The sequence below is a fragment of the Humulus lupulus genome, chromosome 7 (assembly GCF_963169125.1).
Source record: "Humulus lupulus chromosome 7, drHumLupu1.1, whole genome shotgun sequence".
Lineage (NCBI taxonomy): Eukaryota > Viridiplantae > Streptophyta > Magnoliopsida > Rosales > Cannabaceae > Humulus > Humulus lupulus.
Genome location: NC_084799.1, coordinates 66,565,986 through 66,638,074, shown reverse-complemented (window position 1 = coordinate 66,638,074; position 72,089 = coordinate 66,565,986). Strand labels below are relative to the sequence as shown.

Sequence of the window (72,089 nt, the reverse complement as noted above, 5' to 3'; positions counted from 1 at the left end):
GGAGCAAGTGCCACCACCAGCGTCTCAACCAACTCAACCAAGGCCCCGGAGGAGTAACCGAGCTGAGGCTACTGCCAACCCCGACTACAGAAGTACCAGCAGGAATGGGTAATAATAGAGCCCCCTCAGCAGCTCGGAACCCAAATCTTGATGCTGCACGAAACAACCCGGAGCCTGACCGGGAAAACTCTAGACCATCCAGGCCCAACAATGGGAGACAGCCACCGTCACCCATAAGACACCCACCATCATCAATAAGGCACCCCTCTCCAGTCTAGGAGGTCCCACGAACTACACATCGAAGGTCATCTCGCAACGGCAGTCGAGATGGAAATCGACGGGCTAGGCCTGGACAGAGGAACGAAAGAGAGGCTACTCAAGATCGCAGGGCTCCTCAGCCTTCAGGAAGCCAGACAAGGAGGCCAACAGGAGACCCGCCTTGTAATCATCGATCCACGCATCCAGAAGGGGCTACGAGTTACGTAAGTGAAAGCTAGGACTACACTCGGCCCGTGAGCATTTATAACACCGAACCAAGGCATACAAGGAATCGAGGAAATCAGAATGATCTGCGGGATCATCTAATCCATAATTGGGTTCGAGATAATCCCTCGAACCCTGATCTGCACGACCATCTGAATGGCCGCAAACAGTCATCGTATAATCATGTACTGAGGCAGGGAGCTGGAGTTTTTATTAACAATAACAAGCCCCCTCAGGTCCAGGCTCGAACTCCAGCGGATTTAGTCCAGGAAAGGATTGACCAATCAGAAAGAGGATTCATGCTCCTGCAGAACAAGCGTAACAGGGACAAGGCTGAAGAGTCTGATGAAGAGCTCGAGCCTTTTGCCCCTCATATCTCTAGCACTCCGTTTCCTCAGGGATTCGGGATACCTCATGTCCTGCCATTTAATAGAAACTCAGAACCATATAGTCATCTGAGTACCTTCAATACCATCACGCGAGCCAGCAATGTTGGCTACGAGCTCAAATGTATGTTGTTCCCAGCCACACTTACAGGACTAGCAAAAAACTAGTTTGAGAAGTTTAAAAGACACTCGATCTCGTCCTCGGATCAATTATCTAGAGACTTTAAGAAACAATTTAAGGATATGATTGGCATCAGGCCTGAGGCCTCAGCCTTAACGAATGTCTGGCAACAGTAAAATGAGTCATTAATGAGTTACCTCATGATGTTTAACCTAGACGTGGCTTGAGCTCGAGATGTCGATGGCAGTGGTCACCTGATGGTTGTTAGAGCAGGTATACTGCCAGGAAGTCCCCTTTGGGAAGACTTACAAAGGAAACCTATCAGGTCACTAACTGAGTTTAATCGTAGGGCCCAGAGGTTTGTCAATGTAGAAGAGGCGAGGTCAGTACTTAACATGACCTCTCAGCCCATAACTACAACGTCGAACATAAACTCTGCCTCGACCTCAACGGCCCCATCAACTTCGAAACCCTCTCGGGAAAACCCTTCTAAAAGGAAGAAGAATGAAGGGAATAACCCCGAGGCAGAGGGAGGAAAGAAGAAGAAAGGGGACAAATATTTCTCCGTATAGAAAGTGTATACTGAGCTCAATGAGTCTTGGGAGAATATTTACCTAGCTAATGAAACCAGGTCTCGTTCAGACGATCTGACCCCATGAGGAACCAAAAGGAAAAGAGAGATTCAAATAAATATTGTAGATTCCATAGAGATATCGAACACACAACCGATGAATGTCGACAACTGAAAGATGAGATCAAAGGTTTGATCTCGAGGGGATATTTCGGACAGTACGTCAGGAACTGAAATCCCAATCAAGATTCGACAAGCTAAAGGGCAGCAATTGCACAACCTGCCCAGAACAATAACTCCCAAGTTTGAAAGGATGAGCGACCCCGTCTGATTGATGGAGAGGATGTAATAACCATCTCGGGGGGGACCTCATATCGCAGGTTCGGGCAGGAACACCCAAAAGAGATACATGAATGAGCTCAAGATAGGGGACGGTTCCCCCTACGAACCTGAACCACGAGTTCCAAAACAACAGAGGGTTGAGACTCAACCCATAACATTTATTGAAGAGGATACATCACACATCCAGTTTCCCCATAACGACCCCCTGTTTATAACTTTCCAACTCGCAAACAAGAGGGTACGCCGAGTCCTGATTGATAACAGGAGCTCGGTGAATATCCTTTATAAAGCCACTCTAGAAAAGATGGGAGTCGCACTTCCCGATCTGAAAGCATGTGCAACAATATTGTATGATTTTTCAAGAGAATGGATTGCCTGTATAGGATCCATTGAACTCCCCGTGACCTTGGGAGACTACCTAGTCTTAGTGACCAATATGATGGAATTTGTCGTGGTGGACCTCCCATCAGTTTACAACGTACTTCTCAGAAGACCCGCCCTGGTTGGGCTGGGGGCAATATCGTCCGTTAGGCATTTGGCCATCAAGTTCCCGACTTCTAGTGGTATCGAGACGTTGAAGGGGGACCAGCTTGCAGGAAGAGAATGCTATAGCATCTCCATAAGGGGAAAGAAGCAAACAAGTGCACAAGCACTTGTAGTTATTCAGAAAAAGGATGGGACGGTCTTCAAGATAGATGAAGAGATCGACCCCAGAATAGAAGAAAGGGCTGACCTCGAACCTTTAGAAAAGCTCGAGGAGGTCAAGCTTGAAGAAGTCAATCCCACGAAGACAATGAAGGTGGGTAAGAATCTTTCAAAAGAAGAAAAATAGCAATTAATCTGCTTCTTAAAAGAAAACTAGGATGTATTCGCATGGTCACACTCAGACATGGTGGGAATCAGTCTGAATGTCATGAGCCATACACTTAACATTGACAAAAGCTTCCCCCCGAAGCAGCAAAAGAGAAGACTCCTAGACGATGATAGAAAAAGGCCCTCAAGGAAGAAGTCGACAGATTAAAGGAAAATCGATTCATACAAGATGTCTTTTATCCTGATTAGATTGCCAATCCAGTGTTGGTCCCGAAGCCCAATGGCAAATGGCGAACCTGTATCGACTACTCAAACCTTAGCATGGCATGTCCTAAAGATTGTTTCTCCATACCTCAGATAGATCAGCTCGTAGACGCCACTGCAGGTCACGACATCATGTCATTCATAGATGCTTATTCTGGATATAACCAGATTGCAATGCACACGCTAGACCAAGAACATATGAGCTTCGTAACCGATAAAGGGTTGTATTGCTACAATGTCATGCCTTTCAGGCTCAAAAACCATGGAGCCACGTACCAAAGGCTGGTGAACAAGATTTTTTCTGAGCAGATAGGGAATAACATGGAAGTTTATGTTGACGACATGCTAGTCAATTCCAAACATAACAATAAACATGTGGATGATCTCGCATAATGCTTTACCATACTACAAAATTATAACATGAAGATACCTTGCTGGAACCATTCTGAGATACCTTGCTGGAACCATTGGAGAAGGTATCAAGTTTACTCCAGCACCAAGCCTCACCATAGAATTTTTTTGTGATTCTGATTGGGTAAGCTCATTGGATGATCGAAAGTCTACAACCGGTTACTGTGTGTACTTTGGAGGAAATCTTATCAGTTTGGAGTTCAAGAAAGAAAAGATTTGTTGCTCGGTCAAGCACCAAAGTAGAGTATAAGGCCTTAGCTCTAGCCTGCACTGAAGTTATGTGGCTGCAATCTCTATTCAATGAAATTGGTGTTAAAAGTGACGAACCTGCTGTTATTTGGTGTGATAATTCACGAGCTCGGTAACTCGCCTCCAACCCAATTTTCCATTCAAGAACGAAACACATCATATATGTGCACTTCATTAAAGATAAAGTCCTCAACAAGGAAGTCGAAGTTAGATATGTCCCTTCCAGTGAGCTAATAGCAGACATTCTAACCAAATCATTATCACAAGCTTTCATTATCTGAAGAACAAGCTGGCTGTTACTCTTTCCCCACAAGAGGGGGCGTATTGAAATAAATGACCTGGACATGCCATCATCATTACCAAATGAGGAGGACCACAATTGATTCTCTCATCATTGTTACCGTTAGAGTGTGTGCAGCTGTCCTATGTCCTTTATGTACAAAATCAAGGTAGTGGTACATTGTGTATATTGATTGACCAATCATAGCTCATATTCTATAACATAATTGGCTATATATATTCTTATATATTCTCATGTATTTTCTGATCAAAAGTTTATAATACACAGAGGAACAAAAAGTATTTCAGTCTCCATTTTCTCTTTTTTTATCCGGAAAGAATGACGACGACGACTTGCTCCGGAGGTAATGAAGATACAATGACAACATGGTGGCATGTTTGGAGATGATGAAGATGAACACGGTAGCTTCGTTTTCGTCAAGGTTGTAGTCGGCAAACCTCGAATATACTAATGTCGGTAAATATGTAATTATTTAGTTTACCATATATTTCAAAAAAGTTTAAATATACCGTTGATAGTGTAATATTTCTAAAAATTTAGCCAAACTGGTTGTCGGTAAATTTATGTATTACTACTTGTGTAAGAAATATAAAGTGATAAATATGATAAATTAAAAAAGAAAATTAAACAGAGTAACCTTACTTCATTTAATAAATACTTATTAAGTTGAACTACTATTATTGCTGACCATTGTAGCTGCCACGTATATGGCCATATGGACTTTGTCAGCAAATTTATGTATGACATCTGTGACAGTACTACCGCCAGCGCTATGACCCACTAAAATTACCTACAATAATATTGTTTTTGATAAATTAAAAATATATATATATTTATTTTGAGATTTAAAATCAAATCTGAATTAACCTATTGTATATAATTTAAAATATCTTGGTACAAAAATCACTAAAATTTATTATGAATTATGAACAAACTAATTAAAGCGTATCTACTATTTAATATTCATTATTATATTTAAAATATTTTTTAAATGAGAACTTTTTTTTTAATTATTTAAAATAAATTAAGAAGAAAAAATGATACAAAATCTAATTATTAATTAATTATATCAGATCCGTTTGAAATTATAAATAAACTAGATTAGTTATTGGATTGAAAACTAATATATTGAATCAAGTAAAAGTGTTTGATCAAATTGGATTTACCGATGTAGATATAGATGCTACGTACGACCAAACAAAATTGAAACATCCATATCAAAATGGAAGAATGTCCTAAATTAATATTAATAAAATAAATTACAAAAGAAACCAAAAATTTAGAGACGAAACGACCAGGAATAATTTAATATTCCAGTCTATTCACAGAAAAAAAAAACATAAGTGCGGTCTACAACGTCTGAATTGTGGATTTATTATATATGTATCTATATAATATTTATGTGAAGATTTAATAAGTGATTATAAATATAATACCTTGTGATTGGGAGAGAGGGAGGACATGAAAGTGGTAAGTGGCTGATTATAGTCGTCGAAAGAGAAGACGGTATTGAAATCAGTGGGATCGATGCCTGAGCACTTAAGGTCAAGGCAAGTGACGTTGTGTCCTGAAGCCTCAAGCAGACGCCGAACCTTGTACCAACACCACCCTCCATGCCCAGCTCCATGGACTAACACGAAGTGATGAAGATGCTTATTTGATGAACCTGAACCACTTTCGCAATTATCATCCATATCTCTTGGATGATGAATAATATGTATGCAGTAGATTTCATTTTTGGTTGCATGATTTCTTATCTCTACTTTTGTAGTCATCAAGGAGGACTTTGACCCCCTAAACGTTTGAAAAAGACAAATAAATAAATAAAAACTATATAGTAGTTTCCATGGCAATCTACGAAAATATTATGTAATTAGCCCCCTTAAAAAAATTATTTGCCTTTTGGACCCTTTTGAGTAAATTCTCTCATTTGCCCCTCTTATACAAACGTACGAGTTTGCATGACATTAAAAGATAAAAGTACTTATCTCATCTTATATAATAATAATAAAAAAAAATTATTGAGGAACCTTGGCAAAATGACCCATTTTTAAGGTGCAGTTTTCACTTTGGCCAACTTTGGAAACTTGTTAGCAAAATGACCTACTTTGTTAATGAATTAATTGTAGAGACCTTAATTGTATTGTCAATTTTACCCTTTTATTAAAATAAGACAATAATAATAAAAATTAAAACAAAAGCCCTAATTTCCATCTTCTTCCTTACTCCTTCCTCATCCACTCACTCACACCTACCCACAACCACCCCCACCCAACTCATTTTCCGGCAGCCACCACCGGCAACCAACGCCCGCGGCCACCCTTTGAGATCTTCCACAACTCCGGTACTCAAAGATTTTTTTAAGGTAAGTCTATATCATTTTATGTTCTAAATGAAATTTGATATTTTTATTGTAGATGAAAAATATAATATGATTGTTTTAGTATATTAAAGTAATAGAATTTCTGAAGCTTTTTGGAGCTTAAAGCTTAACAATCTAAAAGAAAAAAAAATGGTGGATTCAACCATTTTCGGGGAGAGAGAAACTTAATTTTTTCAGACACCTTGTCTAATTTTTTGACAGGGGCATCTGGATTCTAGATCAACTGTTTGAATTTTAGACGAGTTGTTTGATAGAGCTCGACTAGGGGTGCTCAGGATCTAAACCAATCCAATTACAATTGGATTGGAATGGATTTATAAAGTTGGATATTAATTAGATTGGATCGGATTGCGGATGAAATTATGAAAATTCAATTAAAAACTTATCAAATCCAATTACAATTGAAAATATATATACATTATTTATATATATCATATTAAATATAAATATATTTAACTTTCTTATCTTTTTTCTGGAGATGTTATTGTTGTTATTTTCATGTTATATTATTATAGCACTTTAGTTATTAATTTTGAGACATTAGTAATAAAAATTTAATGGGCTTAATGTTGTAGATTTAATATTTTAAGGATTTAATGTGACAATTGTAAATACATAATTTAGTATTATTACTACAGAGTGTCTACTACTTTTTTTTATGTTTTTTTCACTTCTTAATTTCTTTAATATTAAAATTTAGGTCCAAAGATAAAACAACTGATCCAATACAATCGGATTGGATTTTTAGGCCAAATCGGATTAGATTGGATGATGATTTCCAACATCCAACATTTAATTGGATTGGATTGGATTGGTTAGGGGTAAAATGGCTGGATCAGATTGGATGAGCACCTTTAGTTTCGACCACTTGTCTAATTTTTAGACAGTGTGTCATGTATGTTAGACCAGTAGTCGAATTTACAGGCAAGTTGTTGAATTTCCAAATTTTCAACATAATTTTTATTTTTTTATATAATTTTGTAATTTAAATTATACCAATAATTTATATTTGTTTGTAGTATTATTTTGTGAAAAATATTGAAATATTATATGATATATTGTGGAAAAAGAATAAAAAAACTCATGAAAATATATTTCAAATAACTCACTATCAAAAGCAAGTTTGGTACTAACTCACCTAGCTTTTGAAGAGTTAGTTGAATATATTTATGAAGCAATATATCTACTTGGCAAGTTATTTGCGAACCGAAAAGAATGAAAGATTTGAAGACAAATGCACACAAGCATGCTATACAAAGAAACTTTGAATTCAAAGTGAAAAAATTAAACAAGAAATTATTGGTATTGATTTGTGTTGATCCCAATTATAAGTGGTGAATTCATGCCACGAAGACATCTGCAATAGATTTTTTGTTATTTACAAACATTGCAATGAACATAGTTGTTATTTAGAAATGCTACACAATCATCATTGACAAGCAACTTGTTCTATTATTGGACAACACTTGAAAGCGAGATGTGAAGATGTGAAAGTTTCCGACAGCCTGTCAAAAATTTCTCATAGGTTGTCTAAATTTTCAAATTAGTTGTTGAACATTCCAAATTAGTATTTGAAATTTTAGACAGGTTGTTGAACTCTCAGACTAGTAATAGGAAATTTTAGACTGATTGTCGAAAAATGTTAATTAAGATCAATTCAAAACTAGAAAGTGTTGTACCTTAATAAGTTTTAAAAAAACAACTAAGATCAATTTAACATTATAAAGAGTTGATCTAATACTATGAAGAGCTATGTAGCATCCCAAATTTGCTAATAAGACTTAGTACCTTGATTAGCATGCCTGGAGGGCAATAATTGATTTAATTATGTTAATAAATGAATTTGATGATTATGTGATTAGAAAGGCATGTTTAGGTGAATTAAATATGCATGTGGGCCCCATTTGATTATTAGGGGCATAATTATAATTTTTAGAACGTTGAGGGCATGAATGCAATATTTGTGTATATTGTGATTGATACCACGAGTGAGTGGTGATATATTTGTGATGCACGATCCGAGACGGTCCTAGGGAGCAGTTTAGCTAGAAAGTCACAACGAGGTCGAATACCCGGCTCGGGAGAAGCCTAGGGGTATTTTGGGAACGTAATATGTGTTCGGGGTTTATCGAGTAATGGGTAGTAATTTAGCTATGATTTGGACATGTCTGGTTAAATAGGGATTTATGGGAGCACTCGAGGAATTAGTGGGATTTGGCAATTGACAAAATTTCAATTGGTGGTATTAAAGGGTTTAGAATGGATTCAATGGTATTTTAGGTATTTTGGGTCTTAGGCAGTTGTGGTTACACTTAGTCTCTAATACTTTTTGGAAAGGAAAAGAAAGAAGAAGCAAAAATAGATAGTCTTTCTCACTCGGTTCTCATTTTTCTCACTTGGGTGCTTGGGAATTTTGGAGAAATCTTGAGGATTTGGGTTGAAGATTGGTGGAGTGCAATCTTGAGGAGTTGAGGAAATAGTTCACGCCAAAACTATCACAAAGGTAAGGACTAGAACTGGTTTTCTGTTGAGTTTCTATGCTTTGATGACACCCCTTTCTTCACCAAACTTTGCACCTCCCATAAGCTTTGCCAGACAAAGCTGGGATCGTTACCCAAACCAGCACTGAGAAAATTACCCATTGGGTAGTAGCGAGCTTTAAATATTTGTCCCACCAGCAAACTCTCTTTAGTCAACAAATGTCAACCTTGCTTACCCAAAAGAGCTAGATTAAACTCCCTTAGATGCTAAAATCCCATCCCACCATTCAATTTATGTTTCGTTAGCCTATTCCAACACATGCTCTTTACTGATGATTCTTACTTGTATTTTAAAGCGATTGATGCTGAATCAGAAAGTGTGATGAGGTTGTTGGGTATCTTTTAAAAAGCTTCGGGCCAGAAAGTTAATTTTGCCAAGAGTTCAACATTCTTTAGCACGGGGATTGTAGAAACAGATGAAGGAAGTACTTATTGTAATGCCCTGCTAATTAAGGCCTGTTACCAAGTGTGTTTAAAATTAGTGCTGAACTTGCTAAACAAGTCATTTGGACTAAACATGTGATTAAGCCACTAAAGGTTTAGGTATTAAAAATTTTGGTCAAGTTATAAACACTTCCATTAAATCAAAAACCTTGCTCTTTACAAGAGATCCTAAAAACACCAGTTTAAAAGTTGGTTACAACACCAAGGTTACATAATAAGCCGACCTAGGAGGCAAAAGTTGGGTTCAACCCTAGCTTCCTTGAGTATCTCAGCCATGGCGGTTGAGTGAACTGCATATGTACATGTCACTGCTATCGCTCTCCGACTCATGGTTGGCCAAGATTTTCTTTACCTTTACCTGCACCACAAAGCACCCGTGAGCCCAAAGACTCAGCAAGAAAACATATTCACCAATTCACGGAGTAATAGATCAAACTAACAATAATAACTGAATTTAACATGAACATTATACATATCAGCAACCATAGAGTTTCACAAGTGCGTGTTGCACTCCTTTTCCATTTGTTTGGCATCTGAGCCAGTTAGGTGCTTGGCGCACCCCCTAGGTGGCCCAGCCAGGGTGGCCTGTACTCCACGTGCGTAATGCCAATCTCAGCTCATAAGCTGAGTCTTATAGGCCCTCGACTTGAGAGTCGAGCCTCACATACCCCCGACTTGTAAGTCGAAGCTTAAGACCTCGACTTATAAGCCAAGCATCGGAGACCCTCGACTTATAAGTCAAGCCCCTCAACCAAATGTGCCTCGACTAATAAGTCGATCTCTAACTAGATACCACAACAAATCCCTGGTTTATAAACCGAGCTCTCTAGTCACAGCAGACAGTCACATAATCCATTTATCATATATATTTATTGATACAATGTAATATAATACATTAAATCAACATACATAGGCATAATCATAATCATGCGCATTCATAGGCCAAATGCCCAAATCAAGATTATACTCAGCAATCAGGCTGAGCCCCAATCATGTACATCATATACTGGGTGCAGTTTTCTTACCTTCAGTCCAAGTGCGAGCTACCAATGAACGACTATTGAGTACGATCCCTAATGCGAGCCCTTAGCATTGACCTAGTCATAATCATGATAAAGAATTCCATCAACAACGAGTGAATAAAGGCTTCCGAACCGAGTCCTAGCCTCCGGGACATCGAATTCCACTAAACACGGTAGATGGATCGATCCTGAGCTTATAAGGATGAATTCCCGCACTTAAAACCTTCTCGGGGTCCAAAACCCCTTAAGAGTCATGGCCCTATGCTCTTGTGCCGCGACCTGTCCCAACCAGAGGCTCAGCCTCCCCAAAATACCAGACACACACCGCGGCCCAGCCTAAGGGGCACTGTGGTGCGCCCTCTCGACAAAGCCCTCCTTGGCTCCCTTTTGTTTTAGAGGGTTGCAGCACACCAAGGACAAGGCTGCGGCCCGACCCCTTCAACCCAGAATTTCTGGGTTTTTCTTTAGCCGAAGCCAATGAAACTCAACCCCAAATAAAGCTTAAAACCTCAATTCAACCCCCATAACTAATTCAACAACTCACCAGCAACGAAACCCAACTCAGAATTATATTAAAAAGTTATCAAAATCCAAAATTTCATCTTCAAACCCTCTCACATGCACATTCTAACTTCCTACAGAAGTTACTGAATTAACGTAAGGAAATTCAATTTTATGATCCTTAACTCTAAGATATCTCCTCCCTTGAGCTAACCCCCAAGTTTCACAAGTTAAATCGTTCAATTTCCTAAGCTTTTCAATCAAACCTTCAAAAGTTACAGTGAGAGAGAAAAATGTGAAGAGAGAAAAGAAAATGTTCTATTTTTTTTATTTCTTTGTTTAAGCTTTCCCTCAGCTGAAGAAATATCTAGTTAAGTCTCTAATTAGGCACAAATGACCTAAATGCCCCTAGGCTAAATCAATCTCTCCAAAGCCCTTCATGGGCAATTCCATCAATTGCCACTTCTTGTGAATCCCCGAGTGTTCCTCTAAATCCTCAACTATCTCAAAATAATAATTATTCAATCTCCCATTACCCGATAAATCCCAGCAATGTACTAAATTACCAAACTACTCCTAAGCTCACCCCGAGCTGGGTAATTTACCCCGTAGTGACTTTTCCGCTAACTTGCTCACCAGGATCGCCTCGCATCGAGCAACCTAAGTATATCCACATAATAGTGTGGTATCAATCACACAGACGCAAATTTACAATTATACCCTCAACGGGACGAATTACCAAAATGCCCTTCTTATAAGAAACGGGTCCACATACACATATTTAACATTTCTAACATGTAAGCATAATTATATTATAATATAATTCACATAATAACATGCTCATACTATATTAACACATAATTAAAACAATTATTGCCTCCTGGCCCCCTAATCCCGACACTAAGCCATATTAGAGATTTTTGGATGTTACAACTATCCCCTCCTTACAGGAATTTCATCCTCGAAATTTTACTTGAAAAGCTCAGGATACTGGTCCCGCATGGTTGATTCCAACTCCTAAGTCGCTTCCTCGACTTTGTTGTTCCTCCATAATACCTTCACTAAACGTATGATTTTATTCCTTAGGACCTTGTCCTTTCTGTCTAATATCTGGACTGGCTGCTCCTTAAAGGACAAATCCGTCTGCAACTCCAGATCTTCATAACTCAGTACATGAGTCTCATCATATACATACTTCTACAACATCAAAATATGAAACACGTTGTGCACAGCCGACAATGCCGGAGGTAATGCCAACCTATAGGCCACCTGACCGATCCTTTCCTGAATCTCAAAAGGTCCTACGAACCTAGGGCTCAGCTTGCCCTTTTTCCCAAATCTCCTCATCGCCTTGAGTGGTGAGACTCTAAGGAAGACATATCCTCCCACCTGGAACTCTACGTTCCTACGCTTCAGATTCGCATAACTTCTCTATCTATTGTGTGATGCGAGCATCCGAGCTCTGATCTTTTCAATGGCTTCCTTGGTCCTCTGAACTGCCTCAGGACCCAAGTATCTGCGCTCACCCAAATCATCCCAGTGAATAGGTGATCTGCACTTCCTACCATACAATATCTCATAAGGAGCCACTCCTATGGTCGCCCGGTAGCTGTTGTTGTAGGAAAACTCTAGCAGGGGTAAATATTTACTCTAAGACCCCTCAAATTCCAGTACACATGCTCTCAGCATGTCCTCCAGTATCTGGATAATCCTCTCAAACTGAACATCGATCTGAGGATGATAGGTTGTACTAAACTTCAGCTGCATGCCCATTGCCTTCTGCAAACTTCCCCAAAACTTAGAAGTAAAAGTGGGGTCTCGATCCGACACGATCGACCTCAGGGCTCCATGAAGATGTACTATCTCTTTTACATAGAGATCTACGTACTGGTCAACAGTATAAGTCATCTTCATTGGTAAAAAGTGAACCGATTTGGTATATTTGTCTACAATCACCCATACTGAATCATGCTGTCCTACCGTCTTGGGCAATCCCACCACAAAGTCTATTGCGATGTCTTCCTATTTCCACTCTATAATATCTAAGGGCGTAGCAGCCCTGTAGGTCTCTGATGTTCAACTTTGATCTGCTGACACGACAGACATTTGGCTACATACTCTGTTATATCACCCTTCATCCTCGGCCACCAATACAAAGTTCTCAGATCCTGGTACATCTCCGTGGTGTCGGGATGCAAGGAATATGGACTGGTATGAGATTCATCCAGAATCTCCCGTCTAATAACAACATCCATCGGAACACAAATCCGACCCTTATATCTTAGCAGATTCATATATGATATTGTATAGTCCCTAGCTGCTCCAGCTAGGACATCCTCTCTAATCTTCACCAATTGTGGCTCATGTAACTGACTCTCCTTTATCATTTTTATAAGAGTAGACTGCAGGGTAATGTTGGCTAACTAGCCCACTACTAACTCAATCCCTACTCTGGTCATATCCTCTGCTAACTCCTTGGATATCTGCCTCACACTGTATAACTCTCCTGGACCTCTCCGACTTAGGGCATTAGCCACCACGTTCGGTTTCACTAGATGATAAAGGATATCACAATCATAATCATTCACCAGTTCCAACCAATGCCTTTGTCTCATATTCAAATCCTTCTGTGTAAAAGTACTTGAGGCTCTTGTGGTCTGTATATATCTCACACTTCTCTCCATAAAGGTAATGCCTCCATGCCTTTAATGTAAAGACCATCGCTGCCAACTCCAGATCATGGGTTGGGTACCTCTGCTCATAATCCTTCAACTGGCATGATGCATAAGCAATTACTTTCTCTACCTGCATAAGGACACAACCTAACCCCTATCTTGAAGCATCACAATAAACCATAAACTTCTCTTTATCTGTCAAAAGACTCAGGACTGGGGCGCTAATCAAACGCCACTTTAACTCCTGGAAGTTTTTCTCGCATCTGTCCGACCACGTAAACTTCTAATTTTTATGTGTCAGTTCTGTCAGTGGGGTAGCTATTCTTAAGAATCCTTCCACAAACTTCCTATAATAGCCTGCCAATCCAAGGAAGCTTCTAATCTCGGAGGCATTCCTTGGCCTTGGCCAATTCCTAACAACCTCAATCTTAGCTGGGTCTACCTTAATCCCATCTCTACTAACAATATGACCCAAGAATGTCACTTGTGGTAACCAAAACTCACACTTTTTAAACTTCGCAAATAACTTGTGCTTTCTCAGTCTCTGCAAGACCAATCTGAGGTGTTGCTCATGCTCCTCCTCTGACTGTGAATAAACCAAAATACCATCGATGAAGACGATCACGAACCGGTCCAAATAGTCCTTGAACACTCTGTTCATTAAGTCCATGAAAGCTGCCAGGGCGTTAGTCAAACCAAACGACATAACGAGAAATTCCTAGTGCCCATATCTAGTACGGAAAGCTGTCTTTGGTATATCTTCCTCCTTAATCCTCAACTGGTGATAACCAGATCGAAGATCTATCTTTGAAAATACCATTTTACCTTGCAGTTGGTCAAATAAGTCATCTATCCTTGGTACAGGATACCTATTCTTAATAGTCAACTTATTCAGTTCTCTATAGTCTATGCACATCCTTAGAGAACCGTCCTTCTTCTTCACAAATAACACTGGCGCACCCCACGGTGAGAAACTGGGTCTGATAAAACCCAGATCCAACAACTCCTGTAACTGTACCTTGAGTTCCCTCAACTCTGTTGGGGTCATTCTGTAAGGTGCCCTAGACATTGGCTCTGTCCCTGGTGCTAGCTCAATAACAAACTCAATCTCCCTATGAGGTGGCAACCCTAGTAAATCCTCTGGGAACACATCCAGGAACTCACAGACCAACCTAGTCTCTTTCGGTCCCACTGGCATGACCTGAGTGGTATCCACCACACTGGCTAGGAATTCTATACAACCTTCTTGAAGTAGATCTTTAGCCTTCAATGTTGAAATCATAGGTACTCGAGGTCCATGCACAGTGCCAAAGAATACGAAGGGTTCCTCACCCTCAGGTTCAAAGGTCACCATCTTCTTCTTACAATCAATGGTTTCCCCATATCTAGTTAACCAGTCCATCCCCAAAATCATATCAAAGCCAGTCATAACTAACTCTATCAAATCAACCAACAATTCCCTGATGTCCACCATCACTGGCAAAGACCTAACCCATCTCCTGCAAACCACTGATTCCCCAGTGGGTAGCAACGTCCCAAACCCCACAACATAAAAATCACAAGGCCTACTCAGTCTATCAATAATCCTACTAGAAACATAAGATTGTGTAGCACCATAATCAAAGCAATGCCCCGAATTCTCTAATGTGGTTTAATGGCGGGATTAGTAGGCCGGGAGAGCCATACTTACTTAATTATGCCATTAGTTGATAAATACATGTATATGTGAATTATATTATAATATGATGTTAAATGCATGCATGTGGGTCCACATTCTAATTACAGGGGTATAATTGTATATTTGTATGCATGTCGGTGATATGTTGTTGAGACCACATTATAATGTGGGTTTGTTCGAGCTATTCGGCATGAGACGATCTTGGATTATTGATTAGCGGTCTAGTCATAACAGGTTTAAGTTCGGGGCTCGGGATGAGTCTCGGGGTGATTTTAATAGTTAGAGCATTACCGGGAATTAAAGGGTAACGAGATGTGAATTATTGGTGTTTGAGATTATTGAGAATAGCGAGAATTGGAGAGCGTTAATTTTGATTAACGAGATAGGTGGAAAATACCAATATTGCCCTTGGGAGCCTTTAGAAAACTTTATTTGACCTAGGGGTATAATGGTCTTTTCACCCCTAGGACAGATATAAGCCATTTTAGGCTGTGAAAGAAGAAGAAAAACAGAGTATACTTGAAGCTTCTCCCTTACCTATCTTTCCTTCAGTTTTCTTTAAGATTTTTGAGCTATTCTTGAGGATTCAAGCTTGGGAAGTAAGCCTTGGGAGTTTGGGAGAGTGTTCCTCCATTGAAAAGCATCATAAGCTGAGCTTTTGGGTAAGTTTCTAGCCATTGAATTCCCTAGTTTGCTCTGTTTTAGTTCTGTTTTGCAGCTGTGATTTCTAGGTTGAATACTTGGTTTTGTTGGGAGTTTTGGCTAGGGTTCTTATGGTTGTGATGTTTGGGGTATGTTAGGATGGTTTTTGGGTTCATTTGGCACAAAAAATGGGATTTGGAAGCATTGGAATTGAGTTAGAATCGAAGGAGTTGAAGAAGGAGGTTTCAGGGGGTACCTGGTCTGGAGGTAGCGCTATAGCGCCCACCCTAGGGCGCTACAGCACTACACAGAGGGTATTTGGGCATTTTGGAGGTTCTGAGAATAGCGCTGGGGCGCTAAGGAGCAGCGCTGTAGCGCTAATCTGTTCCTTCAAAGTCCCGTTTTGAGTGTTTTTAAGGGTTTTTGACTTGGGGTTTCAATCCTTAAGGCCCAGGATCGAATCTACTCACCGTGTGGGCATGTTTCGAGGTCCCAAGATTGGTGCCTAGGTTAAGACCCTTTCAGTGTTGATTTTCATTAATGGAGGTTATAATTGGTTGTGATTAGGTAACCGCTAAGGAACCAAAAGGTCGATCGCTCTCTGGAGTCGTTCTTGTTTTATTCTCGCTCGAACCTGAGGTAAGAAAACTGCACCCTGTGTACGTGATATGCATGATTTTTGTTGAGGCATGTTGGTTCATAAATGTGGACATTGATTTCATATTAAATGCTACCGAATATTGTTTACTTGTATATGGCACTGACTAGTCAGGGACACTGACCTAAGAGTCAGAAACGGCATAAGCGTCCTGAACGCAGGGCCGAATGAAGATTAGATCTAATCTATATTAGCATTGAATGGCTCTAAGGCATTAATGCTGGACCGACCCTAAGGTCGATGAAACTTATAAGCGCTTGGCTAGTCTAAGACTAGTTACTGAGAGCCAGGGCCAAAGGCCCAGGTGACCGTTTGTCACATGGCTAGGGAACGATGTTCCAGGGTTATGACTCTATGGTCATGAGGAAGGTTATGTTGGTGACCAATCACCATGCACTTATCCTGTTTAAGCTAGTGAAATGTTCACTTATATGCTAAGCCCGGTGACCCTATCGTCACAAGGCTAAAGGGAGCTATACCCAATTTGGTGACTTTTGTGACTGTCACTTATCTGTTTTGGACTGATAGTCCTGAATGATTATTATGATCATTGTTGATATTATATCATGCTATATTGTGTTTTCTTGCTGGGCCTTGGCTCATGGGTGCTGTGTGGTGCAGGTAAAGGGAAAGAAAAGCTCATCCAGCCTTGAGTGGAAAGCTTAGGTGGTGATATGTACATATGCGGCCGCTTGACCACCACGGCCAAGGAGTTCTCAGAGGAACTAGGGGGTTTACCCTATTTTTAGCCGCTTAGGTCGGCGGGATTGTAAATTTGAAACAGTAGTGACCATTTTGTGTAATAAACAACTTGTAAATGTTTTGATTAGCTCATGAGCAGTTTATATACTGGATGAAATATATCATTTCCTTTTTATTGGTTTTCCACCTTAGCCTGTTAATAACACTTAAAGCACGTTTTTAACCAAAGGACTCGGGTAGCGGGTCAAATTTCTGGTTCACCATAACTGTTCTGGGGTAACCAGGGCGTTACAATCAATCAGCACAGTATAAGATATGCCAGCACTAGAAAGCTAACCTGTGACCACTGAGGGCCTAGCCTCAGCCTCAGCTTCTGTCAATGCAAATACTCGAGCTGGGGTCGAGTTGTCTGTCTTCTTAAGTTCCTCTTTCTTCATTCTTGGGCAGTCTTTCTTGAGATGCCCCACAATCCCACATACAAAGCAGGCCTTTTCCCGTCACTCTCCTAGATGATGTCTCCTGCATCTGGCACACTCTGGATATGTCTTCCATTACTCATTTCCACCCTGGCGGCCAATTTTGTACACCATGTGGCCTCCTATCAGGTCCAGGAGCCCAAACAGTATCCGGGGTCTTCCTTTTCTGGTCACAGGGACCTCCGCCCCTACCTCATCCTGAGAAGGGAGGTCCCGTCCTCCTCATATCCCTCCTGGTCGCATTCTCACGCTAGATCTTATTCTCAGTACCCTCTGCAGTAAGGGCTCTCTCCACTACCTGAGCATATGTTGTCATTCCAGGTACAGTGGTAATTCTGACATCCCGGGCTATCATAGGTTGTAGCCCCTGAAGGAATCTTTCCTTCCTTGTCCCATCAGTGGGCACCAAGTTTGCAGCGAACTTGGCTAGTCTGTTGAATTTTAGGGCATATTCGGTCACCGACATATTCCCTTGTAAAAGTTTACTAAACTCCTCTGCCTATGCAGCTCTAATGGCTTCATTATATTATTTCTCATTGAAGAGGGTTCTAAACTATTCCCAGTTCATTGTGGTTACATCCCTAGTCTGAGACACCACCTCCCACCAGATTCGGGCGTCCTCCCGAAACATGTACGTGGCACATGCCACTTTCTCATTGCCCACCACCCTCATGAAATCTAGGATGGATGTAATCATAGCCATCCACTATTCTTCCTTAAGTGGATCTGCACTACCCTCGAAAACTGGGGGGTGCTGTTTTATGAACTGTTCATACACAATCTCCCAATAGTTCTCTAATTCTGTTTGTTGTTGTACAGCCAGTACTAGAACAGCAGATGGGACCCCAGATGCAGTGTTCCCATCCGGAACCTTCTGTTGCCTCAACTGGCGAATCTCTTCATCCTGTCTCTGCAGTCTAGCTTGCATATCTGCAAGCATCTGTTTCCAGTTCTCAGGGACTGGCGGAGGATTCTGACCCTGGTCATTACTTCTGACCTAATTCTCAACGCCAGCTGGCTCATTAGATTGTCCTGGAAGCATACTTCCAAGTCTATTTGCAATCAATGACTCGGCTTATCAGGCGGTAATAACAATATCTCACATCAACCCACGGTCCAAAAATTGATCAAATAATCATCCACATGCATTGACAATGCTAATAAGCATCAAAATAATTCACACATAACAACCATGTTAATAAGCAGAGGAATTCATGATGATACTTGAACAAGATGTTGATAAGCACATTCTTGGCATGCATACACATAACATAATGCTATTAAACATTTCCAATACTCAAGAGCAAGAAGAATGCTAATAAGCATTTTCTAGCATGCATAGACCTTTAACGATGCTAATAAGCATTTTCCTTCAACATGAAACGATGTTGATAAGCATCCCCTATCAAATGCGCACATACAACAACGCTAATAAGTGTTTATGACATTCAACAACAATAATAATGTTGATAAGAAATCCTAAAACATTTACAAATGTCTATCGTGCTAATAAGCACACCCTCAACCTACATACAGCAGTCAAGGGCCAGACCCTCATGCTTCTTATTTAAGCTAACAAGTAAGACACATATATAGTTCATTTAAGCAAATATACACATAACTATATTAATAGTTACCCAACCCTGAGTCGAGCTTGTCTTTAGTAGTGAGTGTACATGCCCAGTCCAACATCAAGAACCCTTAAACCTTGGTAGCTTTGATACCAAGTTGTAACACCCTCCTAATTAGGGTCCGTTACCAAGTGTGTTTAAAATTAGTGTTGGACTTGCTAAGCAAGTCATTTGGACTAAACATGTGATTAATCCACTAAAGGATTAGGTATTAAATTTTTTGGTCAATTATAAACACTTCCATTAAATAAAAAACCTTGTTCTTTACATGGGATCCCAAAAACACCAGTTTAAAAGTTGGTTACAACACCAAGGTTACATAATAAGCTGACCTAGGCGGCAAAAGTTGGGTTCAACCCTAGCTTCCTTGAGTATCTCGGTCGTGGCAGTTGAGCAGATTGCATATGTACATGCCACTACTATCGCTCCCCGACTCATGGCTGGCCAAGCTTCTCTTTACCTTTACCTGCACCACAAAGCACCCATGAGCCAAAAGACTCAGCAAGAAAACATATTCAACAATTCACGGAGTAATAGATCAGACTAACATTAATAATTGAATCTAACATGCACATTATACATATCAGCAACCATAGAGCTGCACAAGTGCGTTTCGCGCTCCTTTTCCATTTGTATTGCATCCGAGCCAGTCAGGTGCTTGGCGCACCCCCAAGGTGGCCAAGCCATGGTGGCTTGCACTCCACGTGCGTAATGCCAATCTCAACTCATAAGTCAAGTCTTACAGGCCCTCGACTTGAGAGTCGAGCCTCATATACCCCCGACTTGTAAGTCGAAGCTTAAGACCCTCGACTTATAAGTAGAGTCCCTCAACCAGATGTGCCTCGACTAATAAGTCAATCTCTAACTAGATACCACAACAAACCCCTGATTTATAAACCGAGCTCCCTAGTCACAATAGACAATCACATAATCCATTTATCATATATATATTTACAAATACATTGTAGTATAATACATTAAATCAACATACTTAGGCATAATCATAATCATGCGCATTCATAGGCCTAACACCCAAATGAAGATTATACTCAGCATTTGGGCCGAGTCCCAATCATGTACATCATATTCTAGGTGCAGTTTTCTTACCTTCGGTCCAAGTGCAAGCTACCAATGAACAACTCTTGAGTACGATCCCTGATCTGAGCCCTTAGGATTGACCTAGTCATAAGCATGATAAAGAATTCCATCAGCAGTGAGTGAATAAAGGCTTCCGGACTGAGTCCTAGCCTCCGGGACATCGAATTTCACTAAACACAGTAGTAGGATCGTTCCTGAGCTCATAAGGTTGAGTTCTTGCACTCAAAACCTTCTCGGGGTCCAAAAACTCCATAAGAGTCGACCCCATGCTCTTGTGCCGTGGCCCGCCCCAACCAGAGGCTCAACCTCCCTAAAATACCATACACGCATCGCAACCTGCTTACGAGGCGTCGCGGCGCGCCCTCCCGACAGAGCCCTCCTTCGCTCCCTTTTGTTCTAGAGGGTCGTGGCACACCAAGAACAAGGTCGCAGCCTGACCCCTTCAACCCAGAATTTTTGGGTTTTTCTTTAGCCGAACCCAATGAAAATCAACCCCAAATAAAGCTTAAAACCTCAATTCAACCCCCATAACTAATTCAACAACTCACCAGCAACGAAACCCAACTCAGAATTAGATTAAAAACTTATCAAAATTCACAATTTCATCTTCAAACCCTCTCACATGCACATTCTAACTTCCTATAGAAATTACAGAATTAACATAAGGTAATTCAAGTTTAAGATCCTTACCTCTGAGATATCTCCACCCTTGAGCTAACCCCGAAGTTTCACAAGTTAAATCCTTTAATTTCCTAAGCTTTTCGATCAAACCTTCATAAGCTAGAGTAAGAGAGATAAACGTGAAGAGAGAAAGGAAAATGTTATGTTTTTTATTGCTCTGTTTAAGCTTTCCCTCAGCTGAAGAAACATCTAGTTAAGTCTCTAATTAGGCACAAATGACCTAAATGCCCCTAGGCCAAATCAATCTCTCCAAAGCCCTTCATGGGCAATTTCGTCAATTGCCACTTCCCGTAAATCCCCGAATGTTCCTCTAAATCCCCAACTATATCAAAATAATAATTATTTAATATCTCATTACCCGATAAATCCCGGCAATGTACTAAATTACCAAAATACTCCTAAGCTCACCCCGAGCCGATATTTTACCCTATTGTGACTTTTCCGCTAACTTGCTCACAGAATCGCCTCGCGTCGAGTAACCCAAGTATATCCACATAATAATGTGGTCTCAATCACACAGACACAAATTTCAATTATACCCTCAACAGGTCGAATTACCAAAATGCCCTTCTTATAAGAAACAGGTTCACATACACATATTTAACATTTCTAACATGCAAGCATAATTATATTATAATATAATTCACATAATAATAGGCTCATACTATATTAACACATAATTAAAATAATTATTGCCTCCCGACCCCCTAATCCAAGCACTAAGCCATATTAGGGAATTTGGGATGTTACACTTATCTTGGGTTGCCCAATACGATGGGGAGAAAGAAGAGTGTCATTCTTGGCTTTCTGAAAGATAGAGTAAGAAGAAGGGTCCATAACTGGGATGAAAAGCTACTTTTTAGAGCAGGGAAGGAGGTATTGATTAAAATGGTGGCACAATCCCTCCCTAATTATGCTATGAGCGTTTTTTTGCTTCCAATTGAAACATTAAATTTCATTTAGTACATAAAACTATATAAACTCACCTTAGAAATAGATGTTGGCAATCCATGAGTGCGAGAGTTGTGGAAAGATGTCAAGGGTAGACCGCCAATGTTGGTGGGTGCTGGAAAAAGAGGTGGGTGTTGATAGATGTTAGTGAGTGAATGAAGAGAGGTAAAGAAGAAGATGGAAAATTAGTATTTTTGTTTTAATTATTATTATTGTGTTATTTTAATTAAAGGGTAAAATTGTCAATACAATTCATCAACAAAATACGTCATTTTACTAACAAGTTTTCTAAGTGAGTCATTGTGCAAAATGCCCTATAAAAGAGGTTGATTCTCACCAATTACTCATTTATAGAATTCTAAAATTAAATTCAGTTATAATATAACTTATTTTAATTGTCCACCTCATTTATGTCCAATTGAAGAAATACTTATCTTATAATAATAATAATAATAATAATAATAATAATAATAATAATAACTCTTTCAGTTAATTATAAAAAAAAGTAGATTTAATTATGAAATGACGAATTGTGACCAAATCTACAGTACACGCGATCAAATCAAACAAACCAAAAATAATTAAAACATCGATCTCGAAGCAACAAGTGGGTTATGATGTAGTTAATGGCATTATGGAAATGGCTGCTTCGAGGAGAAGGGCGAAAAGCACATCTGGGGCCGAGAAAAATGGGCAGTGATCACTTTCATCAATAGCTAACACTTTAGATGGTGGCCATTTCTTTATCATGTCCTCTTGGTGCTCTGGCTTGAATAGTTTGTCTTTCATTGTCCTGATAAACACTCTTGGCACTACTACGTCTTGGACTACATTTGCTGAAGCTAAAGCCCTAGCTGGTGACGGCCTCAGCAACATTGATGCTAGTGTGAAATCCTGATTATATAAACACATATATCATCACCTAAACCTAATTAATTAATCTTTACACAAATTTATAGTATACATTTACAGAAAAATTATATTTTAAGTACATAGAATCACTTAAATTGGTTATAATTATTATTATTTGATTTTGTCGTTACTAGTTACCTCAACTGGGCTCTCATTGTATAGGACTTGGCGCCTAAGTTCAGGCTTAACCATGACCCCGGTTGGAGGCTGGTCCGGTCCGAGTCCACATATGAACTCATATGCATCAAAGTCTCCAAGCTAGCACACATTTTATGAAAAAATAATGATTAACCACCTCATAATACATTCGAATTAGGTTAATTTTATAAAGTGACATTTAGTGTGTAATACTATAAATAATCTCTAGATGGATTCCACAGGTCATTTGTCAAATTAAAATTTATATTTTGTGTACATATGTTTTTGTCGAAAATCAGGTGATCTTCTATACAGATTTGAATAAGGTTTACACATATCAGTTTATTTCGATCAAAGAATTAATTGTTTGTTTATCCTTTGGGATATATAGATTGATTAATATTTCATGAATAGCCCTAATTTCAAACAACATTTGTAAAACCTGCGAAAATGTAATAATAAATTAAGTTAATTAGTGTTTCATAAATTTAAAAAATCATTTATCATGTTATGAAGTCAGTTTTTGCAAAATTCATTTTGCATGTTCTTGTTTTTTTATTTTAAAAATAATATAATGTTGTACTAAATAATAAAGAGAAATAAGTGTGACAAATGAGTGTCATATTTTGGGGAGTTACAAACTTGTAACCATTTGTAACTTACAAAAATCACCTATTAATGTGTAAAATAAGAGTTACACATTTCTAAATTCAATTTCATAAGCTATTATGTTGAATAGTTGTTGGAGATGTGAATATGACTATCATTAGGTGAATGGAAGTTAGAAAATCAAAAGGGGTTGAGTAGGTGCATTTTTGTGGCAAAATGCAAAATTGGGAGTTTACTAGCTAGGAGGCTGATAAACAAATCTCATTTTGCATTTTTGAACAATTTGAATGTGTGTAAGACTTCTAGTAACTCTCAAATCTTCTCTTTAATTCCATAAACACTTAATTTAACATTGTCAACAACCAATGGGTTGGTGGAATTAGAAATTCAAAGGGTATCATAAAACTCTATAAATAGAAGTTTAGTGCTCACTTGTAAGACACATCATTATCCACTAGGGCAGTTAGTTAGAAATTCACAAAAGACTTGATAATTTCATAGAGCTATTTCCATTTGAAAGTTCTTTTAGTGCTTAAAGAATAGGAAAAATAAACTTTTGGACAAAGGTATTGAACCTTGTTCAAGTTGGTGATTCCTTTAGGGGGTGTTTGTTTTAAGTAATTAAGTTGCTTTGGAAAGTGTAGAAGGACTTAGGATTGAAGTAATATTAAACTCTTGTATACAAAAGAGTTCACTTTACCCTTAAAATACATGTGGGGCTCATACAAATTATTAATTTTACCCCCTTAAAATTTGAACCAAATATAGGAAGGGATTTAAATTCTCATTCCCATCATTACTTTACCCCATACCAAACACCCCCTTAAGGTTGTGTGAGTGTAAAAATATTCTTCATTTTCTTCTTTGCTCTTATTCATTTTATAGTCTCTATATTTAGTTGTATTATTTTGTTTTGAGTTGTGTATTTTTATTTACTATATCATATTTTTTTCTTAATTACTTGTATTTATTGCAATAAGGTTGTATTTTTATTTAATCAATCATCTTGTTCAATTTTCTAAAGTTGCATCTTGATTTCTATTATATTCCGTTGAAATATATATTTTTCTAATGTTTTTCGTATGTGTTTCTCGTTACTTAATCAATATTCCATCATTCGTGTTTGGTTGGTCTGTCCCATGCTTGACTAGAGTGTAATACAGGTGATTCCTTATATGCTTACTGAATAATAACGTGAGTTGGCATTAATCCCTAGTATATATAGCTTGCATTTCAGGTTTACCTCTACCTTTCCCGAAAAATCATTTCAAAAAGTCTGAAACATTTAAAGCGTCATTGTTACTGCCTCTTGGTGTTTGCTTCACTATTCCTATTCTGCAACTAAATCAACTTAATCAATTTGGGTGTTGTATCAAAGTAGTCAATTTGGGTTTTGGATCAAAGTAGGAGATTATTGTTCAAATAAGGGAATTATTTGTTCGAAATTCTTTTTTCTTAGATCAGTCTCGGTGTTGAATCAAAGAAGGGGATTGTTGTTCAAAGTTCTTTTTTCTCACTACTATCAACAGAAGAAGAAGCAACTCAATCAACTTAATCAATATGGGCGATGATACAGATAACTAGACTACAAATAAAAGCTTGATTGCAACAGCGTTTCTGCAACACTTAAAAGAAGTCTAAGAGACTCTAGTGCTAAGCAATGTTGATGAGCTTAGATCGCCTTATATATTCTGAGCAACTATGGCCATCCTTGATATGACAGAACCGAAATGTCGCCCTGATAGACTCTGTCCTCTTTTTTAAGCATTACTGGAATAGGGTGACTTTTCCCTTTTGTGAAGCTGTCTCTCATTTCTTTTCTATTGAGAATTTACATGCAGGTTTCAATGCATCAATGTTATTCTCACTCCTAAATTGTAGCACACCACAAAAATAACTCACCACAGGCTTATATCTCCATGTGCAATGTCTTCTACAACACTATATTCAAAATCATTGCTAATAGGCTAAAATTATCACTGGCCAGATTTATTCAACCAACTCAATCAGCATTCATTGTGGGTCATTCCATTCATAACAATTCTGGCATTATCCAAAAGAATATTCATGCGTTCAAGCGCAAGAAAGGAAGATAAGGTTTTTTGGCCGTTAAGATCTATTTATCCAAGGCCTTTGTTTGCCTTAATTGAGACATAATTCTAAACATATTCAAAGCTCTTCAGGCATCCAATGCCTATATCCTTTACATAAAGAGTGTTTCTCAACTGCCTCCATGGATAATTTAGTTATTGGCAACCCACCTAGGCACTTCTTTCCCCTTTTGTACCTTAAAGCATCTCCAATCCAATGCTAGCAACTCTATTGATTGCCAAAAGTACAAAACCTCCACTTCAATTTTTTTTTCTCTTTCATCCACATCAATTTTGGCAACTTTTCTTAAAAAATTGACCCAATAGTAGGCAACTCCAAAAGTTATATATACACCACCAGCCCATACATCTATGTTAGGGAGATGTGGTGATTAATAACATATTTGAGAATGTGACAATTAGGAAAAGTTGGTGATTTTAGTTACTTAATTTTATTTTCTGTATTGATTTCAGCTTTGTTTGGAAAGCTTAAGGAATTAAATAGGGTGAGATGGGAAGGGTTAGGACATGCCGAAATTGATGTATTTGAGCCTTAGGCTGGAGAGAAACCAGGTCTCTATATCCTGGAAGTGTTTCTTTATTTTTCTGGTATTTCAATAAAAAAAATTCCCTTTACTTCCTAGCTATTTTAATAGGTTTCGTGAGATACACTCCTATAGTGTATCAATTGGTGTCGTCTACCAACTTTAGTCGCAGTATAGGGTTCTCCTTTGAGGCTTTGCCTTCTTCAATCCCAACGGGGTATTCGCTACACATGACAATCACCAAAGCCGAGCCAACCTTCTGTCGACTTTTGGAAGCAGAACTTCAGCAGAAGCGTGCACGCGGCTTGTGCTACAAGTGTGATGAGAGGTATTCGTCGGGTCATCGTTGCAAGATGAAAGAGTTACAAGTGCTCTTGTTGTTGGAAGATATTAATCCTGGAGATTTGAAGAGACCATTGCTGACCCTACAACCAATGCATCTGACCCACTTGCAGCAGATGGTCCTTCTTTTCCACCTTGAGGACAAGGTGCAAGTCGGGCGGCGGGTAGTGATACTGTTACTCAGTTTTTCGTCAACAAGAGATTTAGAAATCTAAAATAGAGAGATTAAGGTTTTTATAAATAGAATGTAAAGAAATATTAAAAAAAAAAAAACCTAGATTTTACATGGTTCAGTGGTTAAAATCCACCTAGCCCACGAGTCTATATTATTGATATGTTTAGGAAACCTAGACGAAATTGTTTATGACAATTTCGGCATAGTTTTTGCATACAGAATGTCAGTCCCTTTCACTGCAATTTCCCTTGTATTTATAGGGAATTATGGTGGACAATATTGGGTAACCGTACTATAAATGGTAACGTACAAGTTGGGTAACTTCCCAAGTTAGTAGACACTAAAATATCCTAATTAAGCTCATTGTTGTTTTACATTAATCTATAAATGCATATAACGACTATATGCATTTATTGCGCATATTGGGCTTCCGAGTCTGCATGGATTCTCCCAATCCGAGCTAGATGCCATTTTAGAGCTGGATATGATTGGAGTAGAATGGTTTGACTTAGATAATGCTCAACCTTGATGCAGGCGATCTGGACACTACGTACCTTGATCTCTGTCATTAGCATCTCTAACGGTCTGGAAGATCCTAGGCTGTTCCGGACTCAATGACACAACCTCGAGTTGTTTGTTCCAGGGTTAAGGAAACATCTCCGAAGTCTTGCCTCATTAATTTATTTCGTGCCAGTTGTACACTGAGCTAAATAGTTGAGCTTGTGCTTTCAGGGTACAACATTTTCCCCCCAAGTTCATGCTCGTGCACGGCGTCACTTCTGACATGTACATTAGGGACAATTTGGCTTCTATCATAAGAAATCGTGCCCACCCACTCACTTGAGTATGGGACATGTGTCTGCTTGCTATAGGTGCCTGTTCGAGTTTTGTGTACTGTGACAGTTGTCTTGTCAACTTTTTTCCATCATTTGGTTTATTTAATTCTGACCCTCGGATCTCTTCTTGCTTTAATTGTGTGGCTCAAATTTGTCCCTGAAGTTTACGTATAAATATAACAGCAGAATATGTGCCTAGCCACCTTTGCATTCTAAACTTTTCCTTTTGTTTCTCTTCTTCTCAAAACATTCAAACTCTTTGAAATCCCTTGCTTCCCAGAAATTCCCAGGTCTTCACGCTTGTATTTTTCAGGCATTTTTTGTTCTTCCTTCACTTGTCGATCAAGAATCCAATCTGTAAGTATTCTCACCTCTGGTTTAGATTTCATTTTCTCTTTGTTAAATAAGTTTTATGAAATTTTCCATTGTTTTTGCCTTACTTTTGTTCTGTACGATTTTAGTGTAGGTTTTTACTATGACAAAAACAATAGCACTAGAAACGATTAGAAATAATGCACAAAAAAGGGGTTATTTTATGGGTTCGAAGCATGAATGTTTGAATTTATGGGTTTGAAGATTCAAGGGTTTTAGGTTCAGTTTTGGGTAACTTAAGGATTACGGTATTGGAACAGTTTTGCATTAAACCACCTTTCGAAACCACTGCATCTGACACACTAATCCCGAAATTTCAACACCTTCTCGAGATTCGGGTGCGTAAACTAAAGACGCGCGTGGGACCACGCGTCGAGGTATTAAGCCTACTCTTTGACTCATAGATGGCTTAGGATGAGTAATAAAACCTTAGAATTTTAGGTTGCCATTTCTTCCATTATTAGAGAGGTTATATTCCCAGGTCACCTCTAATGGATCATTTTGTAATTAGGCAAAATAAAATCTTTGTTATGGCCCTTCCAAAGAAAAAGACTGTGACAGGCTCCTCTTCTCGAGGCAAGGATAAACAAGTCGCCCCTGAGACACCCATTCCCCAGTTTGGCCCAGTGGTGGAAGGAAGGTCAAGGTAGGACCTGATAGTTTCTTTGAGGCACAGAGAATCCTATCTCGAATAACGAACCAAGTCAAAGTCAACAAGATAATGACGAGTCATGGGATAGAGATGATTCCCGAATTTTATACTCGGCCTCCTTTTGCAAGAGAGCAGAGTTGCACCCCATTGCAGGATGACTTCAGGGCCTAGAGTCATGAGCATCTGAAGTCAGGTGCCTTCCTCCCGCTAGAGCAGTATTTCGTAGACTTACTGAACTACGTCGAGCTCACTCCATTCTAGCTCCCCCCCCGAATTCATATTGCCTCCTTGCGGGGTTAAAGTAGTTATTCCTCAAGAACGAGTGGGAGGTTCCCACTCTAGAGGACATTTTATATTTTTTCTGTGTGAAAGCCAATCGAGACATTAAAACTGAAGGTGGTTTATACTACCTCACCTAGTGTCCTAAGTCTGCTAGCATCATCGGCTTCCTCAGCCATCCGAATGACTATAAATACCAATTCTTTATGTCAAATGGGTCAAGAACTACACCTACCGATACTTTAACCATTATCGAAAGTTTCTCAGCCTTTTGAAATCTTTACTTGAAGTCCTTATCTTAACCAATTTAAAACTTATATTCTCATCGAGTTGTTATCTTGTGCAGCCATTTACAAGAGAACAGAACGTTCTGAGACCATTGGAGGTCAATACCGAACTCTGTCCAACACTTCTGCTAAGGAAAAAGAGTTTAGGGCGATGGTGAATGACACCACCATGGTGGCCTGTAAGCTAATCTGAAAGGATCAGACATTGGCCATCAAGTCTTGAGGTCCTCCCCAAGACCTTCCTCCAATCGTCGATGAGGTTGAGGAAGAAGATGAGGTTGCACCGTTGGTGCGTAAAGGAAAGATCTCTGAAGACAAATAGGATTCTGACCAAGGTCATGTTGAATTGGGGGCAGCAGCCAGCACCTCCAGCCAAGGTAATCAAGATAGAGAAATAAATCGAGTTGCTGCCAGTTTCAGGCTAGTCTGATTCAACCCGAGGCAGCTTGTGAGCTGACATCAGTGCGTCGATCAACTAGTCGTACGTCATGATTTTTCCTACCCTAAATATATCGTAGTAGTAGATAATACTTTACATTTTAGGTCCACAATTTTTAATAGTATGGTACAAACCTCCTATCATGGCATTCCTTGCGTCAGGGTACCTTTACTCTAGGTATTAAGCAGGTCAAGCATGAGCCTAGTCCAGATGAGGAGCTCGAACCTAGTAGGTCCCATGAAGTAGTAATGCTACAATTTCCCTCTCCTCTAATAATCCAAGAGTTAGAGGTTATATCAAGTCAAATCCATAATCCAGAATTGATTGTAGTAGTTTCCTCCTCTTGTTCGGAGGGTAGGGTTCTTGTTATGCTACGTTTTACTTTGTATTATCTTAACTAACAATTCTTGGACCTGATTCTTCTGCTCACTCTTTTGCAAACGAGTACATGAATCTAAATCATGCCTTCAAAACCAGACTAAGCGTAAAGAAGCAGAGGATTTTGAAGAAGACCACTCACAGTGTTGGAGTCGCTACCGAGTCTCCTGCGAAAGACAAGGGTGCAAACTCTGCCCAGAAGCAGCAATAACCCTAGGTCATCGTAGTCATGACCCTAGAATCTCATCCACCAACTCCTCGAGACTTCGCTTCTATCTCGCTGGCTGCCCAAGCTAAAGTGTAACGACCCAAAATCACTAATATAACTTAAGAGCCTTGATTAGTGTGCTCGGAGGGCATAATTGGTTTATGTGTGAATTTATTGATTTAATACATGATTATATGATAAGAATGCATGTATGATTTTATGAATGTTGAATTGTGATTAAATGTTATAAATGTGAGAACCACATTATTATGTGGGTAGATCTGCAGCGTGTGACCTGAGGCGATCCTAGGGAGCTAGGTAGCGGAAAAAGTTACAACGGAGCTTAATAGTTGACTTTGGATAAGTCAGGGGTATTTTAGGTATCGGGTAGTTATTTAGACTATCGGGTTATGAAAATAAATATATGGAGATATATTTGAGGTTAGGAGGTCTAAGCGGGAATACTGGGGGATTTTACCGTTTTGCCCTCGGGAACGTTTCCGGTACCCCGAGCCTCGGGATTGACTCAATGGGATAAGAATAGACAGAAACTTAAGGAAAATAGTAGAACAAATACTAGACCGACCTTCTTCCTTCTCTCTCAAAGGAATCACAGAAGCAAGAGGGATTTGGCTGGGAAATTCAGAGAAATTGAGCTGAGGCTTTCGGGGATTAGCTCAGGGTTAGCTAAAGGATCTGATCAAGAGTTAAGGTAAGTTCTGAGTTTCATTTTTGGTGGTTAAATTCTGTGTATACAGCTGAGTTCTAAGTGCTTATTGGTTTTTGGCATTAAAGGTTGAATTTGAGGCTGGAACCTTGGAAGTTAGGTCAGGGAACTCTTGGAGGATTGGTTCTGCAACTAAGGTAAGCTTTAATTCAAGGTTTACAGGCTGAGTTATGGTGTTTTCATGGCTGGGTTTTGTGTTTTTAAGTTAGAAAGTTTCAGTAATTGAAATGGGTTTCTAGCCTAGGATTCAGCTGGGTTGTGTTGTTGTAATCTAGTGGGAAGTTTGTGGATAGTTGAGTTGAGGATTTGGGGTGGTTTTGAGTGAGTTTGCATGAGGTTTGAGAGTTAAAAATGGTGATTTTCTGGGTTTGAAGGGGTCGGGCCGCGGCATAGTTCTTCGTGAGCCGCGGCCCTTCGAAACTCATGGATGTTGAGGAAGGAGGGCGGGCTGCGGGATGGTCTAAGCAATGCCGCGGCCCTTACCTGTTTTTGGGCATTGGGTGGTCCCTGATTAGGGCCATGCCGTGGCATGGTTGGCTAATGCCGCGGCCCTTAAGGGATTTTGAGATTCTAGGCTTGGGAATTTAACCTAGGGTGCTCGGGATTGAATCTTTTATCATGTTTGGTGAAATTCAATGTTCCAGAGATTAGAACTTTGTCTAGGAACCCATTTAAGTTTGTTGATGGTATCCTTTACCTTGGTTGTGACTAGGTGGTAAAGGCTTAGGCTCGGGAACGGATCGTGCCTGAGGAGCATCGCTCGTAATCCGAAACCGTAAAGATTAAAGGTAAGAAAACTGCACCTGGTTGAATATCTGTAACAGGACTAAGGGCTCCCTATTATAAATGCTTGAAAGGATGGTATTATGCCATGCAAGCTAATTAGTGAACCAGCGGCCTAAGGATGCCAAGGGTTACACTAGCACACAGGGTGCGGCTTGGCTACTGGTAGCCGAGGACAGCTTAATATGCATTGAGCTCGCTTTAAGCAGGCCGAAGTCAGTGGGATAAACAGAGGGTGCGGCCTAAGTTGTTAGCCCTGATTATTATGTGATATGAGTGTTATAAGTGTTTGATTGCATCCATGATTCTGAATATATGCTGAATGGTTAATGTGGATTACTTGATGAGAGTTCATGCTTAGTGAGTTTGCTATCTGTTATTACTATTTGTGTTGCACATGTTTTCTTGCTGGGCCTTGGCTCATGGGTGCTACGTGGTGCAGGTAAAGGCAAGGGCAAGCTTGATCAGCCTTGATTGGAGAGCTCTGCGAGCGGAATGTACATGGACAGCTGCTCAGCCGCCACGGTTGAGGTTTAGGCAGGTACGAGAGACCCAAAGATTGTCTATTTTTCCTTAGTATGGCCAATAACTGTTTATGTACCTTTGGAAGTCTGTAAACCAACTTTTAACTCTGTTCTTTTGGGATCCCATGTAAATAACAGTTTAATTATATAAAATGAAACTTTTGAGACCAAAACCTTCTTAACCCTAGCTCATACAGGTTTAGCGACACGTTTTTAAACTAATGACTTGATTAGCAAGTCTTTCACCTTTATAAGTACACAGTGTAATGGTCTTGGCTATCCAGGGCATTACATGAAGCCCCAACTATCATGATCCTAGTTCCTCCCCACGAGGTGTGGAAATATCCAGAACCTCTACACGGTTCATATCAAGATATCGTGAACCATCTGATGAAGCATGCAAGTTTTGTCAACACCAAAGAGCTGCACGCTATAGAGGTGAGACCCTCGGCGACCATCCTCGAATCTACGCTAGGGATGACTCTGACAGTAAGTCTTATCCTTATCCTCCTTCTTCAAATACATGCTTTCACAAACTGACCCCTCTTCATTCATTGTCTACAGTCTTGCATGGCTCTGATCCATGGTATCGCTTGGATCCGAGCTGAGGTGGACAAGGGTAACAATGCACTGGAGAGCTCCCCGAAGAACGAGAAAAATTCCAAAGCGCAAGCCTTGGAGGTAATCCAACAACGATACCAGCTTCAACTCGAGGTTAACAATCTTAAGCAGAAGCTTACGGAGGTCGACAATCTCAAGCAGAAGCTTGTGGAGGTCAAAGCGAAGGCCAAGGAGGACGTTGTTGAAGCAGAGAGCTCTATGGAAGCAATGTTTTATATGTGCTAGGTGTACAACCAGGAAAGGGATTTCTCATTCTTGGACGCGAAACTTTGGGGGTGCTATCTCACTGAATTCCAGGACTGATTATCAAAAGAGTCTGCAGAGACAGTGGAGGCTTTGAGAGTTGCAGAAGAAGTCGAGGAGGAAGAGGTGTCATCTCGAGAGCAAGTTACCGGAGCTCAGGGATGATGGTGGACCTTTTTTATTTTTCTTTGTTTGGGCATTTGGAGCCATTTGTATTTGGACCTTTTAGGCCGAGACAATTTCCATTGAGCTTTACCCCGAGGTTATTTTTATACTTTACATATTTTGATATATGTATCAACTTGCTATATCTTATCTTTTTTTACCCCCCTTTTCTATCAAGTATTTATGTTTATGAGCCTTCAAAATCCTTATACATCTGAATAGATATAGGGGTAATTCTTTTATGGAGATATTTTTTTCTGAAGGCTCGCCCATTTAATTTATGGTTGATGACTTGGTTATTTATAGGACTTTGATCGCCTAGTCGCTTATAACTGCTAAAGATCAGGCCTTGAACCTGATTTAGTTCCAGGATGTTTGTACCTAGTTAAATTCTAGGATTTTGTTTGTGATGCTTTGAATTTTCTTAACTTAATTCACATTCGGAATCTCTTGTCCTATTTGGAAGAAATTTGATGACCATATTTTGTAATTTTTTAGAAAATTAACGTTAAAATTCTTATATTTTGTGAGGAATAAAAACCATATTTGAAAAATTATAGACCATCCAATTTATATTTGATCAAATCATTATGTCTGTTTTTGTATGAGCATTCCTTAATCCAGATTCTTTTTCATGCCCCATTTTGGAAAAGAGCTATTGAGTAAGTTGGTACCAAGTAATTAGCAATTATATTGGAGGATACTCTACCAGTGTAAAGAGCTACCATCAGTATAAGAGTTATAGCCACCATTATGGTTACAAATTGAAAAAGGCTACAATTACCAAACATGGGCAATGACCCTAGCTTTAAAAGGCCAAAAAGAAACGCCAAAATAATTAAACATGCACTCACATATGCTTGCTGACTAGACTACGTAAGAATGTTGTAAGACTCATACACATAATGAATTAAATAAAATATATTTTTGTGATTGGTATATTCTTTTTCGAATTATGGTTATCATTATCACTTAGTATTTTAATTATAATTCATTTTTCTAATTATTGAAGAAATTTTTTATGTTGTTTCTCTTGAACAGGACTTGACATTTACATTGACACATATGGTACGACAATTTATCCTTTTATTTTCGGCAATTGTTTTTTTTTTTGTGATAAAAGAATAATAAAAATAAAATCTTTTTTGACCGAGTACTAAAGAAAAACTAAAATTAAAAAAAAAACATAAAGATAATAGATGCAATTTATTTGTTTTATCTTATTATATTCAAAATCTTGTAAAAGTTTCCAATTATGAGGTGTGAGAGAATATTTGTTTTTAAAATGAGATATTTTGGCATTTATCAAATTAAATTCGGTTACCCATTTTTTAGTTACCTATTTTTGAATTTTCCTCATTTGTTCACTGAATTCTCTATATATTCGGATTCCCTTTGACTTTTTAATTCTAAGTGTTTTCTTGTTTTCTTTCTCGCTCACTTGTACCTAAGTTGTTTAGGTTTTTTTCATTGTGTGTCTCCGTTTGTTTCTCTTCTAGCAGCCATGAAGACCCGAGGCCGTGGATCTATCTCCAAACCTGTGAAGTCTCAGAAGGAGACGAAATCTTAAGACAGTTCCATATGCCACCCCTTCTGTTCTAGTGTCAATCCCAGCTACCTCGACTCCTACAGGTCGTCGACCCAAAACCATAGCAAGGAAGAAGGCCCTTGCTCTTCCGATTCCTGAGGGATCTACTTTGATTGGGGCTACTAGTAAAGGAGTGACCTTTCCCATCCTTGATCCGCAACAAAACCAAGCCTCGGCGGTTCCACTCGCCTCACCCAAAGGTCCAGTAAAAACAAGCCCACCTTGACTTCAAGACCTACACAATCTGTCTCCACCGAAGTCGTGTTCGATCAATCAAATCATGACTCTGAGTCTTCATTATCCCCTAATTTGATGACAGCCAAGGCAAAGGGCAAGCACAAATCAAAAGTCGTTGTGTCAAAGAAATCCAAAAAGACCAAAGTGGTTCCAACAAAGGTACTAGCCCCATCTCTGTTTCCAGTCCTTTATCCAAATTCAAATTGAAGGCGAAAATCAACCCACCTCCTTACACCTCCTCGGAGGATGTCTCTCCTGAAACGGAAGACTCATTGCCTGAGTTGGACCCCTCCTTGACCGAGCCAATTCCTGAAGAACCTCATGAAGATTCGGAGGGGGAGACTGAATCTGAAGCAGACCCATCCGAAACCACTCCTGTTGCATCTGACCCAAAGGGCACAACTCCATTGACATTTCCTGAATTGTCTACCAAAAGCACTAAACATAAAGGTGACCCCGTCCGTACTTTAGGTTCCTATTTCAAAGCTCATTCTCTTACATTCTGTTTTAATGGTAATGAGAAATATATGAAATTTTATGAGCATCGTCACTTTATTAGTGAATGAAATTTCCTTTTTGCTCCTCATTGTGTTTTTGGGGTTTTGCTTACTTTAGAAGAAAGGGATTGGTTATGTTCTTTGTCTAGCTTTGATGGATTTGTGCCTCAGGTAGTTAAGGAATTTTATGCAAATCTTAATGATGAGTTGCTATATCAGACTTCTTTTATGTTTCATAAGGTTTATGTTAGGGGTCATTGGTATAGGTTTAGTCCTACCAAAATTGCTAAGGTCCTAAATCTAGTTCCTGTTGAGATTGATGATTCTATTGAGTTTGCGAAGGAAAGTTTTTTCTGAATTAGTTAGCCAAGCTATGGTGTGGGAACCAAGTGTTTCTCTTTGTGTCTCGGACCTTACTCATCACTCAAGATATGGCCTTTCTATTGTTCAAAATTGGGACTAGTGTCACTGTCGATCTTGCTGCTGCTATTTTTTATCAGATCGTGTCCTTGAGTGGTGCCAGACGCAAGGGTCAACACTTGATGTTTCCACAAGTCATTTACAAACTATTAGACTCTCAACGTCCTTTGAAGAAGTCACACAAGACCTTGATTTCTCCTTTGGTTGGACCTACATACACTGTCAAAGATATCAAAGATGACAATGCTCCTACCACAACTCGAAAGGTCAAAGGCATTAATTTGGCTGGTTCTAGGTCTGGAGATGTCGAGACTGACACCCCTGCTGTCCCGACTGCTCTCGCTTCTATCCAGACATGAATTGCAAGTCTCTCCGAGCGGTTCAATGCCATGGAAGATACTCAATGCCAAATCTTGGATTCTTTGGCGATCATCAATGCATCTACCACTCCAGCTCCATGATAGTTACCGTTCCTTTCAATCTATTTTTATTTACTTTTGATAAATGTAAAAGAACACTAAATGTGTCTTTGTTTTGGTTTCGTTTCCTTTGTTCTTTGGCATTTTTCTTAGACAATGAGGAGGAGGAGAGAGTACTCATTTTTTTTGGTGCTTTGATTATGTGTTTTAACCTGCAGTTGTTCATTGTTTTAGTCATGTGCTTTGGTTATTTTTGGCAGGGGGAGTCATTTCGAGACTCTTGTGAATCTAAGCACTCACTTGTTTTATGCAGGATACTTTAAAAAATAGATATGCCTTATCTATAAAATTTCCAAAGGAGGAGATTGTAAATCCTAAAATTGACAAATTTTATAGAAATATCTTTTTATTTAAAAGATAATTTTACTTTCCCATTATTGTGATTTTCATAATATTAATGGCTGGAATTAGTTTGTAAGATTTTCATATAATTTCTTATTTAGCTTGATTTTATCTCAAAATGATTATAAATAGAAGTTGTATCTTTGTCATATAAAGCAAATATTCTGTACTTACTCAAAATCATTTATGGAATATTTGTCCTTTATTTTTTGTGCAGCTCAAGGTAATGAACTTCAGGAAATTGAATCTTTGAAGTAATTAATTGTTATTTCTATCTTGAGATATTTGATCTGACACAGGTATTAGCTATCCCCACCAAATTCGTATCTGTCGGATCCGAATCTTCTAAAAATGACAATTCTTCATCAGTCAAGAATATCTTCAAATATTCTTGTTTTTATTAGGAGATTCTTTCTCAAACTTTTTTCGCACGAAATAGACTCTATAAATAGGCTTCTAAGGCCTTGAGAAGAAGGTTGTATTCAAGATCATAGTATTCACATGATCTTGTAGTAAAATGAGTGTTTAGTTTTTGTGGTGAGTTTATACCACATTCATGAGTGAATACATATTGTAATTTGAACACAATTTTTATAGTCTACGGGAGAGGATTTTTACAAGCCTTGTGTCGGGAGGATGCATGCACTCGCTGGCCATTGAAGGGAGATCAATTGGTTGAGTGTTTCATTCAGAATCAGATTAGTGAAAAGAAGTACAACAAAGTTGCGGCAAATATCAAGAGAAAGTCTTGTTTTGTTTAAGTCAATATTTTATACTTGTGATTCTTTATTAATTAGTTTTATTCTCTGGGCGTGGCCCTAAGGAGTAGGTTATCCGAAAGAGTTTCTAAACCTTGTAAAAATTTGTTGTGTTCTTTATTGTTATTTTGCATTGTCTTTTTATTGTGTTCAGTTTCTGTCGTGACTGGTTTGGATTCTGTCCCAACAGATCTGAAATATGTTTCAACAGTTAATAACCATTCCGCACCTAAATTAATTCACATGGTTTAATTAATTTAGTAATTATTAAAAACAAAATTTCATATTCTATTGTTCAAAACAAAAGGTTATATTTCTCTAAACTGTAACTGTCTGAGATAGACTATTTTGATTTCGTTTTTGGGTGTCCCATTATATTTTGTGGTCAAACATTTGATAGTTCTATAATATTTTATGTGAGGATTCCATTTATCTACAAAGTGTAATTTCACTCTTCATTTTACATCATTTTATAGATTTTCTTTCATCTTTGAATTTTCAATATTTGCCTTCATACTATGCATGTGATTCTTGATTAATCTCTAGGGTTTGTATTATTGAGATTATTCATATTATTCATTGTTGATTTAGAAAGTGAAAAGCCATAAATTCCCAACAGTTGTGTAAAGTAAAAGCTTGGTGTAAAATATAAAAAATGGGATTTTGGTGATGTATTTTGAAGATATAGAGAAGATATGTTGTGGGGAATGCTAGCAACCCATCTTTGTGGAAAACTTGAATACCGAGTGGTGCAATTTTGGTGGGGACACAAACAAGGCAGGAGAAGTCTCAATTGGTAGAGTGAGACAAGCTCTGCCTACCCAAATTTGTCGATGGTCTGGACTTTAGAAAGTTTAAGGACATGAACTTGGCTTTTATGGCCAAATGAGGTTGGTATCTGGTCTTTGATCTATCCTCTTTGTTGAGGTAGGCTGTGATCACAATAGAATTATCTTCATTGCTGCCACTAAGTCTATTTTCTCATAACCTTTCTATCCTTGGGGGGGCATAAGCTACCCTTTTCAGAGTCCAATCCACTACTAGCTAGCAGAGGTCTCGCCTTTTGTGTTTTTAAAGAGATTGCAAAGTTGTTATCAAGCAATTTTATTGCAGGAACTATAACTGGCAGGTTAGACCCTATTGTGCTACAAAATCATCAGTACAATAGTAAATATAACTAGTGTAAGAAATAGATTCAATTTCGTGTAAAGAAAATGATAAATATGAGGGTTTACTTATAACAAGAAAAGTATGATGAAGCTTAAAAAATGATCTTACTTGATTTGATATATAATCTTCGGTTGAAGCTAAATTACCAATATTGTTCACCATTATAGCTGCCACGTATATGGCCATGTGGACTTTGTCAGCAAATTTCTGTATCATGTCCGTGACAGAACTACCCCCAGCGCTATGACCCACCAGTATCACCTACAACAATATCCCATTCAATATTATTAAGAAAAATAATTATTAATTTTGAGACTTAAAATCAAATCTAAATCGACCTAATGTATATGATTTATACCAATATACTCAATATTAAAATATAATTGTTGAATTTAAATGGATAAATAAATATATAGGCTCATAATACTTATAATGCATCGCCTCTCTTCGTCTCAGGACCTCTACATAAAAAAATAAAATTAAAAATTAAAAATTAAAAAAACCATTAAAATAATACAATTATAATAAAATTTATAAAATTAAAGGTTAATTATAATTCAATATTTGTTAGGGTTGGCCCTGTTTTTTTATTTTTAATGAACCTCTCATGCCATTATCATCAACCTTTGTCTATCTACAAGTAAACAAAATGATAACCTTCTCTAAATATATAGAAACAGAGGGAGGACTTGCTTTGTTGTTGTTGGAGCCTCACTATGATTTTATTTTCTTCTTCTAAGTAATATTTTTCTCACTCACTTATTTTGTTTTGTGTTCTCTCTTTCTTTCTTCGGCCCTTATTTTGGTAGTAATCAAAATATGTGGTTAAGATAATTAAAATCTTTAACCATCATTTGGTAGACCTAAAACTTGGGCCAAGTATGAACCTTGAGGGAACTAATAATTTTTTTAATTAAAATATTATACATAAAATATATTTTTTCTTCAAAATTTTGGATCCTTTTGTATATAAAAATAATATTTTAAAAAAATTTACTCTTTTCATCGAGGACCTTAAGCACAAACTTGACTCATCTATATTTAAGAGGGTGGTGGGACTTGCCTAAAACTAAAACTGTTTTACTTTTAAATCATATTTCTCATTCTCTTTTTCACTTTCTCTGTTTGTCTCCCACATCAGTATAATTTAAAGATCTAAGTTGTATATCAACCCAATTATAAAAATCAAAATAAACAAAATCCAAAAAAAGGACAAATATAAACACAAAACATAAATTAACTTAAACTAGACACACAAAAATATACAAAACAAATAGAAAAAAATAGGTTGGCAATTTGGTTGATTATTCAACCAACACGAATTCCACACCACCAAACATGCATGCTTTATTTCCTTTTAAAAAAAACACATGTATGCTTTAGGTTTATTTCTTGGTACAACAATCATTAAAAATTTGTTATGAATTATTAGCAAACTAATTCAAAAATATATCTAGTGTCCAATATTCAATATTATATTTAAAATATTTTAAAATGATAACTTTTTTTCTTTTTATTTAAAATTAGATTTGAAATGTAAAAAAAATACAAAATCTAATTATTAATTAATTATATTAGATCCGATTGAAATTAAAAACAAGGTAGATCATTAGTTAATGGATTTATTGAAATATAACAGATTGAATTAAATAAAAGTGTTTAATCAAATTATAATTAACGATGTAGACCACAAACTGAATTGAAGCATCCTTATCACAATAGAAAGACCTAGAATTTTTTTTTTTAAATACAAAATATATGAGAAAAAAGACAGAAGACAAAACTATATTAAAGCAAAATGAACCGAAAATTCGGAGACGATCGATAACTCCAAGAATATGCCACCTCATGATTATCAATATATATTAAATACATTCTAGAATGATTATATAATATCAATGCGAAGACTTAATAAGTGATATTTATAATTAATTAATACCTTGTGATGGGGTGAGAGGGAGGACATGAAAGTGGTAAGAGGCTGATTATAGTCGTCGAAGGTGAAGACGGTATTGAAATGAGTGGGTTCGATGCCTGAGCACTTAAGGTCGAGACATGTGACCTTGTGCCCTGCAGCCTCGAGCAGACTCCGAATCTTGTACCAGCACCACCCTCCATGCCCAGCTCCATGGACTAGCACGAAGTGAAGTTGCTTATTTGAACCCAAACCACTTTCGCAATTCATCATCCTTATCTCTAGGATGATCATAAGGATGATAGATATGTATAGAGTAGTTTTCATTTTTGGCTGCATTATTTCTTTTCTCTACTTCTGTAGTCGTCGAGGATGGAGTCTCAGTGCTCACTTGTGATCTCTTCTTTCTCTTCTTACTGTCTGGTCTGGAGCATATATGTAAATATACACACACTAGTTTTCTTTTTTGGTTGCCTTATACCTTATCTCTACACCTTTATTTCTAATTTGTATGTTGTCCATCTATCATACATACGTGCGAGTTCACATGAAGTGAAAAAAATAGGAAAAATTATGGACTGCACTGTAGTTATCCAAAAAATTTGCACACACATGACGTGGTACTAAGTTTGGACACATGGCAATATACACTACAAGAAAATGGGGTCCTTACCTACCAATTGTAAGTGTAAGTAAAACTAGCCTAATGGTAGGTGATATGGTTTACCTACTAATATTGAATTGATAGAGACTGGTAGGTAAAGGTTAATGGAGAAATAATCTTTAACTACACTTATTAATACTGGTAGGTAAAAGAATCAGTGGACCACACTAAGTTATAAATCAATTGATGAGTCATCAGATGACGTGTCATCCTACATGTCTGCTGACATGGTTTCTATAGTAGTATACATGTGGCATACGTCAATACCGCCGCTTGGCATCTTGTGGTTGCTCCACGTGTCAAACAATAATTTGTCCACGTACTACAAGAAATTCGAATGATTGTATTACTTATCCTCTTTTTATCGGTTATGTAGCACTAAATGATTGGTCCACGTGGCATGTTGTGGTATACCTATTTTTACCTACACTTATTTATTGGTAAGTAAAAATTTTAGATAGGTAGTTTTAATTATATATTTAAATTAAATTAATATAAATAATAAATTAAAGTAATTAATTTTAAAAATATTTAACATTGTTTCTCAAATAAATTATTTAACATTAATAATAACATAAACAAATATATATTATAAAATATTCATTACTTAACGATGAGTGTTAAACTAATAACATTTCATAAAAAAATATCACCAAGTCTATTACAAGTCATTACAAACTCAATAATGTCATTTTATTGATATTCTTCTTATTCTTCACTTTGGGATTATTGCACGAGAGGCTCCTTTTTCTCTGACTGAACTTGTGAATGTCGATGATGGCTTTGGGAAGTGGACATCGACGATGGCTGGAGGTGGGGTTCAGGTTGGCGACAATGGAAAGATTATATAATTAATTTCAACACAATAATTATCCCCAATTTAATCATCACAATGATTTCAGAAAACATAACTTATTATTATGGGCATTTATGACACTTGACATACCAACATATATTAAAAAACAAAATATATGAGCACATCAAGTCCCATAATCACCAACATAAAATAAGTATAATCATTCTTCAACATCACAGACAAAAAAAAAATCAAAGTAACATAATGATCCAAATCAGAAAAAAAAAAATATAAGTCAACACTTATTAGGCAATAGGCTTCGAAAACTAGAATTCATGTGATAAAACAAAAGAGCTCATATGCAGTATATATGAACTATTTACAAGCATCCAAAATTAGAAATCATGCTTAAAAATCCACACCTATAAATCGAGTATTCAGAAACAATGATAGACTAAATGAGTGTGACAACCACTTTGAATATTTTTGCAGACAAACAAGCAAGACTCAAAAATCTCAGTTTCAAATTGATTTAGTGACCTCTATATTTCAAATCGATACAAATTCAAAAATAGAATCCAAACCAGAAATACAAGATATATCCAAAACCAAAATGTAAACAATGATGAAGATAATACAAACCAGAAAGCGGAGCATGCTAAAAAAAATCAAATTGCAACTGAAGAGCGAAAGCTGTAATGTTACTAATCTCAACATAAAATTAAACATTATAGCAACCATATAATCTATAAACATTATCAGTAACTAGCAAGCATATGTTAAACTCAAAAACTCAAAATAAAAATTAGATTCAAAGTTTAACATCAAAGTTAAACTTAAAATAAAAATTAGATGTCTCTTCCCTTTTTTTTTTTTTAAAAAAAAAAAAAAACAGATTCATATATATAGTCAACGAACATAATACGTAAATCAAACACCTAACACAAATTTTTCACACTTAAAACTCAAAATAAAAAATCACATGTCTCTTCCCCTTTAAAAAAATATCAAATTCAAACACATAAAACTCTTAAATTCAAAAACTAGTTATCTCTCCAAAAACAAAGTTCAACCAACAACAAAGTTTACTTTTTGTTAAATATCATTTATGCTTCATAAAAACACTTGAGATTAATGTAAAACTTTGGCAATAGAAAAACAAATAAATAAATAGATTCAATGCTCAACTATAAAAAAGAATCATCCTTAGTCAATTTCATCACCTATAATAAACCAAAACTTCCATACCTTATAATTAATATAGAATCTGAAACATGAATTAAAAATTGTATCTTCAATCTGAATAAACATACCAATATCTTAAACACAGTCCTTATGCAACCAAATATCTAAATATGAAAACAAATATTAGAAACAAAGTACCCAACCAGCCAAACATCTAAATCTGAGTACATGAACAAAGAATCAGATTCACTAATGCAGTAAACTTATCAAATTAATCTACATCCTAAATCTGAATATCAATATCGAGAACAAAGTACATAAAAAAACTCCATATCTGAATATAGCAACAAAGTATCAGTTTATTGATGATATCACAAGAAACAAGAAACAAGACATCAAGAACTTCAATGAGATTATACATTAAAATATCTAGGTTTCAAAAATCAAACAAAACTTTTACATCTTCATAATGAAAGAATAATGCATAAAGAAAACAACACAAAATTGAGTAAAAATAACTTGAGAAATTACAGAGCAAAAATAGCACAAAAAATAGAGAATTGAATCATCAATCATTCATACTATAAACTAAATTAAGACACCATATAAAAAATAACTAGAACACTTACAGAGAAAAAATAGCACAAAAATCAGTGCATTGAATCATCAATATTTCAAATTATAAAAACAATTAAGACACCATATAAAAAACAAATACAAACAATATACTATGCAATCTATCAATATAAAAAATATATAAACAATATACTATGCAATTCAAAAACCAAAAATCCAAAACACATGTCAGTACACAAACATGGAAAAATATGCCTCAGATTAATGAAACATCACTAATCCTTCAGACTATTGGGGATTTAGTCATTGTGATCATACAAAATACCTCAATTCGAAAATCTCAAATCCATCAGCCAGTCCGAAAAATTCATAGCCTCCAAGCAATCCAAAATCCTCAATGCGTCCAAGCAATCCAAAATCCTCAATCCAAACAAAGCAATCCAAAACAGATATTACTAACTACACATATTCTAAACAATAAACAGAGAAAAAATTACTTACAGAGAACAGAGGGCCTCAAGATCAAAGATGGCTTACTAAGAGAACAAAGATCAACATAGCCAACAATATACTAGAAAATTAAGGCAGATAAAAGTAGCTCAAATGTACCCTATAATACCAATATCAAAAGTAGGGTACCTAAAGCCTCAAAGCAATATAAATCTGAATACAACAAATATGGCAGAGCAAAAAACTCATAAATCTAATATCAATATCAGAAAAATATTCAAAGTATTCAATCTGATAACCAAAATCCAGAGAACATGGCAGTACGCAAACATTGAAAGAAAAATGCCTCAAAATAATGAACATCATTAATCCTTCAGAATATTGGGGATTTAGTCATTGTGATCATACAAAAATACCTCAAAATAATCAATCTGGAAACCTCAATTCCACCAGCCAGTCCGAAATATCCAAAGCCCTCCAAACAATCTGAAAACCCATAACCCTCTAAACCAAGCAATCCAAACACAAATATTACAATCTACACATATTACATACAATAAACAGAAAAAAAATTATGACCAAAAAAAGAAATAATAACAACTTCAATGAAGAAGGCATATGGTGGTGGCTTACTCACAGACGCGGTGGCTTCGAACATGGACGGCGGCAGTCGAGATTCAAGATTGAAGAAGAGGCATCTGGGTTCAAGTTCAAAGATCAATGAAGAACACGTCCAAGATCAAGAATAGAGACGAAGCATATGGGTTCAAGAACGCATCTGAAGTCGAGGGTATCTCGCTCCAAAAACTGAGAAAAAGTTCTTCTTCTTTAAGCATAGAAAAACATATGGGTTCAAGAACAAATGTCGATGAAGGGACTGGGTTCAAGAACAGAGATGAACACACATGAGTTGAGAGATTGGAGATGCAAGGTCTCAGGACTGGGTTCAAGAACAGAGATGAAGGCACATTATACAAAGGCACTTGGGTATCGTCTGCTCGGCCATGGTTTGAAGACAGGGGCGACGTGGGGTTTATTAGGGTTAGAGAGGTGATGCTCGGACATGGAGAGAGAATGAGAGATCTAAGAGAATGGAGGGAAAAAGAGAGAGACGAAGAACAACAGAAATTAAAGGGTGGCTGGGGATTTGGTTTAAGTTTAACCCTAAACTTATATGAAAAAAAAAAATTTCTTAATTTTTATTAATAATATTTTAACATAATAAAATAAGTTATAAGGTTAAAATAATATATATTAACTATACGTGGAAAATACATATTACACAATTTTTATACATTAGACATTTTTAATTCACTTAATCTCATTTTTTTTAAAAAAACAAAAAATAAATAAATGAAAAATATAGAGGGAAATTTTAGCGGGATTTGTTAAAATATTTCCCTCCAAAATATTTGTAGGTAAATGATATTACCTACAATTAGTATAGGTAGGTAATCATATTTTCTTAAATATTTTGAAATTATCAAACAATCACCTACCAATATTATTTGTCCATAAATAATGGTGGGTAAAACATATATTCACCTACCAATAAATATACGTAGGTAACAAAAGTGTAGGTAAAGATCATATTTCTTGTAGTGATATTTTTGACACATGGCATGTCATCCAACAGTCGGTACAGGCTGGTCAGAATACACTTGACAAATGAATAGAGAAATTTCACTATTCATACTTAATAATGCCTAATATTACAAAAAAATCTTAGCACTATTAATCTTTTCAATTTAATGATAAACATTACTCTTATACCCAAAATACCCCTCCCATTATATCAAGAATCCTAAAACCTTCTCTTCCTCTCTCTTCCCTCTATCTCCATCTCTCTCTTTCATTCTCACGAAATCCTCCCTAAAACCTACAAATTTGTATGATTTTCTTGTCGAAATCATTGTTAGTCATCTCCATTGTCTTTGTGAAGTCGCCAATATCAAAGGCAACATCCATTTTGAGGGTTTTTGGAGGAGAAAAACCATGGATAATAAGATTGTTCATTTTATGTGTTGGGTATTATTTGTTTACATTTTTTTTGGCTATATTGAATAGATCTGAGCCTATGTTGATGTGTTTTTTTAGGTTTTTTAGAGAGATTCTGCGATCTGCGTTTTTTTGGGTTTTCTGCAACTTTTTTGCTCGATAGGAGCTCGATACCAGTTCGATAGGGGCTCGATGGTATGTAGAAGAAGGTTCTTTTCTGAGCTCGATCATGCTCGATATAGTTCGATTATAGCTCGATAGTTTTAGGTTTTGTTGCTCAATTATGCTCGATGACAACTCGTTAAGGGTTCGATTGGGCCCTAGAATATTTGGTGTAGTTGTTTTCTCGATAGGAGCTCGATTGGGTTAGATGAAGGTTTTGGTTAGGTTTTATGTTTAGTTTAAGAAATTTTAGCTCGATATGAACTCGATAAGAGCTCGACGATGGGCTTGATGGTAACTCGATAGAGTTCGATTGAAGCTCGATAAAGCTCGATAATGTTCTTTTTTCATGAATTTATGAAAATTTGACAGTTTTTATTTTTACAATTTCAATGTTTTTTTTTCCAACACAGGTTCCATTGTCTATGTCTTTGTATCCTACAATGGTGTTTGGGAATTACAAGGGAATAAGTGGATTTTCAAGGACCCTCAATGGATGGTGATAACAATGGAGGATACAGTAACGTACTTCCAACTTCTTGACATATTGCACAAGGAACTTAAAGTTGATAAACAGATGTATGAGTTGAAATTGGAGGTTCCTTACACATGCGGTGACCAACCGTTTACACCCGCTCATGTTGAAAGAGATCTTGGTGTCCATGTATTCTTAGGAGTAACATCTAAAGAAAGGTTAGCCTTGTGTGTCACTCATGTTAAAAAGATTGTTATTGCAGATCCATATTCCACTCCCGGACCTGAGGGAGTAGCCAGTACTTTAGGATGTCCTATTGGTGACCTGAGGGACAACCAATATGAGTACAACCCCTATGTGAATGACGATCCAGTAGATGAACATAATTAGGACTCAGGATAAAATTCAGAGGCATATTATATTGCAGAGTTCCAATTGACATGTCTGATGATTTGCAAGTCGAACAAGCAAAAGAACAGCCAATACGTCCTATTGCACAGGTGAACCCACTAAGTCAAGGACGTCGAACACCTGGCACCAGCTCAAGTCATCCTAGTGGAATAGAATATAACAATATAGGGAATGTTCCAATATGGTCAACAAAAGATCACATAAAATGGAGTGCTCCCATGTTTACAAAAGAAGATATCATGGCTTCTAGTCGATATGAAACACCCTCATCCGGTGTACTGTTGGGAGAACTACACCTTGGCAAGAATTTTGAGAACAAGATGGAATTGAAAACTAAAGCGGCTCTCTTCGCAATGAAGAATAATTTTTGAGTTTATGGTTAAGAAGTCAGGTACTGATGTGTTGTATATCACCTGCAAGGTTCCTGATTGTGGTTGGAGAATAAGAGGGAAAAAAGTAGCTCGATCAAAGATGTTTGAGATCACTGTTTATAATAGTGTACATACTTGCTCACTAGAATTGCGACAGAAAGACCACCGTCATGCAGCACCTTGGGTCTTTGGGCACCTTATCAAGAACAAATATGCTATTGATGGCACTAGCTACCCAGCAAACAACATAAAGGAGGATATGAAGAATAATTTTGGGATCGATATAAGTTATATGAATGCTTGGAGATGAAGAGAGAAGGCACTCGGTTATGTCAGGGGGACACCTGAAGAATCGTACTCCAAGTTACCTTCTTACTTGTACATGCTGCAGCAAAAGAATACAGGTACAATAACTGATTTTGTCACAGATGACGGTCGCTTTCTTTACTGTTTCTTCTCACTTGGAGTTTGTAGAAGGGGATTTACATCATGTCGTCCTGTTATATGTGTGGACGGCACTTTCTTGAAGTCAAGGTATGGTGGCAACATGTTTTGTGCTGTCGCATTGGATGCGAATAACCACATTTATCCAATTGTGTTCGCGATTGTTGACAATGAGAATCATGCTTCTTGGAAGTATTTCATGATGATATTGAAGGAAGCCATTGGAGTTGTTGATAATATGGCTTTTGTATCAGACAAGCATGCTAGCATTATTCATGCTCTTGAGTTCATCTTCCCTGATGCCTACCACCATGCATGCTACCATCACATAAGTATGAATGTAATCGCTAAGTTCAAGACGGATCACTGTCACAAGGAGATGTGGAATGCGACATATGGATTTCAGAAGTCAAAATTTTACAGGTTCTTCAACAATATAAAGCAAATGGATCCTGCCATAGCTCAATATCTTGAGGGTATTGGCTTTCGATAAGTGGACTCGTGCTTACTTTCCTGGGAATCGATACAATGTAATGACAAGCAACTACCTTGAAAGTTTCAACAACAAAACTAGAGACGCAAGAACCTTCCTAGTCACTACTTTTGTGGAATTCATTCATTTCACAATCTAGTCATGGTTTGATGCACATCATGAGAAGCTAGAGAAGTGCACATCCAAATTAGCAGCAATATATGAGAAAGATGTCTCAGGCATTGCGGATGATGCAAGGTACTTGAAAGTCCATCCGCTTGGACAGTTAGAATTTCATATGGTATACCTAGAAGGTGATGGTGAGGTGAATTCGATGACCAAATCATGCTCATGTGGCATGTTTTAAATAATGGGTCACCCTTGTGTTCATGGTGTGGCTGCGGCCATCCTGCGCGGTGTCAACATTTACTCACTATGTTCCCCATATTACACTATTGAGATGTGGAGGGAGTCTTAGAAAGAAACAATTTACCCAACTAGCAATGAGGATGATTGCGAAGTTCCCGAGAACATAGAGAAAATGCAAGTTGGGGTTCCCACTGAAAAACAACCAGTTGGTCGACCGAAGAAGAAAAAGGTGGGAAGAAGGAAGACAAACCACACTCCATTGAATGGTGAAATCATTCGCAAAGAGTGCAAGTGTAGTATGTGTGGTGGTCTTGGCCACAACAGAGCTACATGCAAACCTAGGCTATAAGCTCTTTTTTCCCATTTGGACTTGTTGTATAAATAACCTAGCATGTTTTCCCTTTTTTTTTCTTTGATTTTTCTTAAAATTTATGTTAAGCTCGATGTAAACTCGATGAGCTCAATTGTACCTGGACATGAACTTGATAATAGCATGATATTAACTCGATAATATGTATGTTAGCTTCTAAACTAACTTCAAATCGCAGCTCGATAATAGTTAGATATAACTCGATAGTAGTTCGATAATGGTTCGATATGGCTCGATACTAGTTCGATAACAGTGATATCGCCCAATAAACTCCTAAGCGGTCGCAGTAGTAATCGGGCTATGTCGTATCCACAGAGAGGCAAACACAACTAAAAATTTGATTAGTAAATAAAAGATAAAAATTAAGTAGAATTGAAGATATGGATTTTGTGAAATTAAAATTATAGATTAGGGAAAATGATCAGATAAAGAGCATGGCAAGGTAGAGATGCAGTGCTATAAAACCTATTCTAATATTTATATTAATTCAAAACACAATTGCAATTCTACACCATTAATTGCAACTGGAAGATGTATATGTTAAAAGTACAAATTAAATAATCTAGATTAAATTGAATCTAACTCCTAATTTCACAGCATATCATATTATATATCCAAGAGCGACAAAATACCACTAGCAGAATGCAGTAAAAGACATACAATATAACAAATATACTAAAATAAATTAACAATCTAAGTTACATAAGAAAAGTATGACTGAACTTATGTAAAAGATGCTAAATAATTTTAGAAAATAAATTAGAAGATGAGAAACAAAATAATTAATGAGATATGGAAATGAAGCATAAGAAGAATCAATATCACTATTGAGAATAAGAAGTACAAAAACTACACTCTAACCTCACCAATATTTCTAAAATAATTCACTCATTTTTGTCACCTAAAACAAGCAAAATTAAACTAGAAATAAGAAAAGAAACAAAATAATAAAGTGTATTTTTCCCACTCTACAATCTGATAATTTACACTGGCTTTGGTTCTCTATTTATAGAGAAAATATGGCCAAAAACGTGTAAAAATCGTGTACAAAATAGTGGGGGAAGTGGCTAAAAAAACTGATGAAAATGAGAAGTGGCTGCTGGTAAAGTGGGGGACACGGACTGACGCAGGGGACAGCTGGCAGCTTCAGATTGGATGGCGCGGCTGGCGTGGTCAGGTCGTGGCAGCGTGGTCGGTCACGGGGGACAAAAGCTGACGAGTGGCAGAACGCGTCAGGTGGGGGCAGTGGCGTCAGAACGTGTGTCAGCGCGTCAGTCTGCGGTGTCAGTGTGGCAGGTGCGGATTGGACAGCGCGTCAGTCATGTCAGCGTGATGGCTGGCGGCTGGAGGCTTGGCGGCTGGGCTTCTTTTTGGGCCATTTCATCTTCAAAAATGCCATTTTCTTCATAATTCTCTTCAATTTTAATTCTTTCTTTCTCCTATCTTTTTCTTTGTGTCAAAAATATATTTTATTTCCTGAAAATTAACCACAAATTAAATTAAAATTAATATTTTTAAATATAAAATATATGACAATAAATCCATGAAAATATTAATTAAAACTTAATTAATTTTACACTTTAAGATTAATAAAATGATATTTTTGAGCACTAATCAAACAACTATATAATGGATATGAAAATGATATTGCTTGATTAAAGCTCGATATTAGTTTGATAACAGTTCGATATAGCTTGATATTAGTTCGATAATGTTCGATATAGCTTGTAATAGCCATATGAAAGTTAAAAAAAAATGTGAACAAAAAACAGCACATGTAAAGACCATGTATATATACAATCATCAAGGTAAAAAAATTTGATACCACAAGTCTGTGGTCCACTTGTTCCTAAACACCTCTATATTTTCATCGTAGATGGTTTCCAATGGAAGGTCGGCCATGAGATGCTCAATATGCTTGGCAACATACACACCACAATCCCCGCTGTAAAAAAAAAGTAAACATTAAGTGTACAATACTATAATTTTAGTTAGAAACAAATATAGTATAAAGATGATGTTTGTTACCTTCTCTTTGACTGATTGAGCTCGTGTTTCTATTTGCGGCGCCATGTGAACTGATGCGGCCTCTTTTCTACTGAAGGAATCTTCAACATCAAGCTATCAATGAACAGTTTACTCTGCATCAACAGAGAAGGAAGCAAAAAGCACCATGGATTCATAATTTCCTCCAGCTTTGCGTCACTAATCACCGAGTTGTCTGAATCATAAACAGTGAGAGTCCAACTAGAAATAGAAGCCTAAATGGCAAACCAATGTTGATGTTCATAGTTCTGGCACCAATATACATCCTCAAATCCTCCCCAAGATGCCAGAAACTTGTGCTCGATGCCGGTCAACATGGACATAACGTCAGAATCCCACGTGTACTTTGTTTTGTCGGCAATTTTCTTATACTGATCATATCGGACAGGTATCACTTGTGAGAAATAAATGTTCATCACAACTGCATTCTGTTGATATGTATTGAGAAAATATTTGCGACGCGTACGAAGCATGTGTTATGTCGCTTCAATATGCTACAAAGAGAGTACGATATAAAAAGTTAGCAAAGACCATCATAAATGGATAAAAAATGATGCATAAACGAATAAATTGAGTTCTCATCAAGCACTATCGAGCTTATATCGAACTAAACATCGAGCTCATCGATTCCATATCGAGCCCTATCGAGCTCATATCGAGCTATTCTCAGACGGTAAACAACACCCCTATCGATCTACTATCGAGCTCCATCGAGCCTACATCGAGCTAATCACAAACAATAAACCAAAACCCTAGTTTAACAACCCTATCGATCTACTATCAAGCTCCATCAAGCTCACATCGAGCTAATCTCAAACAGTAAACAACAACCCTAGGATAACACCCCTATCGATCTACTATCGAGCTTCATAGAGCTCACATCGAACTAATATCAAATAGTAAACAACAGGCCTAGTTCAACACCCCCATCGATCTACTATCGAGCTCCATCGAGCTCACATCGAGCTAATCTCAAACAGTAAACAACAACCCTAGTATAACACCCCTATCGAGCCACTACCAAGTCATATCGATCCAAGCAACCCCTCATCGAGCTCCTATCGAGCTCATATCGAGTCAATAAAAACAGAACTTGTAAAATTGAAAACAAAACATAATTTCTACCACTATCGAGTCATTAGGTATAAATGGCTTACCCCATCATTGAGCCACGACTGGGTGTCTTTCACATCAGAAACTATGCTGGACCGTGATTCCGAGTTTTTACATCCCTCAGGGTCTTGTTGGGGATGTCTCCAAGCAGCCACTTGGACACTGTCATATATTGTTTGCGATTTGGCTTCTTGAGAGGGTCCTGCACCTGTGTAGCCTCCTCTTCTGGTGCAGCTGCATCAATGCGAGGTCTTTTATTTGTGAGATCAGTGTAGTCCTCAAACCAATATGGCTTGCATCTAGTCATCTGAAATCGAACCCCAGTAACATCCTCAGGGTTGACAATAACGACTCCCGGAGTCGCAGCATCAGGTGTCACAATTGTGATAGGAGGCGTGGTTGGATCATCAACATAGTCCAGAGGAATATCCAGTGACTCTGAGTCTGAATCTTCCTTGGAGAGCCTTGATTTATCCTTAATAAACGTCAAAATCTGGCTGACTGCATCCAGGATCACTGACTGGTTCTTCAGAAGGGTCTCCTGTCGACCCTCGACTCTATTCGACTGCTCAATCAAGTCAGTGAGCTCAGGTGCTGAGGCTGGGGCTGGGGCTTGGGCTGGTGTTGGGGCTGAGGCTGAGGTCAGGGCTGAGGCTGGGGATGCAGCTAGGGCAACAGGAGTGGTGGGACCTGCAACCTCCTCCTCCTGCAGGGCAGCATCATCAAATATCTTGGCTGCCTCGGCTGCCTGAGAAACTATCTCTGCGACTTTCTCAAAAGTCACTTCCTCCTGCTCATCAGCCTCCGAGGGATCCTGGCCAAGCCCGGGATAAAGGGGAAGATCTCCCTCTGTCAACGACAAATAATAGTCTTTTTCTGTTGGTCGAGGCTTTAACATCGGAAGGACGATCAACTGCAAACAACATAAAATATTTGGTTAACTCAAATAATCATAAAAGATAAGCATATAGATAAAAAATAATTGTTTAATGTCAATCAAATATAACTTACATTCTTCTTCGATAACATCGGTGAGATGATAGACTTGGTGAAATCCTTATTCCTCCGATGCGACCAACTAAGCATCCTTAGGACCATGTTTCCCGAGCTCATAAGAAACTCCATCACAAGCTGTTGGATAGCCTCATATGCCTAGTACTGTAAGGCCAAGGCATAACCATACATACTGTACTTGGAATCTTGCTGCACCTTAACATCCTTCTGTTGTCATAGTTGGCATTTTGCTTCACCATGTCCTTCTTACAAGACTGCAATAGCCTCCATAAGAGTACTTCCCCCATGGATAGCTGAAGAAGTAGTCAACGTCCTCAACCATCTTTAAAATATCTCGCCATATGTGCAACTTGCCCTCTATGGCTTTCAAGACCCCCTCAACCAAAAAACATAGACCAAGCTTGTACACATCTTCCAGAACAGTACAAGTCTTGAAAGCATGGTCCACTTTTGAGAGCTTTACCTTCTCAGCATCATTGAAATACTCCTTTATCAACCGATCGTTGAGATTACGCTCTTCCAACTCTTTTGGTGACATGAAGGTATTGAAATGTAACCCCTTCACCAGGGCAAACTCTCGCATGCCGAATCTACAAGACTTCGACCCCAAGAAGAAATGCATCTCATCTTCGTTGTTGCTGGCGATTTTCCTTAACATCAGTTGAGGCACCAAGACTCTAGAGAAATTAAACTCCGAAGCCAAAAAGAACTGCTTGAAAGGGGATTCCTTAGCCCTTTCAAGAAGCCTAAGGTCCATAAACCTAGTCTTAATGTGATTTAAAGTGCTACTACCCCGATATATGACTCGACCAGGAAAGTGATCACTGAACAGAATAAGCAACTTAGGCATCAACAACACATGAAAACAAATTTGGTAAGAAAACAAATTGTCAAACAGAATCTAGAAAAAATTAAAAAAAAATTCATTAAAAACTTAGATAAACACTACCATCGAGCTTATATCGGGCTATTATCGAGCCTTATCGATCGCTATCAAGTTCAATCGATCTATTCATCGAGCCTCTAGCGAACTGCCATCGAGACACTATTAAAATTAATCTTTTAGTATACCATCGATCTTATATCGAGCTAATGTTGAGCTTCCATCAAGCCTAACTATATCAAGCCCACTATCGAACCATTCAACCATTCAAACTACCCTATCGAGCAAGTATCGAACCATTCAACCTACCCTATCGAGCTCATATCGAGCAATTATTGAACCATTCAACCTACACTATCGAGCTGCTATCGAACCATAATCAAGCCTATCAAGCTTGTTTTATATATTTCCAAAGATCACTCGAGCCATTATCGAACCTATCGAGCTACTAGTGCAAACCCAGAAAAAAAATTCCCAAAAAATGATGAAGACATTCCACAGATCACAAATTCAACAATATTCTTTATAAAAAATTGAAATGGGTTCGAGATTTTACCTTTGGTTTTCAAACTTTAGAGTAAATGGGTTGACGTGGGTCTCGTAATCATCGTGGGTCTCGGTTTCAACAACGAGATGGGAAATGGGAGACGTGGGGGCTTGACGGAGGTGGGCTTGATGGAAATGGGGGCTCGACGAAGGTGGTCATTGGGTATTTTGTGAGAGTGAGAGAGAGAGAGAGAAACTGAGAGAGTAGAGAGAGAAGTGAGATATTGATTTTTTTGGGTGTGGAAAAATGATAGGGGTATTTTGGGAAATAGGGGAATGTTTAGCATCAAATTTAAATTGTAATTAGTGCTAGAATTGTTATGTAATTGTCCATATTAGTATGTATAAAATGTGAAATTTCCCAATGAATAATAGTCACTGCTCGGTACGCTTGCCAAGAGAATAGCTGGTCGGTATGGTGAACAACCATACATGCTTGGATGAAGAAAGCTACATTCATCCTGTGCCTAACAGCCCTAAAAACTCGGTCAAGGCTCTTGAAGAATAGGACAGGAACCACTTGCGAGAATGTAGGGATATTTCCCCATCAGTTACGCTCGGGAGCAACCCTTGGGCGAGAGGGATAATATAAATACAAACTCTCCACCACAATGAAGGGGGTTTAGTAAATTGGCCTACCTACCAATATTTAGATACATACCGGACTATTTCATCTTCATACCACCCATCATGTCCTTTGTAACATCCTAAATTCCCTAATGTGGCTTAATGCCTGGATTAGGGGCCAAGAGGGCCATAATTGATTTAATATGAAATTATGTGATTATATGTATGATTATGTGAGTTACATTATTATATGATGATAATGGCATGCATGTGGGCCTACTTCTTATTAGAAGGGCATTTTCATAATTTTGGCCATTGAGAGCAAAATTGTATATTTATGTGCATGTATGTGATATATGGGTGATACCACATTATTATGTGGATATGCTTGAGCTATTCGGTATGAAACGATCCTAGGATGCAAGTTAGCAGTTTGGTCATAACGGGGTTAATTACCAGGCTCGGGGGGCGCTGGGGGTAATTTGATGCTTAGTACATTACCGAGAATAAATGGGTAATGGGATATGATTTAATAATTATTTGAGGATATTGGGAGTGAAAAGAATTGGAGGGCGTTAATTATGATTAATGGGATAGGTGGGAGATGACAGTTTTGCCCTCGGTGGCTTTGATGGCTTTAGAAGGCCCTAGGGGTAATTTGGTCATTTTGACCATAGGATATGCTCAGCCGAGGAAGGCTGTGGAATTAACTTAGGCAAAACAGAGTTTTCCTCTTCTCTCTGTCGATTACTTCTCTCTTTTTCTCTTGGATTGGTGTTTGAGGCAAAGTGGGGAATTGAAGCTTAAGGATTAGAGCTTGAGAGTTTAGGAATGTGCTCAGCAGCTGGAAGGGTTCAATTCTGTATTTGAGGTAAGGATTTTCAGTCTAAATCTATGGTTTTACTCTGTTTTTGAGATAGTTTATAAGCTTGAAGTTTGATGGTGTAATTGGATGTTTGGTGATGTTTCAAGTGGTATAAAGCTTGGGTTTTGTTGTTAGATTGGTGGATATGTTGTATAATGTTTGGTTGTGATATTGGGATTGGTTTGGTGAAGATTTGACTGAGTTTGAATTGAGAAAAATGCAGGGGAGCTAGATTCGTGGGGTCAAGTCACGACCGAGTTCATGCAAGTCGCGACGTGAATGCATCTCAGAGCCTCCCCTGGGTTCTGTCTAGCAGGCGCATCGCGACCCACAGGGGCAAGTCGTGGCCCGCCCCTGGCACCCCATAATGGGGGCTCGCTGTTTTGGGGGCACGCCGCGGCCCTTGGGGGCAGGTCACGGCCCGCCTGTTATCCTTGTGCCAGGATGGGTTTTGATGAGTTTTAAGCGTGAGTTTTTTATTCTCTAGGCTCAGGATCGAATCTACTAACTGTATTAGCAGGATTCGAGGTCCCGGGAGCTGGGTTTTAGTTCATGAACCTTTTATTGCTTATTTTATTGATGGGATTTTATATTTGGTTATGATTAGGTGATCGCTAAGGGGCCTAAGGACATATCATTCTCAAGCTTCTTTTATTATTTCACGCTTGAACCAGAGGTAAGAAAACTGCACCCAGTATGTGGCATTCATGGTTATTGATGAGACATGTTGATTGCTCTATATATGGACATTGGTTGCATTGTAAATGCTTAGCAGCTTTACTTACCTGTGAATGACACTGACTTATTAGTCAAAACGACAATGGTGTTTAGTACTGATCGCAAAGCTTTGACTTATCAGACATGATCGACAATAGTATTGGGGGCTAGTTGTATGGTATTGGCTTATGAGTCAAGATTGGCATTAGCATGTTTAACGCAGGCCGAAATGATTAGATCTAATTAACATGAGCATTAAATGCTTGACTGAACTATTGATCGAAGAAAACAAAAGCGCTTGTCTAGTCTAAAGACTAGTTACTCAGAGTCAGGGCTAAAAGGCTCAGGTGACTGAAACGTCACGTGGCTTGGGGCGCGAGGCCTTAAAGAGACTTATCAGTCATCTACCACAGAGAGACTTAGTAGTCATCTACCTGGAGAGACTTATTAGTCATCTACCTCAGAGACACTTATCAGTCATCTACCTCAGAGACACTTATTAGCCATCTATCCCAGAAAGACTTATTAGTCACCATCTAATTAGGGCTGCAAGCCCCAGAATCATTTAACATTATTTGTATACATGCATTAATAAGTTTTCTTGCTAAGCCCTGGCTCACGGGTGCTATGTGGTGCAGGTAAAGGGAAAGAAAAGCTCACCCAACCTTGAGTTGAGAGCTTAGGTGGCGATGTGTACATATGCAGATGCTTGACCACCACGATCAAGGTTTTTCTCAGGGGAACTAAGGTTTAACCCTATTTTTGCCGCTTAGGTTGGCAGGTTGTAACTTTTATACTGTAATGACCATTTTGGATTGTAAATACTTTTACGGGGTCCCATGTACAGTTTAATGTTTTAAATAAAATATATCCATTCCTTTTGACAGAGATTTTCACCCTGGCCTATTAATAACACGTAGATGCACGTTTATGACTTAATAACTCGTTTAGTGAGTTAAGCACTATTTAACGTACACAGTGTGACGGTCTTCGACTAACCAGGATGTTACATCCTTGAAGGCCATAGTTGTTTGAAAAATATTCAGAGCACGCTGCGAAAATTGGCATGATGGGCCCATTGTTGTTTATGAACAACAGAACAACAACAATAAAAAAAATTCATTAATCATATAAACAATTTATATGACCAAGAAAATAATCCAAAAACATTATCATACAATATTATTAATCATGCAACAAATATATAAATATACAATATATTTATATACAACATATAAATACAAAAAAATCAAGAACATAAACTTTTACCTCTTGAAGCCTATCAAGTGTCATTGAGTCTTTTCGTGTTATTAACGATCTTCCTATCCAAAGCTTTGAGCACTCAAACCACGATCTTCCGAAGTGTTCTTTACACCTCATGATGTGTGTGGGCACATACAGAACATGTGTTTTTATTTTAGGAATCATAATTATTTCTCAACACATGAGAACTTGGATTATTGTCTGAAAATGGCTAGAATAAAGAAGAAGAAAGAGAGAGTTTTTATCTAACAAAAAAACTCTAAGAATTATTCTGAATTGTGAAGTGTGTTGTGTCTGATGTATATTTTGTGTATTGTGTATCTATCTCTTCTTCTTTTATATCATTTATATAGAGATTTATATTACCTTATTATTCCTAATAATAATAGTAATATAATATAATATAATATAATAATGATAATAGGATTTGATTTAGGTAAATATCTAACTTACCAAATTTGAAAAAATTATTTTCAAATTATTAAATAAATAAAATAAAAACTACACATATAAAATACCTGTATAGTGGTACATGCATGGCACAGTCCTTTGATTGTGTCAGCCGTGTACCGCTATTCCCTTTTCAGAGATTTTGCATTTTTCTTTTATTTAATTATTTAATTTGTAAAATGCCCTACACTACTACTTTGTAATAGGTCATAAAACTCATAAACTTATTTAATGAAAACCACTTAACATATGAAAATCTAGTGGGGTCTTGCTAAAACATGCAAGTTGGGCCCAATAGTTTAAAAGAAAAATAAAAGTTCTCATGCATCGTTTAATATAAATATAGTCCAAGTCTCACTGATAAGTTTTGAAATCTAAAAAAAAAAGAAACTATAACATTGTTCTTTAAAAATTGGCGTTTAAGCTGATCGTTTATTTGCCCATAGGATACCCCCACGCCATGCACACTCTGACGTCAGAACTTCTCACATCACAACGCGTGCCAAAGAGAAACCCTATCTACTACCTGAAAATGGAAAGTAAGGGGGTGAGCTAAAAGCCCAATAAGGAAGTACAAGCAACATACAAAGAAAACACAACAAAACATAATCATATCGTAAGACTCATATAACATCATATCCATACATCATCATACATCATACTTAAACGTCATCATCATACATCATGCATAAACGTTATCATCATACATCATACATCATACATCATTAGCATATTCAAGCATCAACATCATAGAAATCATCATCACATCCTTGTGAACATGGCCCCCTCTCTTCTCCATGTCACATCTTGAGGTAAACAGGAGGCTTTGGTCCTTGAAAAACTCCAGCACATCCGCCCTATGAGTTACGTCATACATTAGTAACTCGAGTTATGTCTTATGTCCTTAGTAACCCATTTGTTGTGTCCATTCAATACACTAACAACCATTTGCTTTTTCATACAACATACAAAACACATGTAATCCAGTCATATCAACACAAGGGAAATACATGATTCATCAAATTCATCAGATCATCTCGGAATAGCATTTCATACTTCATATCACATAGTACATCATCATGCATAGCATATATCCTCATACAAACCAATCTTACTGTTTCATAGCATAAATAAAAAGATTCTATCTAACTTCCTTACCTCGGGTCTGAGCAAAGTAAAAATGGAACAAACTTCACAACAAGCCTATAATCATAATCAAATAGTACTATTTAGCATCACATGAGATTTCTCGTGCCCAATACATATACCCCATGTGTGCACGGGCCATGCACACATGGTGCAAATTATACATAATTTTCAAGCATGCACATTTTTCATATAGAATCACAAAAGAATAATGTAAATTCTACCTATCATCCATGCATGGTTTTGGAGTAGAAATTATATGGTCGAATAATAGGCATATATTTGAACGTAAAAGTGCATTTGCATACAACATGCATACATGGGAGTGTTGTTAAAAAGTGATGTTAAAAATGATAATTTCTACACGCTTATTTCAAACTTTTTCAAATAAAAACTTAGCAACATGATTTCCTCACCATTATTTATTTCTTTTAAATCCCTAAGTTGATTAAACCTCTTAAGACATTATTTTTATTTCATAAAAATAATTTATTTAACCATTTTCTTAGTTTCTCAAAAATAATAATTCCATTTACTATTTTAAATTGCATAGAAAATAACAAAACTTAAAAATTATTTAGAAGTACTTATTAATCTAAACTTTCAACAACTATTTATTTTGTTTAAAAGTCACAAGTGAATTTAAACCCAACATTTTCTTATTTAAAATAAAGAAAATCGCACTTATTAAAAATGTGAAAATTCATGGTTATATTTGAATATATCATTTTAATATATACATAGTTTAGGGTATTAATTTTGTTGACCCAGATTTTGGTTAACTGACACGAAGTCAAAATACGCTTGACGTGGATGGATACGTTGAAAAGAATGTGATGACAAAAATTATAAGAACACAAGATTTTATAATGGTTCGGCCCCAGGATCTGGTAATAACCTACGTCCACTTGAATTGTTATTGAAATAAGATTCAAAGGGGTGATCAAAGAACTAGGGTTCAATGAGTTTCACTAACCTCTGAAGAAGAAAATACAATTATTCTCGTGTAATCTCTCTCTAATCTCAAATGATCTTTTTTGTTCAAAAGAAAAGGGATCGGATCCTCTTCCCTGAGCCCTCTTCTTCTATTTATAAGCTCAGGGAAGATTTACATTTATTTGTTACAAATATTCTTTCCTAAATAACCGGATACTCAGGAAATCATGGGAGATAATTTTGGATTCTATCATAATTGCCTAAGATTTCCTCCGCGTATAATGTGCGTACGACCAGGCTGGTCGTATGAAGAAATCGTCTGCATGACACTGGATGTCTTCCTGGTCGATAGTCGAGCACAGATTCTGCCAGATGCCAGCCACGTGTAATTAATGCCTGCCATGTCATTCACTTCTGATTTTAGGGATAACATTTGCCCCCAAGTTTGTTTAGTGCGACCAGCAATAAAGAAACTTAAAGGAACAACCGTTCACATTCCCATGATGTCTGTCAGAATCCCCGTGCATTTTCAAAAACCGTGACATAATTATGTCTAATCAAGCCTTTTCAGTTTCCAAAAAGACACTTTTGACGGCTTATACACTTCCCCACGTTTCGAAAGTGGGAAGTGATGATTACTGCCTTTTCGCCATCCCTTCGATCCCTATAAGTAGGTTTTTCTTCCCTTTTAAGAAATTTTTACTCACCATCTTTGCCAATATTTTCAAGAACTTGCACCAGAGTTCAGAGCTTCGAAAACCCGTCTGACGTCTAGCCAAAGGTCTTCCGATTCGAGTTTTTCATCTTCTTCCGAATCTTCATCTTCACCCAGGTAAGGACTCCATTCTTTAAGCTCTCTATTACGCCATGCATGCTGTTTATATGCTCTGCGACTTTTGTATTCTTGAATAGGGTTTTAAGGGTTTTTTGGTATAAACCATCTATTGCTTGGTAGAAGTGCGTTTTTATGCTTTGTATAGGTTAAGACTATAGTTTGATAGTTAGGATCTCTGGTTTGAGACGTTAGGTTGACGAAAGATTCAACCTTTAAGCCAGGTGAAAAAACTGAATTTTTTTCCTGCCCCTCAGGAGTCCAAAAAGTTCTCTTTTCAGAAAACAGTTTACTTTCCTTTTTGTTTTTATCCGTCTTTCAACTACCCACGTTGAAGTTAGCGTAGAATTAGGATGCTGCTGGTTATTTAGGCACGAGCAACGTTATCCCAATCTTCCACACTACTTCGCAGATTGTGTCTTTTCTCCTCCATTGTCTGTTTGCAGTTCATATGCAAGACCCTTGGGGGCGAGAAAGACCTATTGAAGAGGAACTCTTGGCCCAACTGCTCGAAGGCGAAGAGAATCCATACACGCTGATTCCAGAAATCCCCTTTTCACATCCTAACTCAAATCCTCCACCAATTCCCAATCAGAAAATGGCCAGAACAAAAACCAAAGCTAGAAAAAGACGCGACCTTAACTCTCCAAGTCAGCCTCCTGCTGATGCCCCCTCGACCAGTGGTCGAGGTGAATTCCCCCCTGAAACCGAAGTTTAGAGGCGTGCCCGTCCTCGCCATGCCGACCAGCCGGCTGTCGAGTGGCACGTCGTTTCCCCAAGTTCGGTGACACTTCGAATGATCACCAACTATTTAAACAAATACAATCTGACAGGGGTGACCCTGGTCAGACCTTCAACCAACCAGCGAGCCAACCTGCCAGGGGGTGCTTATAGCGCCTGGTCGAGGTACCATATCAAGGCGGGTGCCACCCTGTCTCTTCATTCATTCTTTCAAGGGGTGGAAAACTACTTTGGGGTGGCCCCCTTTCAAATTACCCTGAATGGGTATAGGATGCTGGCCGCGCTCTATATCCTCTACAAGCTTAAGAAATGGCCAGCTCTTTCTCCTCATGAGGTCAATTTTCTATTCGACCTCAAGTCCAACCCCAACCAGGATGGTACGGGTTCTTTCATTTCTGCCACCAGGAGACTGGACGCTCCTTTCTGTCCGACACCACCCACATCTCCAACGTGGGGAAGTATCATCAAGAGTACTTCCTTACGCCTGACATTGCTGCAGATAATCTGGCCTTCACTCGAGGAGGTAAAGAAAATAATAATCCTTGAACCAGTAGTTTTTGTACTTTGATCCTTTCTTGTCATAATGCTTCGCTGTTCCATTGTGTTCCAGGTCCATGGTTACGCCCGACCCCCACACTAGGAATGGAGTCGAGGGAAGCACTCTTAGCCAGTATGTAAAATGCTGCTAAGAGTGTAAAGAACTTAATTAACGAGGCTAACCTTAGGTTGGTTGGCCTTTGGGGCTCCCATCCTGTGACTAACGAACCCGCGGCGGGTGGTGTCCATGCTGATGTGGAACCTAAGCAGGGACCTGAGCAGCAACCTCAGTCACCCCCTCCTCGGAGGAGGCTAACTTGGGTTACAATCAGGGAACCTGCTGTTCCCCACCGAGTAGCAGAATCATCTGTCCCCAAGGGCAACATGAAACAAAAGGCTGCTGAGCCTACCGAACCATCTGACGACTCGTTGGATGTAAACGGTACATCATTCTCGTTTTTAAATAATTTTCCAATTCCCCTCCACTTATTTGATGGGGATGGCCACTTTAGGAACGCCCCTTCTTTAAATTCAGATTTCTTCCAGGAACTAGGTAGTTCAATAGATAATGTTACGACCAGTAGGTGTAGCTCGGGTACCTTACTTTTGTAATCCTTCTACTCTAATCTCTGTTTTCCCGCGACCCTTTAATCTCATTGTTTGAATTATTTCTCTTTGTGCAGGCATGGACTCCGGGGACTTCTTTGACCATTACCAAGTTGCCGCTGACTTTTCTGTCTCGAAGAAGGAGAGCAAAAGGGCTTGAGGGGAAAGTAGCAAGAGCCCTTCGAAGAAGGCCCGGATAGAAGATGCTCCTGCCACAGCCCCTTCCAAGGAGGACTTACCACCTCCGCCCCCCTCTGAGCAGACGATCCCCGTGCCCGTCAATCCTCAGCCCTCCTCAAAGGCCACAGACAAAGAGACTTTGGACCACTTGTCTGAAGTCTCCCTGTCCAGCCACATAGTTGGCATGGCCAGGGAGAGAATATATAGGCTCTCGAAGCATAGACGCAGCCAGACCACCATCAATGACACTGCCACTATGGACGTCGACCAAATCATCAACAGAGGGTTGAATGAGATAGCCAGCGTAAGTCATCTTTTGCTACTTCACGGTTTATATTATACTTCTTTCCCTAACCTTCTCGTTTTTTCTTCAGGGGTTGCTGTCTTTGACTGCTAGCTGGCGCTGTGCTGGGGCGCTGGTCTCCCGAGAAAAGAGCTACGACTCCAGGCTGGCCCAGGCCAAGCAAGTGCTTGAGGTTGATAACCCTAAGCTGCTCGAGGATAACAATAAGCTGCTTGTAGAGAACAAGGAGTTGTCCAAGCTGAACGAGCAACTGTGCGAGGACCAAGCCACCCTCACCCAGAAGCTTCAAGAGTCCCAAGAGGCATTGAAGAAGGCCAACGAGGAGCGTAAGACATGGAGGGAGAGTGTTGTACTCGTCACCCAAGAATGTAAGCAGGCCAAACTTGACCTGACTGGCAGCAGGGAGGAGACAAAGAGGCTCGAGGAACGGGTGCAGGAGCTTGAGGGGCGCATTCAGGAGCTCGAGGAGGACGGGGCCAGAAATATGAAGAAGTACAAGGAAGCCACCTTCCTCAGTTTCTACGATTTCTGGAAACACAACCGTGGGGCCAAAATTAACTACCTCTCCGAGAAGTTTCAAAGGACGCTGATGGCGTAGTGCACTGCTCGGTTGGAGGCAGAAGAGAGAGCTAAGGCCAAGACCCCTGTTGCTGACGCTAAGGCTGATCCTCCAGCTGATAAGAGCGCTCCTAATCTAGAAGACCCTCCTGCTCCCCAGTAATTCTCTTTTTATCTCACAGTTTTTATGACCCACGGGTCTATTTGTAAAGACAATTTACTTTTTATTGTTGCGAGGGCAGCTTTTTACTTACACTTGAACGATTACATCCGAGCAGTACTGCTCGCGGTGTAAAAGGTTTTTCCTTTTAATTACATATTTACATCCGAGCACTACTGCTCGTAGTGTAAACGATTGCTTTACTGATATTATAATGTTTATTTTATTATAATACCTATTCGCATGACCGAACTTATCATAGTACTTTGGTTTGATTTTTCAAAACATAAATTTTCAAAAATGCTCTAAGTACCGTAGCATGCTTTCACTCATTTTGTTCATGTGTTTACATACCTTATGGTACGTTTTGCTATCGATGTACCTTATATGCCCCCCAAGTGATCAAGGAGCTTTAGGTCCTTGGTCACTTGCCCTGACCACGACCTGTTCGAACATTACGGTTCGTTGTAAAATTCAACACTTGTAATACAGCAAAACAACACACGTAATGAACAAATACTTGTAAAAATAAATTTACAAAGGTTGGCAAGAATGACTGGCTGCGCACAGTCCTTTATAATCTCGTATTAAAATGGACAAAACATGTATGTACGAGGGATCTTAAAAAAGATCTTACACTTATAAGCGATTAGCCATACAACGTGGCTAACCCTTTTTCGAAACTTGTAAAAAGTAAGAATTAATACAAGCCAGTCCTTTAAGAAGGACTGTTCATTGGTAATACTTGCGCAGGTGTTCTCCATTCCAGTAGCGTGGAACGAGATCTCCATTTAAGCGTGCAAGTTTGTAGGTGCCCGGGGGAAGGACTTCTTCGATCTGGTACGGTCCTTCCCAGTTTGGTCCGAGTACTCCAGCAGTGGGGTCGCGGGTATTCAAGAAAACTCGTCGTAGCACTAGATCTCTGTTGGAAAAACTTATACAGGATCTTTATTTATTTTCATGTATATCTAATATTAAACAAATTAATACGAGATAGCCTAAAACATGTTTCTAAAATTGAATTCAAAGAGAAACAAATAATATAATACTTACAGTATACACAGCGGAATTAAGAGTCCTTCCTTCAGTTTCTCTAACTCTTGTATCCTTTCTGTCGCAGAGTATTATCAAGAAACTGAACCGATCTTCTATTTTCTTCACGATTTTCCAATGTATCCTTAGAACCACCTAGACTAGTGTGGGCAATTCTCAACACCTGAGATAGATATAGAGAGAAGAAGAGAAAATAACAAAGAGGCTTAGAAAAGGACTTGTGTTTAGAGAGAATATAAAACTATCAGAAAATCTGACTTATCAAAAACCCCTTGTTTTGACTTCTCTATAAGCACTCCTTTTATAGACTCAATTAGGCCATTTAATTTAATTAAAAAATCAATAAAATAACAGCCATTTTGAAGCCCTAGGTCGAAATTATCATGGGCTATAGGCCCGTGAAATTTCTCATTTGATTATAAGCCCATTGGACTTAAAATCAAGGCATGTATTATTTTCTATTGATTTAATTAATTAAATAATTATTTAAATCCTTTATCAAATTAATTATTTATAATTTGAACCTTGATTTAAACTTATTTATTAATTTAGATACCAATTTATCTTAATTAATAAATCTGCCATAATTTCTCTTTTCTTCTCAAAATTACACAACTCTGTGAAACTATCCAAAATTGACCTGGTCAACTTTGATAATTCTAATTGATGATTAAATCAATTAATTGAGACTATCTAGATGATTTTATCCAAGGTACAATGGGGACCATGGGCCTATAAAATCAAGCTCCAATAAGTTATCATAAATCTAACAAATAAATTTACTAACTTAATAATTCCTCGTGACTCCACTATAGACTTGGAATTGCACTCTTGAATTCATAGAACGCTCCATAACAAATATAGATACGCTATTAATTATCCATTGTTACAACCATAATTGTCACTCAATCCTCTATAGACGGTCTACAATGAGATAGGACTAAAATACCGTTTTAATCCTCATTGTATTTTATCCTTAAAACACTTAGTTCCTTGTAAATGATATTTCAGTAAACTAATTTAATTACTGAAATGAGATCTCTATCATTTAACACCTTGAACCAAACTAAAAGGAAACCATCATTTCACTTCTTCATCAGAAGCTATAGATGTTCATATCTATGATTAACACTCCCACTCAATTATACTACCGAGTTCCCGAGATGTAAGTATGGGCTAGTCCGTAGGGTAAGCTGGTAACGAACAAGTCAAAGAACTCAAATAATACAATCAGTTAGAATACTAACCACTCAGAATTGAGATTGAATTGACCTATGGTCAACTATATGATATGACTAGAATAGATAATAACGGCATGTTTACTTATCTTATCAACTGTCAATATCGGTCATGTCCGATGTAACAAATACATCCGATCTTATCTACTTTGCTAATGTTCTGGAAAGAACATAACACTGTAATGTGTAAGTAGATCATATCGTAGATTGGCAAGTCAGTGTAAATCCGGTGCACTGACTAATCTTAGGACTAACTTATTTTGAACATATAATCATATTTATATTCCACTGTGATTACGTCACTATAAATAAGATTAGCTATATGCTCGGGATTTAATAGAAGTTTATATTAAACAAATAATCATGAAAATAAAACATGTGAGCAAAGTGATTAACCAAGTCAAAAAATGATTTCTATTCTTTTATTGATAATAAAATGAGATTACAAAGAATTTGGGTTTTAATTAGGGCATAAAACCCCAACAATCTCCGACGTTGAATTTTCTTTCTTTTACTTTTGAATTAAAGTACCAGGCGACTTTTTGCTGGTACGCAGCTACTCGGAGTTGGGCTTTTTCTCATTTTTCTTCTATTGATTCTAGGGACTCCATCATCAATTGGCTGTTCTGATCCTGGTCGTATGTAATTCGTCGATGCGAGGGCGGATCTAACTCGACTGGCAACATGGCTTCATATCCGTATGCTAAGGAAAACGGAGTATGACCTGTCGCTGTTCGGTGAGAAGTTATATACGACCATAGGACTTCAGGCAGCTGTTCTGGCCACGCTCCTTTAGCGTCTTCAAGTCTTTTCTTCAGGGTGTCCTTAAGCGTTTTATTCACTGCTTCGACCTGTCTGTTAGCCTGTGGATGAGCAACTGAAGAAAAGATTTTGATAATCCCGTGTCTTTCGCAGAAGTCGGTGAACAGATCACTGTCAAATTGGGTGCCATTGTTTGAGACGATTTTTCGAGGCAGACCATATCGACAAACAATGTTCTTGATGACAAAGTCAAGAAATTTCTTAGTCGTTATGGTAGCGAGTGGTTCAGCTTCGGCCCATTTGGTGAAGTAGTCAACTGCTACGACTGCGTACTTCACCCCACCCTTTCCTGTTGGCAGTGATCCGATCAAATCTATGCCCCATACTACGAAAGGCCATGGACTCTGCATCTGCTTTAACTCGTTTGGAGCTGCGTGTGGAATTTTGGAAAATCTTTGACACTTATCGCACTTCCGCACGTACTCCGTAGAGTCTTCATTCATAGTTGGCCAGAAATAGCCCTGCCTTAGAGTCTTCTTTGCCAAACTTTGCCCCCCAGCATGATCTCCGCAAAAGCCTTCATGTAATTCCTTCATCAATTCCTTAGCTTTCTCGGGCGTAATACATCTAAACAGTGGCATGGAATATCCCCTTCGGTATAAAACACCATCGACCAGTATATATCTTGCGGCCTGCCTTTTAAGAGTTCTGGCTTTGTTTCTATCTGTCGGCAGTGTACCGCTGGTCAGATACTCCAAGTATGGCGCCATCCATGTATCTTCCATTCGGATTTCCATGCTAGTCACATCTGTTCGTATGCTCGACTCGCTCAATCTTTCTACTGGCACAATGTTCAAAGTGTCAGCATCTTTCGCGCTTGCGAGTTTGGCTAAGGCATCTGCATTCGAATTCTGGTCTCGAGGTATCTGCTGGAGGGTATACTTCTGGAACTGTGCCAATAGATCTCTAGTATTGTTCAAGTAGGCCACCATTTTTAGACCCCCTGCTTGATATTCCCCTAGAACCTGATTCACCACTAGCTGTGAATCACTGTAAATATCGAGCACTTTTATATTCATGTCTTTTGCCAATCGTAATCCAGCGAGGAGGGCCTCGTATTCTGCTTCATTGTTCGAGGCTACAAAGTCAAACCTAAGGGCGCAGTGAAATCGATGCCCTTCTGGTGTTATCAATATCACCCCTGCTCTCGCATGAGATTTGTTTGACGACCCATCCGTAAACAACTTCCACGAGGGTGCTTCATCATGAGGCTCAGGCGTGTTAGATTTTTCGCACTGCTTGTCGTCTGGGAGTTCGGTAAACTCTGCAATGAGATCGGCCAAGACTTGTCCCTTTACTGCTGCTTGCGGCGAATATGTGATATCGAACTGCCCTAGTTTGACTGCCCATTTTAATAGATGCCCAGCCGCTTTTGGTTTTTGGAGGACTTGCCAAAGGAGCTGGTCGGTTAAGATTGTGATAGGATGGGCTTGGAAGTAAGGACGTAACTTCCTAGAGGCCAAGACTAAGCAATATGCTAACCTCTCGATGGGTGGATACCTCAGTTCTGCTCCGATTAGCCTCTTGCTTACATAGTAAACCACTTTTTGTACGCCTTCTTCCTCTCGTACTAGTACCGCACTAGCAGCAACTTCAGTGATCGCCAGGTAAATGAACAAAGTTTCTCCTTCAATTGGCTTTGATAAAATGGGAGGTTGTGCCATATGGGCTTTCAAGGCCTGAAAAGCTTGCTCGCAGTCTTCTATCCATTCAAATTTTTTGTTGCCCCTAAGTAGATTAAAGAAAGGGACGCATTTGTCTGTCGATTTGGAAATAAATCTACTTAGGGCCGCAATTCTCCCAGTCAAACTTTGTACATCCTTGATCTTTTCTGGTGATTTCATATCGATCAGGGCTTTTATCTTGTTGGGGTTGGCCTCAATTCCTCTTGAATTAACAATAAACCCCAAAAGCTTCCCTGATCCAACTCCGAAGGAACATTTGAGAGGATTTAGTTTCATCTGGTACTTGTTTAATACGTCGAAACACTCTTGTAAATCCTCCACACATCCTTCTGCCTTTTTAGACTTTACCAGCATGTCGTCCACGTACACCTCCATGTTTACACCGATCAACTCTTTAAACATGTGGTTAACCAGACGCTGGTAAGTCGCACCTGCGTTTTTCAGTCCGAAGGGCATTGCTTTATAACAGTATAATCTCGTATCGGTCCGAAAGTTGGTGTGATCCTCATCAGGGGGATGCATGCTGATCTGATTGTAGCCCGAATATGCATCCATGAAAGAGAGGATCTCGTGTGATGCAGTAGCATCGACCAACTGGTCGATCCTTGGGAGTGGGAAGCAATCCTTTGGGAAGGCTGTATTGAGGTCTGTAAAATCCACACAGGTTCACCATTTGCCGTTAGGCTTGGGAACCAGTACTGGATTGGAGACCCACGACGGATAGAATGCTACCCGGATGAATCCATTCTCCTTTAGTCTTTCGACTTCCTCCTTTAAGGCTTTCGATCTACCTTATCGAGCAGCCTTCTCTTTTGTTGCACTGGTGAAAAACTTATGTCTATGTTCAGGACATGGCTGATAACTGCAGGATCTATCCCAACCATGTCTTTATGCGACCAGGCAAAGACTTCTTGGTTCTTCCGCAAAAATTCCACCAGTGCATGTTTCGTAGTGGGTTCTAAGTTTTTCCCGACCTTCACTACTTTGGTCAGGTCTTTTTCGTTGAGTTGGACCTCTTCCAGGTCCTCAACAGGTACAACAGTATCTTCAAAATCCCCAAAGCGAGGATCTAAATCTCTATCCTCACTTTGGGCAACACCCTATTTGGTGACTTCATCGCCGGATTGGGCTTGTGTATCAATTGTCATCTGCAACCTCTCAGAGTGAGTGCTTTTTGACGTTCCCTTCTTTGCCTTCGTGACTGAAGCATTGTAGAATTCCCTGGCTTCCCTCTGGTTTCCTAACACGCGTCCTACCCCTACGTCTTTTGGGAATTTCATGGCTAAGTACCATATGGAGGTGACGGCCCGTAGGGCCTTCCAATGACTGCATTGTACGCCGAGGGATAATCAACCACTATGAAAGTAGCGAGTAATGTCCTGGTTGCAGGTGATGTACCTGCTATCACTGGAAGTCTGATTGACCCTGCGGGGGCGAGTCCCTCACCAGAGAAGCCGTATATTGTTTGGTTGCAAGGCTCCAAGTCCTTGACAGACAACTTCATGCGTTCCAGAGACTTGTACAGGATGTTCACTGAACTTCCTATATCGACTAGCACTCTCTTCACCATCATATTGGCCATTTGGATGTCCATGACCAGCGGATCAGAGTGTGGGAACTGGACATGCTGGGCATCGCAATCAGAGAAGGTTATCTTGCCCTCTTCTGATCGAGCCTTTTTCGGCGCCCGGTCCTCCACAGCCATCATCTCGATGTCCTGGTCGTGGCGCATAGTCCGAGCGTATCGTTCCCTGGCCTTGCCGCTGTTTCCCGTGAGGTGCGGGCCTCCGCAGATGGTTAATAAGGTGCCGACCACGGGTCAGGCTGCAAAAGTCGCGAGCGTTGGCGTGTGGGCGCTTGCTCGTTGCCACCTGGAGCTTCTTGTTGGGAATTTCCAGAGGCCCGTACATATCTTGTCAAGTGTCCTTGTCTGATAAGGAACTCGATCTCATCCTTCAACTGGTTGCATTCATTGGTGTCATGTCCGTAGTCGTTGTGATAACGACAGAACTTGGTAGTGTCTCTTCTCGAAATATCCTTTCGAATGGGGGCAGGCTTCTTGTAAGGCACACTGGAACTCGTGGCCTGATATACCTCTCCCCGAGACTCAATAAGGGCAGTATAGTTAGTGAACCGATATTCATAACGATTACCCTTGGTCCTTTTTTTGTCAGAGGTGGAAGGCTCGTTGTGTGGCCGTTTTCCACCATTCTTGCCATTGCCGTTGCCATTCCCGTTGCCTTTGCCGTTGCCTTTGGGCTTAGACCCATTGGCGGCTTTGGCGGGCTCGGCTGTCTCCTTATCTTTGCCTGGGGTCTTTCCTTCATTGG

General features: G+C 38.5%; 2 protein-coding genes across 4 annotated transcripts in view; both read right to left on the bottom strand.

Moving 5' to 3' along the window:
* LOC133788239 (pheophorbidase-like) overlaps positions 1-5,727 on the bottom strand; it is an 8,457-nt gene extending 2,730 nt beyond the window's left edge. For 2 of the 3 annotated variants that reach the window (XM_062225635.1, XM_062225638.1), the window contains exon 1: positions 5,378-5,727. In XM_062225635.1, coding sequence (XP_062081619.1) covers positions 5,378-5,716 — 339 coding nt within the window. In that variant the 5' untranslated portion in view covers positions 5,717-5,727. Of the gene's footprint in view, positions 1-4,629; positions 4,732-5,377 lie in introns of all 3 variants that reach the window. The other variant, XM_062225637.1, reaches the window with a different exon arrangement.
* Positions 5,728-22,521: 16,794 nt separating this feature from the next.
* On the bottom strand, positions 22,522-41,238 carry LOC133788238 (pheophorbidase-like). The gene is made up of 4 exons (XM_062225634.1): positions 40,779-41,238; positions 38,948-39,100; positions 23,074-23,193; positions 22,522-22,917 (listed from the first exon to the last, which is right to left on the bottom strand). The coding sequence occupies exons 1-4, from the start codon at positions 41,091-41,093 to the stop codon at positions 22,636-22,638; spliced, it is 870 nt and encodes a 289-aa protein (XP_062081618.1). The 5' UTR covers positions 41,094-41,238; the 3' UTR covers positions 22,522-22,635.
* Between the last annotated feature and the right edge of the window lie 30,851 nt (positions 41,239-72,089).

What these genes read in the sequence shown, in the direction of transcription:
- LOC133788238 (XM_062225634.1), bottom strand. Translation starts at nt 41,093, where the DNA reads ATGCAGCCAAAAATGAAAACTACTCTATACATATCTATCATCCTTATG. An exon ending in CCCTCTCACCCCATCACAAG is followed by an intron (nt 39,101 to 40,778) that starts GTATTAATTAAT and finishes ATATTGTTGTAG; the next exon opens with GTGATACTGGTGGGTCATAG. An exon ending in ACAATGAGAGCCCAGTTGAG is followed by an intron (nt 22,918 to 23,073) that starts GTAACTAGTAAC and finishes TTATATAATCAG; the next exon opens with GATTTCACACTAGCATCAAT.